Genomic DNA, 72,089 nt, shown 5'->3' with positions numbered 1-72,089 from the left:
CCTAGGGCTCCTAAAGCTTCCTTCTTTCTCTCCCCTCTTTAGGGGGATGCCAAAGCTGAAGCCTGTATACACCAAATTTAGGTAAAATTGTATATTCTCTTTTTATATACATCCCTCCATATGCCCACCATTGACACAGGTAGCCAAACCTTTCAACTTTTGTTTTTTATTTGAAGAAATTATTCTAGCATAAAATAATTAAAATTCTACAAAAACCACAGCTAAATACTCAAACAAAGTTATAAAATTTCCTTCTACAACTCTCGGAGAGAGAAGGCAAGGATTTGGTCGCATCAAAGCCTGGCAAAAGAAAAAAAGTAATTTTAGTGAAATTATCATATGTGCAAAAATCACCGCAAGGATGCGCATTTGAAATGCGCTTCTTTGTAAAAATTATTTGAATTCGTCAGTGGCGAAGCGTAAAGCTGAGCTTTTTTTGGATGGCGTGAGGAGAGAGAGTTGAGCATTGCTGTTTTGATGTATGAGAGAAACAAAAGACTACCTATTTAACACCTCTTCAAAATTATGTAAATAAATACTTTGGAAAATGACAACGGTATTAGTTGATACAAAAGTTAGTCGTGTGTGTGTACTTACACGTGCATCTGTGTATCTGTGTGTGCAAAAGAACATCAATGTTTTTGTGAAAGCTCACGCCTTATGTAACATTTTAATTTAATATGCAAAAAAATCATCCGGACAATGACGCACTGTTGTAACCCCATCTCATCTCTCTACACTTGTACATCAACTATATACATATGTACATATGTATGTGTGTGTAATTAGCTGCAGCTGTATGTGCCGACATATTTGAGGTACAAAATAGTCTTTTGATGCACAAAAGGTGATGCATATGCTGCTGGTTGAGTTCATGTGCTGCATTATGCTTTATTTAATTACACTGTGCTATGTTGATTCGGTTAAGTCTTTCCCCGCAGATCGTCGGAAAATAGCCAGTGCGCATTCTAAGACAAACGTTAAGTAGTGAAAAGAAATTACTTTATGACTCATTGAAAAGGTGGGCATCGGGGTCTTTGCACATCAACTAGGGTGAAATCTATCCCTTAGCCTACCCGATCATTTCCGGGTCCGGGCGGCTGCTACAAATGATGCCGTTGATCACCTTAGGAATACTGTTCACGGCAGCCAGACTGCACAAAAGAGCTTGGATCGGTCACATGTAAGTCCAGGACAGTAGAGAAGTGCCGCAAATCTCTTAGCGATATCGCTGAGCAAACTTCCCTCAGTCTAGTATGGGTGCGTGGATACTCCGATAGTCCGGGCAATGAGATGGCTGATGAGCTTGCAAGAGGGAGCACGACTGTTCCGCTTTCATTTTCCTGGAAGGGATTGAGCATGCCGATCGCTACCTGTAAGATCACCTTGAAAGTGATTTTTCTTAGGGAAGCGGGTGTGAGATGGAGCACTCTCGAATACTGCTACCACACTAAGCTCGTATGGCCTGAATGGGACTGGAGATGCACAAGAAGTCTCCTTCTTCTTGAAAGGTGGGACATATCTCTTGTGTTTGGACTTATAACAATCGGAAAGCATGCACAACGGCTGGGTGCTCCCTTTAATGATTACTGCAGGTGCTGCAAAGACGAGGAGGAGATAGAAACAGTCAAGAATTTTCTGCGCGATTGTCCTGCGCTTTGGCGCAAGAGGAAGAAATCTCTGGGATCTCCTCTCTTTGACGATCTTTGTGATCTGGCTATGTTGGAACCTAAGAAATTCCTGACATTTGCTGAATCGACCTGCTGGTTTGGGTAGGGGTATCACAATTGGACCTTTTTGGGCCTAAGTGCCCTGGTGCTCGCACCGGTAGCAACTCTAAACTAACCTAACCTATGACTCATTGATATAGCAGCTCATCTATATCAAAAAAAGAGTGGGTCTTCACAGAGCAGTTCGTAGATATTGTTTTTGTGTCGTTTGAGGATTTTGCTGTAAATGTATTTCCTTCAGTGATGGTGTTGGTGTTGTTGTTGGGATATTTGCGATCACTCACAAATTGTCATCACCATCCTCTAACGGGAGTCCGTGGAAACTTGCTGCTGCAACAGGAAAGATAAGAGTGTTAGGGACATAAGTTCCACTTCCAAGTTCGCAATTCAAAAGATGGCTGGTATTATGTGGGGAGACGTTAAAAATAGGTAATACATTTGATATGTTGGGGTTGATTCTAGATAACTTATAGTTATTATAATATCTAGATCGAAGTTATACTAGGGAAGCGCATATCCCTGGCTAGGTTGCTTTACACAACTTCGAGTTCAGGGTATTTGTTTGTAAAAAAGTGGCTGTCTCACCGAACACTTGTTTGGAAGTGGGTCTCTTCAATCAGATGTTTTTAGGGCGCCTAGGTTTCTGGATATTCAGCAGACAGAGCACACTCATTTGTGGAGAGTATTCTTGCCTTAGTTTGCAGATGATTTGTAGACATAGGAAGACTTCCCTTAGTAGATCTGAGCGCTGTCTTTATATAGGACTGCAGTTTCCTCCAGCTTGTTTTTTTTATGTTCAGCGACCATAAACGGTCGGCCAATTGCTTTATAAGTTGTTTCTTTGCTTTTGCCCCAAGTTCTGCCTGCAAGAGACTTGCGTATTTTGCTACGGCTCTGCACTTTAGGTACAATTGCGGTTGCATTTTCGCCAAAATGTAAGTTTGGATCGAACTTCACATCCAGTATTTTTGGGTGAAGGATAGTCGGTAGCGTAATACGTATGTGGATCTCCAATGTGAGCGACCTTTGTTTAGTCTACGACATAAATAAGGTCGCCTAGGATTTGGTCGGTGACAATTTCAGATACTGCGAGGTAAAAAAACTGGACAGTTTGGGGAGATAGTCGTTGATTTTATAGCACAGCCATCAATGAACGTGCCGGGAACTGTTGCCAATATCTTTCAGTCATCGACGTAGGACACAGTGGCTTCCCTTGTTTGTTTCTTCTGGGTTTAGATGTTAAGTTCCTGTACTGCATCGATGCATGACGACCACACAGTCAACCTTTTCAGACTGTGAGGATTGGCGGACTCTTGCAAGCAGTAACGTGCTGGGATTGACTGTATCAATGGCTTTTGATAAGTCTAGCGCTGCGAGTACTGTTCTATGGTGGCGTTCCTGATTAAGTCTACAATTTATTTGTTTGTTGATAGCGTTTAGAGTGATGGTTGTATGTAATTTTCGTACGAAATTGAGACAGTCTGGTTTATAATTGCGATAGGTGTCAGTACAGCAGCGTAACTGATCGATATTCTGGATATCTGATATGAGTATCTTCATCAAGTGGATGTAAATACAATAGCCAATTATTTGTATTTACCGCCACTTTGTGAAGGCAGTAAATTTATCGGATATCCAGAATATCGATCCATTATGCTTACGCTGCTGTTTTAACACACACCTCAACAAAAACTCTATCCCTCCTTCAGTTTCCGTTGTAGTCTACTACTGTAGAAGGAGCCTCCGACATGAGTCACTCTCAACTGCTCTGTTCGACGTTTACCTATAAGTCAGACCACGCCTCTCGTTCCTTATGCATTTCTGCTGTTGTGCAATGCCGCTTTACGCCATATATCTCAAGTCGTATATACTCCATTTTCGTATATGAGTGCACAGTTTTCATTCAGTGCCTATTTATGAGACCTCTACTTGATCTTGGATAAGCAGTATAGGCTCTTCTTAAAAGCAGGTTGTTGCATATCCCGTACCGTTTATTACTCATTGGTTACACAGTGTAAAACGCACTCGTTTGCTCCTTTCCATACATGACTGCTTTGTTCCTCGCTTTTGTTATTTTTATATTAGCCAGCTACTTAGAGGACCCGATGTGATATTATCTTTCTATGCTAGTATATTTGTATGTATATTTTATGCTTATGACTATGTCAGTACGTATGAAACGCTTCGTCCTGTAGCTCAAGCATAATACTAATGTGATAAATTAGCGATTGTTTTCGGTAGGAGGTGTGTTAAATTTTAATGATATGATATTCCGGCTGACTGCTGTGCCGGAATCCATTTGGATAATACATACAAACATATTTATTTTCAATTATAATTTTTTGTTAAATATGTTAACCAGTATTCAAAGGAGAGTCTAACATCTGTAGGGTTCTGCTACTTCAAGTTCTTAGCCTGACTGCCATCAACATCATAGTGAGTGATGAGCGATGGCTGTACTTTCTCAAAACACCAGTGATCTAGACTAGTGATCCATTGATGAGAAACGCCATAAAATAAAGGACGACCTCCCTAGCCTTTCAAGTTTCTTTATCTCGCGATGTAAGGCACTGTTACCGGCCAAGTCTTCGACGGCCTTATTTACAACGTGGATAAAGCAAATGTCGACCCAAGTGGACATTCACGTCTATAGCATTACGCTACCAACTGTTTAACATCGCGAGATACTGATCGATCATAATCATCATTTTGGCGAACATGCCATCGCAATTGTATCTAAAGTCCAGGGCCGAAACGAAATCTCCAAGTCTCCTGCCAACAGCATTTGAACAAAGACAAACAAACGCTCATAGCTACTTATGAAGCAATTTACCAGGCGCTCCTTTACTACGAGTATCTATTCGATATCGTTTGGGGTGTAGCACTCTCTCCTACCATGAAGAGACACCCACTAACCTCCCACGGCTCATGCTAGTACCTGGTACCGCTTTGAGCACTACTTCGGGTGCTGATGCAAGCTACGTGAGCCAGATGGCTACTCTCATGCTAATAAGCTCGGCACTCAATATTCTCATTTGCTGAGCAATACATGCCTTACATATGTACTAACCATATCCCAACTGTCGCTTTAGCAGATCATGTTATTTTTGACACTGCTGGTGAAAAGGTCGCTAAGTACCTTTTTAATCCTACCTCGCTTTTCGGCGAAGCGCGCGCATTCGAAAAACCATTCAACCTTGTTCATTCGGTGGAGATATCTAAGGAAGCAACCATGTCATGAAAAAGTCCACCTCTCCGTGTAGTCACCTCAACTATGGGTTGAGTTCAGGTATAAGTTCTCTGGTCCACTTTCTCACGATGATGTTGCTCCACTGTTCTTGTCAACGTCAAATCGATTCAGGAAGATATAACGGTATGGTTGCCACAACGACCAGGACAGCTTCAGCCGTGCGGTGTGCCAAAGCTAGACTTTTGCACCGTATAAAAGTATAGAATCCAGGCTAATGCAAGTATTATCGCTGTACATCGCTTTGGACCACCTGTGTTTGCCATTTATTTACTCAAATTCGCTATTGTGTTCGCAGGTTTTCGTATGTGTTCCAAGATGGTAAGCTTTTGTCTTGCTTCGTCCGCAGATATTTCGTTGAAGTGCGTGCTTCTATTTGCTGGTCCCCAGCTTTTTTTTTAATGATAGTGGAGATACGCCTCTCGTAAGCTTAAGTACCGCTGTTTTTGCTTTTACCAGCTCAAGATCGTGATCAGCCACCCATCTTCGTACACTGCGCATAACCTGGTTTTGTTTAAACTTGTCCGTACTACGTAGGTAATACTCCTACTGCTTCCTCTATAACATCTACAAATGTCGTTGTAAGAGTCTTTGAAATAGAACTCTGGTTGTACCGAGTACGCATAATGTCCGGTATGATAATATAAAATTTGGATCCCTTGTGACTAGCCAAGTAGCAGCAGCATTGGCACCTAATTCACTTGACACATTTTTTTCTGAGCTTTGCCGGGCCCTCACCAGCGGGGAAGTTAAAGACTGATGTATATTGGAACGATTTTCCGCCATCCCTTGTCAAATTTGGTTTTGAGACAAACCGGTTTCGGCATTGTGACATCATCAGTGTCGATTTTCGTTCAAATATACATCATTTATCCACCGTGTCGGAAAATCAAAAAAACAAAATAGGTAAGTTAAAAACTCTGAACTTTAGCCATTGAACTCATCAAGCTAAGATCCCTAGGCACACTTTATCATGTTCTCTTCTTATGGTTTCTGCCCCAGTGAAAAATTTGCAAGTTTCCGGTATGCTACCTATCAAAACAAAGTTCTCCGGTTGTATGCTTTAAGTTGTTGCTGATGTAGTTAACACATCCTAAAAGTATGCAATATTTTCTTTATTTGTTTCCTTATAAAAATTAACACACAAAGCAATAATCTGTTTTTTTTTTTCCTTCAAAGACTCTGCAAATTGTTTACAAGCGCCACTGGTGAATAAGAAATTGTGCACATATTCTTCAAAATAATTTTAGCTATGTTAAAAAGCTTTCGTTGAAAAAAAAATATCTTTAAAAAATTATAAACGAGAATATGCGATTCAAAGAAATACCACAAAAGCATACTTTTCGGCATTGTATCTTCTTAAAGCAAAAGCGCGAGCAAAACGTAACTGAAGGAAAAAAAAAATGCATGCTTGTATATCTAAATAAATACAGTAAAGGATTACTGTAAATTTTGCAATTTACACGCGCTGAAAACGACATCTTTATGTTTACCTTTTTGTGCCGAGATTTTTTCTGTACAAATATTTTAGCAAAATGAAAATGAAGACACTTAAAAAAGCGTTCAAGCTTGAAATGTATGTTTATGCGCGGTTAAGCTTAGCTGCTACGCCTGAAATTATGTAAAGCTTCGTTGGTAAAGAACAAGCAGACTCGAGTCGTGAGACGAAGTGAAGGTATTTGCACACGTTGGGCGTTCATACCAATTTTTAGTCACATATGGGACCTGTCTTTTTCATTCTCCAAGCCACATAATAACAACAATAATAATAACAATTTTGTAAACAATTTGTAAACAAAGTACCTACAAAATATTTTATTTGACCTAAGCGCCTATTTTAGTTGACATTTGTTTGGTCGCCGATTTTTTCAGCACATTCAAGATGTTCCAATTTGGTGGCTTAAAACGGTCGAGCTTTCAAATATTTTCGGATTGTATGTACGTAACAAAGCATAAAAGGATAAAGGATGCAAGTTGTAGAAAAAGTAAGTAAACGAGCTGTAAGTAAGCCTCTTTCCAAAAAAATGTTTGCAGACTCTATAAGTGCAGCCTCATTAATGTTAATAAGACCTTCCTTTCATACAAAATTACGGGAGTCGGCAAAATAAGGAATATGGATGCCTCTTTTATGGATGCCTCTATTATTGTTGTTGTGTTAAAAGTGCTTCCCCAAATTCGATAGGTGTGACCACTCACAAATTACCATCCAAGTCGTTTAACGGGAGTCCAAGGAAATTAGCAGTTTCAACATACTGCACCATTGAGGAGTTGGTGATAAGCGTAGGCTCCACATTTCAATTGGAAACATGGTTTGTGTTATGTGGAGACACATGCTGTTGTTGTTGTTGTATCAGTGCTTCGCCCCAACCAATAGGTGCGACCAATCACAAGTTGTCATCAATTGTCTCTAACGGGAGTCCAAGTAAACTTACTGTTTCAACAGGGGTGTACCATAATGAGAGGGGTGTTAGAGGCGTTGGTTCCACAATACATTTGAAGAGATGGTTGGTGCCATGTGGGGACACATTACAAGCAGGACATACATTTTGTATGTCGGGGTGGATTCTGGATAGGTGAGAGTTTAACCTGTTATAGTGTCCAAATCGAAGTTGAGCTAGAGTGACGCGTGTGGGGATACATAGGGACACATCGCATGCAGGAGCTTGAACTCTTAAAGTATCCAGAACGAAGTTGGGCTAGAATGGCTCGTGTCTCGCTTGGCAGTCGACACTCTTCTTCTGCATTTGTTGGATAGTGTTTAGGCTTAGCGGCCTCCTTATGCTTATCTGGATCAAAAAGTTGAGTGGGCGGCTGCCGGATCTCATCATCTTGCTTATGGAGAAAGAAACAATCCCTCTTGGAAGCGGAGCTAGGTCAAGTAGTTGTATGCTGAGATGTGCTGGTTTGTGATAACTAAACAAAAACTGTCTCATCAGCATTTTTCTATGTAGATGATTTTCAGTGGCCATAAGAAGACAGCCTTAGGCAGTTCTGAATGTAGCTTTTCGGCAGGCCTGCAGTCTTTTCCAATGTGTCTTTTTAAGACCAGGTGACCAGACTAGTTACTCATAGCATATGGTCGGACGGCCAACTGCTTTGTACGTGGTTAGCAACGTTTCTTTATTTTTTTATACAAGTGCTGCCGCCAAACGACTTTATGATTTTATGGCAACTTTGTGCTCGAGATACAATTTTGGTGGCATGCGCCTTGAACCTGAAAGTGTTATCGAAAGTTACCCTTAAGCTATTTGGTTGACTGACAGTCAGAAGCGTAATTCCATCGACATCAACGTCCATCATTTGCGTCATCTGCTCTGTACACCTCGTAAAGAGAATAGCCATCTATTTGTTTGTGATAGTACCAGGTCGCGTAAGGTGAAGAGATCAGAAAGACTGGGGAGATACACAGCTTTTTTTTTTGGACACTCGTTGATTTATTGAATGGCCTGGTCTTTGTTGCCATTATCGTGCAGTAGTCGGAAATGATAGTAGCTCCTACTATAAGAGGGAAACATGGCTTTATAACCCCCTTAAATAAATGTGCGCTGGCTCTCTGCAGCGGTCTTTTTTACATCCCGAGATAGCATCCGTTACGGCTATGATAACTGAGAAACTGTCAGAAGTAAAAAGAGAGCCATAGGTATTACTGAGGGTTGCGGTAACCCGCTCAACTCCAATGAAACATAAAGTCACTTTTTAATACTCTACTTAGTCTCACACAAGAAAGCGCATGTCCTTCTAAAGTAATTTTTAGAGTCCCCCTTAACTGCATAAAAGAGATAGATGCTGTGCATAAATCTTAAACTCACTCCAGTCAAACCAATGCCAAGAGACTCGGAGATATAAGCGCTTCTACTTGTGATCACTGAGTTCTGCACCAGCGTTACATATTCTACATTACCTAAAAAAGAAGCGTCAAGTACGCCCCAAGTAGTTCATAACAAACGAATTAGTGGTCTATAATAAGTCGATAGCACGCCGATAACAAATTGGTAATAATCCGATAGGTAAGCTTAGGGTAAACTGGCCAGTCAACAAAAAGACCTCACATAGACAGAATGTGCGGATAGTTTTACCAGAGTTTATTTGACAACCAAAGGGAAAAACCCCAATCAAGTACCATCCTATTGTTAAATATTAGAAGTTTTCTAGGACCTAGTATAATAGCTGCATCGAGATGGGGCAACTCTGCCTCCTCTAGCACCTGAAACCTTGACCCCGCGAGCGCAAGACACAAACAAAAAACGTGCTCAACCGTTTCTTCCTGCAGACGGATTACTGATAAGGGCCTAGCTTATAAGCATTTTACGCTAGAAGACAGTGTACAGTTAGCATGCCCATCGTGAGCCTTATGTCTTCCTACTTCGAGATATGAGCAACTTTGTGAGTCTAACGTCGTAGGATATGCAAAAGATTTTAGAAATTTGGCAGCGCTTCCCTTCTGACAAAATCTTTCCCACTTGACGAATTTTTTTTACAATCCCAGTCCCTTTTTGAATCCTCCTTAAAGGATTGGGATGTCTACGTCGATTCATTGAGTGCTGCACCCTCCTTTTCCAACTTATCATCTGCACCCTTCTTTGCCAAATCTTTGATCCAGCAGACTTATTGTGGTCAGATTAAATTATTCCGAGGTGGAAGGGCTTATACCTCAATGGTGCTTTTTACCGGAACGTACGTGATCTATACGCGGCAAAAACCATCAATATTGATAACACTCCCCAAAACCTTCCGAGGGTACCATTATAACGAAAACAACAGCAGGAGCGGGATCAAGGCTTAAGAGAAAAAAAGGCAGACATCGGAGATCGGTAGAAGGCTTTACAATACAAAGATTTTGCTTACTTTTCAGGCAGATTTTTTCCACTAGTCCTACATGTTTCAGGGGGTTAAGATATTTGGGTTGGATATCATACGTGGTTCCAAGCTCTGGATCAGGGACTGGTATCAGTCTTAGGTCGGCCATAGTGACGAATTGTCACACGTGATTAGTTATCACGTCCTGTACGAGGTGCCCCTGCTTCTACTGATAATGGCGGATCTAGAGAGGACAACTCGATAAAACCCGCACGCCTGAGTCATTGTCTTGAGCTCAGGGGAGGGAGGACCCTGTTAAGGGTCAAGATCGGTACACAACGGTGACGAGCTGGATTGTTAGGGATTTTAATTTTGACTCTGTTTTGGACTTGATGACTTTGGGCTGGTAGGTGCGGTATTCTGCCACCTCAGTAGGTCGGGGTGAAACCTTACCGAAATGGTTGGTAGGCTAATGCTGCACCTGCCCACATCCCCTTTAAACCGTGGCGGGCCTCAAGGTATGTTCCGGCTCCGTCGCCGTTAAGTTGGTGGTGTAGGTGCGGTTGAAAAATTTCCCGCTTTGCGTCCGGTCTGGCTCTGAACGCATTACCCATAAGGTACTGCGTCAACCCTCGCGTGGCCTCCCTGCGTAGCATAGATAACCATGAGAACGTTGAAGGGCGACTACACAATCGGCTCCGGATAGCGGCCTTGAGGGGGGAATTTTTAGAATGGACAAGACTAAAACGAATCCGCCAAGTGTGGGGTGCGGAAGAGGAGCGGTTTTGATGGAAATCTGTCAAATCAATTTTCAGCACTCTAAGGCGGCTTCCGCGAATTTGGTGCTCTGCCTTGAAAAATGTGGAGTGGATATAGTCCTTGTCCAGGAGCCGTGGCTGAGTAGTAACGGCAGAAAGATTTCTGGATTATGGACTGGTAAATTCAACACCTTGGTGCATGGGGAGGCAGGTAGGCCTAGATCCTGTGTGCTTGTTAAAAAAAATGAGATTAAAGCTTTTATTCTCTCTAATTTCAGCAATGCTGACGTAACCACGGTCTGCCTCGAGCGAGGCAGTTATGAAATGTGGGTGGTCTCAGCGTACATGCCCCATGGGGACGTAGCGGGACCACCACCTGCGATACTGGGCGAAATCACCGCTGAAGCAAGGCGGAGAGATATTGGTGTGATCATAGAGACACTAGAGGTGAGTCTTTATTTACTTTTATTGTAGATGAGGGGCTTTGTATATGTAATAGGTGGAATGACCCGACTTTTATTACTGCGGTAAGGGAGGAGGTCCTGGACCACACCCTGGTTAGTAGAGAGCTGGAAGGTCGGATATCTGGCTGGAGGTTACTCAACGAGCACTCCTTCTCTGATCACCGATATATTCAGTTCTCGCTGAACGAAGAACGTCCCGGTAAAATATCTTTTGGAACCCTGAAAGTACTAACTGGGACTTTTATTGTAGGAAGCTGGGAGAGCTGTTGCCTGCGGCGCCTACCGGACCTGTCCGAATCTGAGATAGACGTTCTGGTGGAAAAATTCGCCTCGGCAAGCAATAGTGCTTTCAACTGTCCTGTCCATTGAAAACTTACAGGGGGAAGGGCAAGCTGCCCTGGTGGTCGGATTCTCTTGACGACCTAAGAGCGTTCAGTCGGCGGCTCTTCAACAGAGCCAGGAGGAGTAAACTACCCTCGGACTGGGAGCTCTATAAGGTAAGTCTGGGGATTTATAAATATGAAATAAGGATAGCCAAGCGAGATTCATGGCGAAGCTTCTGCGAAAACGTAACGGCGAGGTTTAGAAAAATACTCTCTAGGAATCCGCGCTCAGGGGTATCTGTGAGATTATGGTGGGGACTGGTCGATAAGTAGCGAGGATTCCCTAAGGCTTTTACTGGATAATCATTTTCCCGATGTCCCAATTGCGAAGGGATCTTCGCCTGCATGGTCGGCGGGCGTTGGCCATGCAGAAGTGCCTGCCATTCCAATACGGGAAAGTCAAATAACCTGGGCCCTATAAGTCTCCGGGCCCGGATGGGATCATTTCTGCGCAACTTCAAATGTCTTTGGGGACTTCCTGCAGCTGGTTTGCCGTCATCTACACTAACTGCCTCAGGCTTAACTATATGTCGAAATCTTGCCACACGGTTAGGGTTATTTTCATTCCGAAGGCCGGCAGAAGCTCTCATGTATCACCTAAGGATTTCAGGCCAATCAGTCTCTCGTCGCTTTTTCTTAAGACGTTTGAGCGGTTGATTGACCTGTACCTACGGAAAGGATACCTCGGGGGTTACTGTCGGCTTCACAGCATGCGTACACAGCATGCGATGACCTCGCTATCCTAGTCAGAGGCAAATTTCTGGACATCCTGCGCGATGTTCTGCAGGGCTACTTGGATACTGTGGCTAGGTGGGCTGAATCATGTGGATTGGCGGTCAACCCGGGAAAAACGGAATTGGTCCTTTTTACAAGGATATATAAGGTACCCGATTTCAGAACTCCCTCGATTTGAGGGTACCGTTGGTACTTTCTGATAGGGTTAAATATTTGGGGATTGTTTTGGACAAGAAACTGTCCTGGAGACCCAATGTAGAAGATCGGGCCAAGAAGGCCGCCGTTGCCTGTACTGCTGCAGAGGGGATATCGGAAAGAGATGGGGACTCTCGCCAGGAGTAGTACACTGGCTTTATGGGATGGTGGTCAAACCGATTCTGCTATATGGGTTGCTGGTCTGGTGGAAAGCACTGAATACGGCGAGCACCTCCAAAATGTTAGTTTCAGTGCAACGGACGGCGCTGATCGGTATCAGTGGCGCTCTGAGAACAACACCTACCTTGGCATTGAATGTCATGCTGAACATACATCCAGTAGATATTGCGGGAAAGGCAGCCGCGGCCCGGTCGTTGGGCAGGCTTCGTGATATGGGTTATGGGCTTTCTGACTTCGGACACTCGAGCCTTCTTACTAATTTCGACTTTATCCCGGACAGGACGGACTGTTGTATGCCGATGACCGCTCCCTATGCAACCTTCACCAGAGTCGTTTCCCCGAGGGAGGAGTGGGGAAGAGGAATTATCTGGGGCATGGGGCCGGTTAACTTGTTCACGGATGGGTCGAAGTTGGACGGAAAGGTTGGCGGGGGGGGGGGGGGGGGGGGGGGTCTTTTGTCAAGAGCAAGAAACAAGTTTAAGTTGGCTGATCACTGCAGTGTATTCCAAGCGGAAGTTGCTGCGATTAAGGCTGCGGTGGATGGAATGCTATCCAGTGCAACTACGGTTAGGGAATTTAACATCTACTCTCATAGCCAAGCGATAATCATGGCCTTGAGCTCAACTACAGTGCGATCGGGGGTGGTCTGGGAGTGCCTGACCTCGCTTGCGATTGCACCGAATTATTTTACAATTAAGATTATCTGAGTCCCGGGCCATAGTGATATCCCGGGTAACTGTCAAGCGGATCTCTTAGCCCACATCGGTACAACTGAACCGGATGAAGATGGCTGTAGGGATTTCGGGATTCCGCTGGCCACTTGTGGATTGCTCCTCCGTAGCTGGGCCTCGAGCTCAGCAAACGTTGGATGGACACCACGTATTGAAGGGTAGCAAGATCTTTCTGGCCGAAAGTGGATGGCAGGAGGTCTGCTGAAATAATTGGGTTCACTAAGGCTCACCTATCAATGGTCGTTGGGGTTTTGACAGGGCACTGTCCGATGGTATCCATGCGGTACGTCTCAATATAATGGAAACTCCATCCTGCTGCAGCTATATGGAGGACGATGAGGTGGAATCACCAACTCACTTTATGCTTGATTGCCCAGCTTTTGCCAGAACTAGGCGAAAGTACTTCGGTCGCGACTCGCTTGGATCTCCCGAGGATTCATCCAAAGTTGAGATCGGTATCATTCGGAGCTTTATCATTGCTACCCAGTAGCTAGATCTAGGTCACCGTTATTTTTGGTGTATGTGGTATCACAACGGACCTTCTTGTTGTCCAAGTGAGCTGTCCTTATCGGGGCAGCTACCACCTAACCTAACCTAACCTAGCCTACATGTTTTACGGTGTGTGGATCTTTTAAGCAGTCCGAAATACAAACGCCTATTCCATTAATATGTAAAAGCTATTTAGCTTGACGCATATGCCTTAACACAGTTACTTACTTGACTTAATAATTTATCTACTCTTCCAGTAGTGCGGCTATTACCTGCTTCTCTACAGCCTTCTCAACCCCCAACAAATTCAAACTTGCAAATCACCTGAGCTTATTTGGTCATATTTCAGCAAGGGCCCTTCCGAGTACGCTCCCCAAGGCGAATGCAGAGAAATTACCTACAAACCGAATTGGCAAAATACAATAAATAAATACACAAATTTTTGTTAGCAAAAAAAGGAACAATAACAAATACATGCATGTCGAAGCATTTCATTAGAATATTTACAGACACAAACGGAACCGGCGCATGCCGCCGCTACTAAAGAAAGCGCCAAAGATTAACTAACTTATGTCAAAGTAATTTTCAACGTTCGTTAACATCGAAAGCTAAATAATGGGATGGTAGGTGGGCAGGACGAAGCAGAAGAAAGGAAGCAAATAAGTGAGAATAAGAACTTATTTACTAAGATGTAGCACCACTAGCTTTTGGTATGTACTTATAGCTGACTTGTCGCACAACGTCCAATGCGCCAAAGACAAACAAAATTGATTGTCAGCCATTCAAAGACATTTTTCTGCTATTCTCCAACTTCCACGCGTTAGCTTTAGACGTCACGCAGTAGAGCTTTAGCCTTGAGTTGTTATACCTTTCATGAAAATGAAATGGTATATTAACTTCGTCAAAGATCTCAAAATTGTAAGTCCTTAATGGAAAATAGAAAGACCCATCAAAAAGTATACCGAAACAACTAGGATGAAGAGCTGAGTTGATTTAGCCATGTCTGTTTGCCCGTCTGTCTGTTTGTATGCAAACTAGTCCCTCGATTTTTGATATATCTTGATAAAATTTGGCAAGCGGGTGTATTTAGGTGTCCGATTAAACATTTGTCGGAACCGGCCTAAGCAGACCACTATAGCATATATCCCCCCATTTAAAAGCTAGAAGCTTTAAATTTTACTAACTGCTTACGTATATAGCATATATTGTTTTCTGAAAAAATAATAGAGATCGGTCGTTTATATGGTATGTATCCCATACAACCGATTGTTCAGATAAGAAACTGTTCACTATATATTTCTTATCTTATACAGCCGATTATTTGTATATTACGAATGGGATAAGATTATTGTTCAGCCCCATTCATGAAAGGTATGAAGCCTTCGGTACAGCCGAAGATAGTCCCATCCTTACTTGTGTGCTGTTTATGTTTAGGTGAAGATTTCATGTAATTTGTGTTGTTTTGCAAGCATTTTCGTGGTAAATTTTTGTAGCTTGTACTTGCCATATTTGATTTGGCAGGTCAATATCTGTTAGATCTTGCACATCAATGACTTTCTGCTTTGGGGCGTGGTCGGCAGACTTTGTGTGGCCTTAAGTTTCTTTTCTTTGTTTTAGTTGTTGGTGGTTTGCGGTAGTCAATAAGTAAATAAATGAATGTAATTACAAGCTAAATAAACACCAACGCGATTAATGGATAACATTTTTTTTGGCTCTGGCACCAGCACACATACATACTTACACAGAAATTTTTCATTGGGGGGGTCATGCATGTGATCCTGTCTTGCAAAATAAAGCTACATTCAATTTGGGACTAATACGTGCGACCAGCTGATGCCAAATTTTCTTTATTTATTTATTTAAGTTTGTTTGTGTGGCTATGTTGCTGGCTCATATTGGCTCGCATGCTCTAAAAACCTATTCGTAAGATATACAAGAATGTTTGACATTGACAAATACTCGAAAATGGAATTCATTATATTTGGTACTGCCCTGCACAAGTGTCCGATTTATTTTAATCTAATATCAGCCTCCCTTTCTATTTTCTTTATCTTCCCTTCCTCGATCTCTTCTAGGTTTTTCCCAGACTCGCTCGCTTTGCATCAACCTTCCCTGTGAATTCCCTCACATTTTTTTTAGTTGAATGTAAGCGTAAGGTAGGTGTAAACATTACAGTAGTCTCTGGAAATGGTATGCTCTATGAGGGAATATAAATGTAAGCGTAAGTGTAGTCACTACACTATAGCTTAGTGTGGGAACAATGTACGCGGTAGAGATGAAAAAATCTAAATCAGACAGCGAATCTAAGCAAGGCATGTAACTTCGCTTCCCATTTCTCTTCTTCTTGCTCTTGTTGTTCGTCTCCTCTCCCTCCATTTACTTCCTTCGCCTCAGCAATACTCGCCTACACCTATTCAGCCCTATTCTTGAATCCATCGTATACTCGATTTTCGTAAGTTCTACGAAAGTACGTTTACTGAATCCATAGTAAGTTCGAAATTCGTAGAAAGCCTTCACTGAACACACTCGAACTGTCAAATCGTAGAGTTTCGTACAAATTTTCTACGACGTGTATCAGTTTGCGGGAAAAAGTAAAATCATTAAAAATTTAGAATAAAAAGGGATATTAAACAAATAAAATATAAGTATATTATTAAAAGTGATATGTATACTAATTTAATTACAATCTATTGTTATAATAGGTCAAAAATTGTCACAACTCGCCAACAATGTTCCCGCTTACTTGACCTATTGCAGCAGCACCCTGAAATGGTGCAGGGCTTTAAAAAGTGCCCAAAGGAGGAGGTTAACAAATTTTGGGAAAACATTGCAAATAGTATTGCGCCACCAACAAAAGATGCAACTACCTGGAAAAAAGTAATGGTTTTGTAATATGTATGCATGTATGCATATCGGCAAAAGAACTTCACAGATTTGGAAGAAAGCTTAAAAGAATTAAATTAAAATTAAATTACTAAAATATTTATTTAAATTTTTAAGGATCTTATAATAATGACAATTATTACAAAAACTATAAAACATGATTACACCCTGAAACCTATATTTTTCGTAGAAATCCCTTTTTACGCTACGTTTCTCTTCGTTGCTCATATCTAAGTGTATCATTTGTGGACATAGCCGCGTTTGGAAAATTAATAAGGCATCTTTCAAAACTTTGGAAAATGTGATCTGACACATCGGAGAGTCAAAATTTTTTCCAACTCCGTGCTGATAGCTACCTTCCGCAAAAAAAAAAAACGTAATACCGATGCTAAGCGTATTATAGGAGTCATTGAAGATGACCCACCCAACGGTGTACTTCGTTCATTTATAACACCGAGCACGTAGGTAAACGCAGCCTTGTTTAGGTGGAAAGTTTTTATGAAACACAATTTTTTAAAACCTTTATAAGTTCATTAAAACACGGTCCCTTCACAGACATAGCCTCTTCTAATTTCAAGACTCCTCGCAATTTTTAAATCACGCCTTTCTTGCTCATTTTCTTCTAACAAAGCTGCAAATGATATGGAATCCATTTTAAGCACTAAACTTTTATTTTAAATGATATAATGCAATTTGAAACTAAAATTTAAGTTGAAATTTTTTATTTACAATCGCTCAGCTGACTTCGAATAACCAAAATTTGACATTTTATGTTGGCAGCACTTTTTTCGGTTTCACATGAGTTCAGTGATAGCAAATTCTTCGTATTCGTAGCGGAGGGTTGTATTCGTAGATTTTCTGCGATGGATTCAAGAATAGGGCTGATTAGTTTGGAGGCTTTGGCCTTCTTGACGACATCTGTTAATTTTAAAGTAATAACGACAAGTGATGTGCTATTTTTACACTCTTTTAGAAGCTGCTGTTTGCTCGTCGATTGGCCCAAGGAACTTCACGCTTGAAGACACAACTTGCCCACACCAGCACAAAACTTGCTTGTAATGCTGTTAGGATAGGTTGAAATGGCCGGTAAATAAAGATCTTAAATAGACTGAATGTGTCCACAGTGTAACAGAATTTGTTTAACGACCAAACGAAAGGACCACAATAAGGTGCCAGGACTTGTTTTATAGAATAACTCCGTACTCTTGGTAAATACAAGACATTTTGTTTTTACCTGGCTTAATTGCTGTCTCGATATCTGGCAACACTGCTGCCCTTAAAAGCTGGAGCCTTGACCTTACGAACGCAGAGTATGCACACAAAACGTGCTCAACCGTTTCTTCCTGTAGCTCGCACTGTCAAAACCTGCTGTTATTGACGAGGCCTAACTTATAAGCATGTGACGATTGAAGGCAGTATACAGTTAGCATGCCCGTCGTAAGCCTTAAGTGTTCTCTCTTCAGACATTTGAGCCACTTTGTGAGAGCTTTGCACATGATCGTAGAAATTTTGCAGCTCCGCGGTTTGTCCACTCCTTTCCTGCTTGGTGGATCATATACAATTCCTGTCTCTTTTCTTCCAAACGGATTGGGGCATTTATTGTCCATTTAGGGAGTGTTGCGCGCTCCTTTGCCAACTCATTGGCCTTTTCGTTACCTTCTTTCCCTTTATGACCGGTAACACAGTATAGATGTTTGGTCTGACCGAAGTTTTTCCAATGCTTCTTTGCATTCCACTTCTTGATGAAGTACTGTGTAAGATTATTACCTCACTCGCCGCCTAAGTATCGATACTTGCATTGGGGTGTTTCCCCTTTAAGCTCCATTTGTGATTATACGCCGGTTTTGCAATTTCCATATTGACGGCTTTGCTTGGGAGTCCGTCGATAATAATATCACAGTTGATGCATTCTTTCTCGGATTCTACTGCTCCGCCGATACTTCCAAATGAACCTCAGGCGTTCTACGATTCGGGAGAAGCCAATGCAGAAGCTAGCTCACTGCAGTTAACGAGGTTTTTTCGTTCTTAGGTATTGACGTCATCTGGTTGCTAGTTTTGGAGTATGCAAAGAAAAGGAAAGGAAAAGAAAGGAAAGGAGAGAAGAACAGGAAGAAGTGGAAACTAAAGGTAAAAAGTCAAAACCGAAGCCGAAACCGTTCAATCTGTTATCGAAATGTGAACTGGTTGTTATCGTCGAGCTGCCGGTTTGTTATCGACAAGTTATAGGTTTGTTATAGTTGCAATATCAACAAGTATAATCAAGTTATATCAAAGGATTTAAATGAGGTACTGATATTTTAGAGATGACTTATCGAAAAGTTTTCAATTTAATATCGAATAGTTATCAAATATTTACCAAAAGGTTAACTATAACATATTGATTTGTTATCGTTTGTGATAAAAAATCTATCGATTTCTTATTGAAAAGTTATCGATTTGTTACCAAAATGTTGTCAATATATTATCGATTTCTAATAGGAATATTTTCGATTACTTGTCGAAGAGTTATCAATTAGTTTTCGCAGAATTATTAGTTTGTTTAAAAAATGTTTCTATTCGATATTAATAAGTTATCGACAGAGGAAAAAACCGTAACGGCGTAAACTTTGTCACCTAATGTAAGTGCACATATCATCGTTATTCTTGAGTACGTGTAAGCGACTTTGGCAGATTCGTAACAAGTCACGCCGGCTATTCGCGTTTTCCGAGAGTATACACAAATTAAAAGAACCAACGAAGTTGAAGTCTTCCTTCATCTATCCCTCCCACCACGGTAGAGGTATCACCATTTCCCTTCTTCCAAATATTGGTGCCTGCAGAAGTACTTTCTAAGCCCGAGCTTGTTCTTCCATTTTCAAAACAGGTCATCTATGTTTTGGGCTCACAAGAAAGGAGAGAGCGCACACCCTTAAAGGCATCCGCTTATTGCCACAACTGGCTAGGTTGAATATTATTAACACTCAAACCAAACAAATTCATATGAAATAAAACCAAAGAGAGACCCAACGCCTGTCAAAAACAATAATAATTTTCCATATGTGAACTCCTTCTACTAACTAGTCTTGGTTGAAAGGAAGACGCGAGCTCAAAATGCAAACAAAAGCGTCTAGAAATACAATAATTATCGAAAAAGGGATAAGTGGCAGGTGGCTTGTAAGATTAAAAGATTAAAGCGTCGACGCGAATTAGAAAAAACAGCATTGTTTGCAGCGGTGCTAAAGATCTTCTAAACAGACCAAGCCGGCCCCAACCCGACTGCCAACGGGAATACTATGCATTCGTGTAAAATTGGCGTATGCTTTTCTAAATGCCAAAAAACAATAAACAAAAACTCACTGTAGCATACATTTGGGCGCTTTGGCGGCTTTTGCTTTGTTTGTGCCAAAAAACTTCAAATATTCAACACATACAAACGCTTTTTATATTACTTATTAGTTTGCACTAATAAACCACATTTTGGTATGCAAGAAATTTTTGTTATTATTATCCATATACGCTGTTGTTGTTGTCATTTGCCATTTGCCAATTCTTTTCAAATACTGAATGAAATGAAAGCATAGTTTTGGGCGCATATTGAAATAACAAGTACGCTTCAATTAATCGCACCTTTTTCGCTAAAACAAAAGCGTTGTGTGCACAAATATCCTTACATGCAAAGAATATCTTTATTATCGATGCATATGTGTGTGTGTGTTTGTTTGTTTGTGTGATGTGCGAGAAAATATTTGAATTTATAGTTGAATAGAGCATTCACGCCAAAGGCTATGTGCAGCAGCAATAAGTATGTTTTACGTCTGGCTGCCCAAATCATTTCGAATGCCTTCGAATAACTTTACAATATGCATGTGTGTATGTGTGTGTGTGCATGTGCACTCATTTCAATTATTCGTTTATTTTCCTTTAAAACTATCAAATACAGTGATGCTATAAAATATTTTACATGAATTTGTGTTATCTCAAAAGCACACACACGCACACACATACACATACATGCTCACACTCATACACAATGCATGCGGTCTGTAGAGTTAAAATCGTGTGCAAGCACTAGTCTATTATTATAGTCTACACTTAGGCGAAGTGTTTTGAGTCTATTACATACTTAGATGTTTGTGTGTGTGTGTGTGGACGCGTGTGTTTATGTGTTTTTCTCTTAATTAAGGATAAACACACTCAGACAATGGTTTTCGCGTTTGATTTCTTTTCAAATTCAATTAAAACGATACGCACAGAGATTTCGTGCCTTAAGTTAGGTCAGATGAAATCAGAATAGTTTTCAAATGGTTCGGTGAGCTTCATATGTGTAAAAGTGCAAAGAATATTTCTATTAAAGGCGATGTTATTTCTTATGGTAATAAACTTTTAAAAGCTTAAGCTTGAGAGATGTTTGGTGTATACATATATTTACCTCAAGAGCTGACTTCATTTCTTGAATAGTCTGAATAGTCACCAGACTACAGTCACCTCGTCGTGATGGGTGCTTAATTTTCTTGAGCTTATTCAAATTTGGTTCAACACAGATCCCTTATATAGATGCAAGGTAGACAGTAAAGGCTGAATTGAACATCAACCTATCACGGCTGCAAGTTCGAAAACGCCCTATATGGGAATTTTTTTTAAAGGAAAGAAAGAAAAGAAAAGGAACCGAGCGCCGAACTCCGCAACCGGACGGTTTCCACTGAATTTATCAATGCGTAATCGGTTTGATATAGTTGTGTTATCGACCATGTTGAGAACAGTTGTCGATTTTTTATCGAAGTGTTATAAATTTTCTATCGATAACAAAGGTTATACAAGGGCTCTCTAACCGTTCGAAAACGTATTAAGAGAAGCAATAAAGCACGGATTGAAGACAAGGCCTCTTCAACGGTGTGATCAGAAACAGTAGAGATATATTCGCGTGAAAGGAAAGGCTATGTTATCGTAAAACTGACCAGGCAACATTAAGATAACGAAGACGTGGATGGGAAGTAAGGTATTTCCAGAACGAAAACAGAAAAATTCTTGCTACGTATTTGGAGGAAAGGCCTCACCAGCCGTTGAAATAAACGATGATTAAAGACGGGGCAGCTCCACATGTAGTAAGTGTTAACAGGCGGATTGGAGACCAGCCCTCTTCAACGGGTGAAACTAACTACATTGTGGAAAAAAAGTAAATAATAAGTAAAAAATTAAAAAAAAAAAAAACATATTAAAAAATATTTGAAAAAAAGGAAATAACACATATAAAATTAAAATTTATAATTTAGAAAATTAAAAAAAACCCTACAATACACCAAGACGTAAGTGCAACGCGTTCCTCCACATCTCGTTTGTAAAGAGAGAGAGTTTAAGCCGACGTATAGCAGGCGGGTGCCTATTTCAGTTTAAACAATGACGTACGACTGTGAAAGTATGGCGATTCAAGAGGTTGTGTAGCACAACGCTGTCACGGGGTTGCCAGCGCAATTTAATCTAACTAGCCGGACCCGTGCGTATCTTGCGCATCAAATATAAAAGTCTCATATCAAATATCAACAGAAATCAGCTGTTCTATCAATCAGTCATCAATCAATAAAAACTCACATGCGCTTGCGCTGCCATCTGGCGAATGTTAGCAACTGCCGGTAATGCAGTATTAGTTCTAATCAAATATTCACATTAGTGCCACAGTACAAATATACTCCTGTGTGTGCTCACAATCGTTTATTTTTAGGCTGACTAATTTGAAAATTAATGGCAGCGAAGGCGTTGAGAAGGGCAAAGTGGAATAGCTCTGCACCAAGCTCAAATAAGCGTGCAAAATTGTTACTTGTGAGCGAGGAAAACGCTGCATGCGAAGTAAATTTAAAAAACAAAAAATTCCAAAAGTGAATGGGATGTATGCATGTGCATGTGTATTTTTTCGAGGCTTGATTGTGGGTTGACAGCGACTTTGTCGCTATTGCAGCGTAGTTACACATGTTGATACAGAGCGATTTAAGTCCGAATTCGTAAGCCATTTGAAAAAGAAGCGAGACTGCTAATGCAAATATAATTGCGACTTATGCAAGAATTTATCTGCGACTTTCTGCATAATATATCGGCGAATTGTGGCATAGGCTCAGCGAATTTAAGTCTGACGTTTCGGTAAGATTAATCTATGATGGCATGCGATTTCGGACACTAGTTTCTGCGATTTACTGGGGTTGGGTACGCTCGTATATACTAAGGTTATATAAATACGTTAACTTTAGTAGTGATCGAACACTGGGGAGTGATTTATAGGACAAGGCTAATGCTAGTCAATCCAGCCTTCCGTTAAGTGCCTGATATTTTTCTCGAATTTTCTTTTAGGTGATGACAGAAATAACGTAACGAGTGTAGAGGAAGAAAAAACGGACCTAACAGTCGATATAGAAGACACCCAACGGATGGATGGTCAAGCCATTAGGAGATGCAAGAGTAAGCATTTGGATTTAGATTATACTGCATTGCAAATTCAGCGGCAGTCCGACTGGTTGGCCTCTGCTTCAACTGATGATATGAACGTGGAAATTTTAAAGGCACGACTCGATATTTTAGTTAAGGCTTGGGAAAAATTTGAATGTGTATGTAGGGAGCTGCAAGGCAGCTCGCGCGATGAGGTGAAACAGGCGGATGATCTTGCTCGTCAGCAGCAGGTCGAAGATATATACGTGAAAGTCCGGGCCGAATTGTATCAAAAATTAAAAACAATGGAACCGACCCCTACAACATCGTGCATCCACGGTAATAACCACCCACTACAACATCAATTTGCAGAATTGCCTTTGGCAGATCGACTTCCCTCGTTCCAAGGTAATCATCGTGAGTGGATTCAGTTCCGCGATATATTTACTGCTGAAGTGATTCAAAATCCACACCTTACCAATATGCAACGGCTTCGTCGCCTGCAGAGCTGTGTGAAAGACGATGCGGCTAGAGCATTGGGTTATTGGCCACAGCGAGACAACAGCTTCGTTGACGCATGGAAAACATTATGCATGACATATGATAATGAATATTTGTGCCATGCAGCCCATTGCTCAGCTATTTACGATTTACCAGTATCGTCACAGGCTACTCATGCATTGATTAGGGATATGCTTGATGTTACTAGGAATAGTATGCGAATGGTGGCAAGACAGTTGGGAGCTGAGGAACAACGCGATTTATTTATATTGAACTTTCTAGAGTCCAGATTAGATAGCGTGTCACGTAGTCAGTGGGAATTGTTTCGGCCCACAGATCGAATTCCGAACTTGCAAAAAGATTTTTTCTCTTGGCTTGAGCGTCGTGGTAGCGGGCTGTTAAGCCAAAACATACCGGTCGTCGGTAGTGAGAAGCGCACAAACAATTCTGTTATGGATCAGCGTGCAAAGTTAAACAGTTCGTCCATCGTTAAGTACAAGCCATGTCTCAGCTGCTCAGGAGATCATGCATTCCATAGATGCCCTACAATGGACGCATGGGTCGTGACCAGAAAATTAAGCGAATTTTTGAGCTGGGGTTATGTCAAAATTGCTTGCGAAAAGGACATACAGCTCGGAACTGTCTATCTAGTCGCTGTCCCAGGTGTGAAAGAGCACCCCATAATAGCATTATTTGTCCGAAGTTAGGTCAGAACTCCAAGGGGGAAGTCCCGCATGAGTTAATGGTAGCAACTGTGGAGGCGAGTTTAAATAAGGACCAATAGCAACCAAGAAGCGAAATGGAAACTGGCCTCGGGGTTTCCAGTGCTGTTACTCCATCAGAATTCTGCGGACCTGCGAATAAGCCCGTCATAATTCATCACTTATCAATCCTTGCTCCACTCTATTGGCTACTGCTCAGGTTCGTTTTGTAACGCAGGGTGGTATGACTATAAGACTACGTGCCATATGTGAGACTGGCGCACAAGTGAACCTGATCAGCAAGGATGTCGTAGCTAATAATCAAATTTGCACGCATCGAACAAAGGTTAATGTTTCGTCGGCTATTGGAGCGCAATCCCAAGTTTGTAATAAGGCAATATCGGGTCATCTTATGTCACTTTACCTGGACGATTTGAGCATCTTTGTCACTTGTCTAGTGGTTCTATCGATTTTAGGTAAAATGTTATTGCCTCAAACACGATTACGGAAGCAAGATTTGCCTAGCGATATATCAACGTTTTTGGCTGATCCAACTTTCGACCAACCATCACCAGTACAAATGCTTTTGGGAGTGGGTATATGGGCTCAACTGATGCAGGAAAATATGCGTCGATTAGCGTCAGGCTTTGTAGCACAGGAGACTCGTTTGGGCTGGTTTCTATTCGGCGAAATGCCGACTAACGCTAGCGTTGTGGCAGTCCATGTAGCAGAAGTGGTAGATAGAATGGAAAATGAGTATCAACTTGAGCACTTAGTACAATGTTTCTTTGAAGTAGAAAGCTTGCCAGGTGATGACTCCGATTGGACGATGGAGCAACAGGAATGTGAAACCCATTTCTTGGAGACCCACACATTCGATCCACAGGAGGGGCGCTATACTCTAGAAATTCCCTTACGACGCGACTGGGATCGTATTGGCTCCAATCGAGTGACAGCGCTCCAAAGATATTTACAATTGGAGCAGCGATTTAAACGAGAACCAATATTGAAAGAAAATTATCAGAGCTTCATAAATGAGTATATAGCAAAGGGATGGCTAAAGCTGGCAACAACTTCACCGGAAAACAAACCCTATTATATCCCTCACCATGCAATTACGAAGAAGTTTCGGGTAGTGTTCGACGCATCTTGTATCACTGATTCCGGTGTTTCATTAAATGATGTCGAAATGATCGGGCCCAAGTTGCAAAAGGATTTAATCGACCTTCTTTGGGGTTTTCGTTTGCACGCATATGGGGTAACGGCAGATATTAAGAAGATGTTTCCGCAGGTGAAAATAGCAGCGCAACATTGGGACTTGCAACGAATATTTTGGAGGAATGATACAGGAGAGATAGCTGAATATTGGCTCACAAGAGTGACATTCGGAATGGCATCAGCGCCCTTTTGTGCCATCAGAGCGTAGCAGCAATGTGCTAAAGATAGGTGGCCTTTAGGTGCACACGCTGTATTGCATAACTTTTATATGGACGATTGTTTGGTCGGAGCTGATACGGAAGAGGAATTGTTGCTCTTATGCCAGCAGCTGAAACAGCTTTTAGCGGCCGGAGGTTTCGAGCTTACTAAATGGCAGTCTAACTCGGAAGATGTCTTACATTCCATTGGTTCGCAATTTGAAGTTGACGGTGAATGGCTGGATGCGCATATGGAAGAATCTTTGTTGGGCCTTAAGTGAATTCCTTCAACGGATGAGTTAACTTTCACAGTGAAATCACTGCCTGATGTAGATCCAGCTTGTTGGACTAAGCGAATGGCTTTAAGTATCACCGCTCGAATTTATGACCCGGATGGTTTGGCGTCACCATTTATAATCAAAGCAAAGATTTTACTTCAAAGAATTTGGCAAGAGAAATTAGGTTGGGATACAATTTTACCTGAAATGCTAAGGATCGAATGGCAGGGTATTTTTTCTCAAATAGACCAGTTCAGAAGCCTTCGTATACCGCGCTGGATAGGATACGCACGACAATATGATTTGACTTTGCATGGCTTTTCGGATGCATCAACCAAAGCCTTTGGCGCAGCTATATATGCTGTAATACAATACAAGGGAGTAGTGACATCCAATGTATTGCTAGCGAAATCGAGAGTAGCACCCTTACGAACGGAGACCATACCACGGCTTGAGCTGCGGGCAGCAACGCTGCTCAGTGAGCTAATGCAGCGCGTATTGTCTATTTGTGAGGGGCATCACCGAATCATAATCAGTTCGATGAATTGTTGGTCGGACTCCATGGTAGTTCTATACTGGTTGAGACGAGATAGCAGTAGCCTTAAACAATTTGTGGCTAATAGAGTACGACAGATAAATAAAAATACAAACAATCACGATTGGAGATATGTTCCAACTGACAGGAACCCTGCTGATATGATTTCTAGAGGAATGGCGATGGATGAGTTAATCGCTTCTCAGCTGTGGTGGAATGGCCCAGAGTTTCTTCTTTTCCCAAAAAGCATGTGGCCGAAGCTTCCAGAAGGCAACCACGAAAAGGTTGAAATAGAAGTGAACAAGGAATGCCGCCAAGTAAAGTTAGACCGAGAAAATAGGTTACAAGCAACAGCAGGGCGGAACGGTGTAGAGCCGCTTGCGGCTCATGTCGGAACATTATTTATAAAAGTAGAATCACTGTTATATCGATATTCGTCTATTACTCGTTTAATAAGAGTGACGGCATGGATATTAAGATTTACTAAAAATTGTCGGACATCATTAGCAGATAGACGTAAGCAACATTTAAGCGGGAAGGAACTAGATCACTCTTTAGCCTTCTGGATTAAGCAAGAGCAATGGGATCATTTCGAGGACGATATCCGAAAACTCAATAGATCCGGTCATGATAAGAATTCAGCTGAAGCTATTCGACTGTCGGATGCAATTGTAGTGCTGGCTCCTTTTATCCAAAATGGTATATTGCGCATGAGTGGGCGGTTACAAAAAGCAGATTTATCTGACTGCGAGCGCAATCCAGCGATACTACCAGGCAAGGGCAGATTGGCTTATCTTATAGCTCGGTCGACGCATTTGAAACTGCTGCATTGCGGAGCACAGCAGCTGATAGCGACTTTAAGACGCAATTATTGGATAATCGGTATATGAACATTAGCTAGGTCATTGGTGAAGAATTGTATGATGTGTGAAAGGCTGAGGGCAAAGCTGAGTGAACAAATGATGGGAAATCTTCCAGCTTGTAGAGTTCGTCCAGCCCGTCCATTTCTGCATTCTGGGGTGGATTATGCAGGACCCATACAAGTACGTCCTGATCGTCGAAGAGGCAATGCGGTTATAAAGGGTTATATCGCTGTATTCGTGTGCATGGTTTCCAAGGCGGTGCATTTAGAGTTTGTTTCAGACTTAACAACCAACGCCTTCTTAATGGCATTTATTCGCTTCACCTCACGCTATGGCCATTGTCTTCATCTATGGAGCGATAATGGAACAAATTTCGTAGGAGCTGAGCGAGAGCTAGGTCGCATGCTGAAGACTTGGAAAGACTCGGATATGTTTGAATCGCTATCGGCGCGACAAACTGAATGGCATTTTATTACTCCATCTGCTCCACATCAGGGAGGTTTGTGGAAGGCGGCTGTTAAGTCGGTGAAACATCATTTGGGGCGTGTTATGAGCGCTCGACTATTGACAATAGAAGCGATACAGACATTATTGGCAGAAATTGGTGCAGTCCTGAACTCACGTCCATTATGTGCCCAGAGTGCTGACCCTCGAGCCTTGAATCCCCTTACACCTGGACATCTACTCATTGGACAAGCATTGGTTCCTACTTTAGGAGAGCAAATTCCAGTGGAACGGCCGGAGAATCGCCTTAGCTATTGGCAATCTCGCCAGCTCATCACTCAGAGATTTTGGAAGTTATGGAGTAATAGCTATCTACATGAACTTCAACAACGTCCAAAATGGCGAAAGGCGAGACAAAATCTTAAGGTAGGTGACTTGGTGGTCATCAAAAACGAATCTACGCCACCGACACTATGGAAAATGGGACGAGTAACAGAATTACATCCAGGCACCGATGGGTTGGTGCGCAACGTAACTATCTGGACGGGTCATAACACCATCAGTCGCCCTATTCAGAAGCTTTGTGTTTTACCAGTAGAACCTGTTGAGCCTCGAGAACGGTCGAGTCTCAAGGCCGGAGTATGTTCAAGCGATATGACTCTATAGCAACGAGAATAGTAGGCATTGGTTAGATTGTTTAAGGAATTTTTCAATTTGTACAAAAAAGCCTTGATATAAATTTCAGAAATAAAAAATCAATTCAACAGACCAAAATGTATTTTAGAAGAAAATGTATTTTACTTTTTCTCAAAAAAAAGAAGAACGACTTTTCTGTTGAATTGATTTTTTATTTCTGAAATTTATATCAAGGCTTTTTTGTACAAATTGAAAAATTCCTTAAACAATCTAACCAATGCCTACTATTCTCGTTGCTATAGAGTCATATCGCTTGAACATATAGCTAAACAAAAGCACTACGACCAATAATGTCCAAAGCTCGCTAATAGCACGAATCTCCATCTTTACAATCAAAATTTGATTTATAGATTTGTATTCCAAATGAGAGCGAAAAAGGGACCTGCAAATAAAAACAGCAATTAGAAGCAAGTAAGGAAGGCTAAGTTCATGTGTAACCGAACATTACATACTCAGCTGAGAGCTTTGGAGACAAAATAAGGGAAGATCACCATTTAGCAAAATGAACCTAGGGTAACCCTGGAATATGTTTGTATGACATGTGTATCAAATGAAAGGTTTTAATGATTATTTAAAACGTAATGGGCCTAAGGTCTACAGGTGGACGCCTTTTCGAGATATCGCAATAAGGGTGGACCAGTGGTGACTCTAGAATGTGTTTGTACGATATGGGTATCAAATTAAAAGTATTAATGAGGGTTTTAAAAGGAAGTAGCCCTTAGTTGTATATGTGAAGGCGTTTTCGAGATATCGACGAAAATGTGGACCAGGGTGACCCAGAACATCTTCTGTCGGGTACCGCTAATTTACTTATATATGTTATACCACGAACAGTATTCCTGCCTAGATTCCAAGGGCTTTTGATTTCGTCCTGCAGAACTTTTTCATTTTCTCCTACTTAATATGGTAGGTGTCACACCCATTTTATAAAGTTTTTTCTAAAGTTATATTTTGCGTCAATAAACCAATCCAATTACTATGTTTCATCTCTTTTTTCATATTTGGTACAGAGTTATGGCATTTTTTTCATTTTTCGTAATATTCGATATCGGAAAAGTGGGCGTGGTCGTAGTCGGATTTCGGTCATATTTTATACCAAGATAAAGTGACTTCCGATAAGTACGTGAACTAAGTTTAGTTAAGATATATCGTTTTTGGCGCAAGTTATCGTGTTAACGGCCGAGCGGAAGGACAGACGGTGGACTGTGTATAAAAACTGGCCGTGGCTTCAACCGATTTCGCCCATTTTCACAGAAAACAGTTACCGTCACAGAATCTATGTCAATACCAAATTTCATAAGGATTGGTAAATTTTTGTTCGACTTATGGTATTGTATTCTAGACGAATTAAATGAAAAAGGCCGCCTTTACGCCCGTTTTGAAATTTTCTTTTATCTTTGTATTTTGCTGCACCATATCATTACTGGAGTAGAATGTTGACATAATTTACTTTTATACTGTAAAATTTTTTTAAAAGTGGGTGTTTTCGTCATCCGATTTCGCTAATTTTTATTTAGCACTTATATAGTAATAGGAGTAACGTGCCTACCAAATTTCATCCTGATATCTTCAACGACTGCCAAATTACAGCTTGCAAAACTTTTAAATTGCCTTCTTTTAAAAGTGGGCGGTGCCACGCCCATTGTGCAAAATTTTTCTAATTTTATATTTTCCGTCATAAGGCAAACGCACCGCCCAGGAACCTACGCACCAAATTTCATTAAGACACCTCACAATTTACTCAAGTTATCGTGTTTAAAGGCGGACTGACAGACGGACGGATATGGCTAAATGAATTTCTTTTTTCACCCAGATCATTTTGATATATAGAAGTCTATATCTATCTCGATTAGTTTATGCCGTTACGGATTACCTTTATGCGAACAAAGTTAATATATTCTGTGAGCTCTGCTCAGCTGAGTATAATAATATATAAGATTGTCAACCTCACCTACCCGTGACGAATCCTGTTGCTCTAGCTCTGGCTACCCCAATTTACTCATAGAACTAAGAGGAGTGGGAGAGATAACCTTAGCTTCAATGTGGTCATATTAAATCGTTCCCAAAATGGTCAGACTTGCAAATTAATGCTGCTTGTTACAGGAACGTACTGGATCTACATATATCCGGCAAAGGACTGTTATTTTCGATAACTTTAGAACTGTAAACTTTCCATGTTTAAGATAAGCCGTTGTGAGCGAATTTTGTAATTAAAATTTAAGTAACTTCCCGACAAGCTACAAGCTTGAATCTCGGAATATAGTTCAGAACCCGCTGGCAATACAATAATAAGATACAAAAACTCCGATAGGTGGCGCATGGATCGAAATATTAAAAAAAAATTATTTGTTCTCCGATTTGGCTCATATTTGGAACAAATATTACATACAGTCCAGTAGAGGTGACATCAAAATGCTTTGGAGTTCGAGGAGGGACAACCATACGTGGCTCAGAGTCGAGTAAAGTCTTTGGAAGGATTATGTGTTGAGGCCTTAGATTGTAACAAATTGTCAGGAAAGAGTCCTTGTAATAATGAGTCTCTAAATGCACTAAAGAGAATGAGAAATTATAGCCAATTAAATAAAGACTAAAAACTTGAAAAAATAAATAATTAAAATAAAAATTTTAAGTTAAACGGTTTTATTGAAAACAATACTTACTTGAAGTAACAAAAATACTAAAAGCTAGAAAATAATTAGGTAGGTCCTAGGTACTAGTCATCACACTTCTCATCAATCTAGAGCGTTGATCAGACAATTAAATAAAAGCGTTGGGCGCGTGAAATTTCTAAAAATATGGAGCCTAGCTTAACCTGCTTAAGGTACAGTTGGTCTTATACATATATGGCTATCAATGGAAATTTGACGCGTCCTAAATTGATGAGGAGTTTGATGACTAGTACCTAGGACGTACCTAATTGTTTTCTAGCTCTTAGTATTATTATTACTTAATGTATGTAAGTATTGTTTTCCCAAGTTAGGCTCAAAATTATTGACACATTATTTGTATGTCAGTACATAAACATAAGTCCAACCTTAATTCGCTTTTATATCAGGGTGCATTTCGTAACCCACATAAAGTATGCTCTCAGCGTTTGCTTTTCAAATCGCTCTGTTGTTTACATATGAGTTCTCATAGTTGGGAAGGTTCTATTGTTTTTGTTTCTGCTTTTTGTTTTGCTTTTGCAATTCGAAAATGTTAAGCATCTCTACCCTTAACTCGGTTTCTCTTTGGCGTGCAATTGTGCTGAGATTCCAATTTCAGGGGAAATTATGTAGTATCTTTGAGAGGGGAACTATGTGGGCAACAGCAAAGAGCATGAGAATTTTATGCAGAAAGGATAATAAGTTAAGGTTAATGTGAAAATACGTTTTTTAAATTTCTGTAGGCACATTTAATGAACAAAAAACTACAGAAAGAATGAATTCCTTTAGAAGTACACAGCTGGATGTTCTTCCTTTTTATGATTGTGTGACTAAGTTATTTCAAGATAACTCAACTGTTACATACGGATGCCATTGAGTAGTCTTGCATTTTAAACCAACGGAGAACATTTTAGCTCGTCTCGTGGAACTACTTTACTTAAGGTAACGGACTAGCCGATTCCAGCAGACTTCAACGAAGCTAGCAAACCTTTATCTCTACACGACAACTGATATCCGAAGGCTTTCACAAGCCCAGCGGGTTAGGGGGCTTAGAATATACCCGCGGTAGGTATGCCTGTCGTAAGGGGCGACTAAAATACCAAACTGATTCAAGGAGTTGTGTAGCGCAACCCTCTGAAGGCGTTTCCGGCGCAATATATAGCTTCTCCAACCCAATTGTGAACCTCACCTACCCGTGGAGAATCTTTCATTAACAGCCGAGTCTTTTACGACCCGGAACTCCTGATGGATCTAAGGGATGGGAGGCTGGATGACCTAGAAAGTCTCATGTGGTCATACCAAATCGTTCCCGAGATGGTCGGGCTAGTAACTTTATGGTGCTTGTTACCCGATCGTACCAGATCTGCATCCGGCAATGGACCATCAACATCGATAACACTCCCCAAGGCCTTCATGGAGTATCTTTATCGCTACAACAACGACAGCAACAACAACAATAACAACAACAACAAGGGTAGGAATCATATCGTTAGAATGATAGCAAATCCGAACTACTTAGCGCCCGACTATCTATACTCTAAGCGGTTGTTACTCATAAGATGATGATTTCAAGAACTTCCAACCCCTAATCCGGAATGATTTGTGCACTATATATATTGGATGATTTGCAGCCAAAGGATATATTCGCCTGTATTTCAATGCAATATTTTCTATACTTTGGATTGATAACGAGGAGGGAAAAGGAAGAATAGAGTTACAAGCGAGATAAAGCAAAAGTGCTACAACAACAGTCAAGGGAAGTAATTCAGCGAAGAGTCGCAGAGATAGGAGAAGCAGCATTTAGCACTAAAAATTGCCCGGCGTTTTGGAGCAGCTTTCGCAAGCGCCGTAAGACGGTAGATGTAGCGCTAATACAATTTAAGAAGAGTTTTATCTCTGCCGTTCTAATTGGAATGCCTACTGTAGAAGCCTCAAGGTTTGTGCCCTCCTCTTTCTATCCATGGCCATATATTCAATTATGACCGAAGATCCAGTTTATACTCTAAAACATCTATATATGAATTACACAAACATGGGAAACGAGGCAGCTAATGTAATTTTCAAAGGCATAAGGGGGACGGAATTAACCATCAGTGCACCTGTCGGACATAACAGGCAAACTTTTTGAATGGCTACTTGAACCACGTATAGTAGATGCCGTAGAACGCGGACAGTATTGCTTCAGACCCAAAAAATGTACTTTTAATACAAACGAAGTCATTTTAACAGGCACAGAATTAGCACAGCGAGGTAATGCAACATCCAATCGTGTTGTCTGCCTTGCAACTTTAGGCGTAAAAAATGCTTTCAACAGAATGAGATGGGCCTGCATATAAGCCGCCAGATCGGGACCTTATAACTCTTTTAGACAAGACTAGTTCCCATATTAATTTATTTATAATTTTGAGCAAAACTGCTTTGAAAGCCCTTTGGCTGCTAGCCTAGCGTTTCTAAATCGTACCCTAGAGACTACTAGTTTCCATTCAGTCGTGTGATTTCTACCGCTTCCACCACTCAGGTCCCAGCTATAATTTCTCAGTTACACGAACCAAGCCAGCAAAAGTTTAGCACACTACATAGTCATCACAATCACACGCCACCACTGACAGCCAACTGACAAATGACCTACTCGCCAATGTCCTTTTCATCAAAATCATTAGCAAATTTCAAAATTTGTTGTTGTTGTTGTTGTAATTACAACATTGCTGTTTACTTATGAGTAAGCGCCGTAATAAGGCGAAGACTTGTTGTGTGAACTTTATTTGCTTCGTGTTGTATTTGTTTTTGTTGTTAATATTGCGTAAATTCTTTTGCGGCTTTGGCGAAAAAATTTCAGCGCACATTTTCGCGGCAAAGTGTTGTGGCATAACATTATATGTATGCGAGTACAACAAAAAACAAAAGCGCTTTAACGCGCAACAAGAATGAAGAGAACAGAAGTGTAGAAATGGCTGTGTGTTTATATTAAGTCAATTGTATGTTGTTGCTGTTGCTGCTGTTACTTTAACATATCACCAAAAATAAATATGAGTTAGTAGTACAAAATATGATGTGAAGGACCTCTCTGCTGACAGCAGCCTAATTGTATAGCTTACACACACCCACACACACACTTATGTATGTACACATATACAAATATACACAATTCTGTTGGGTGGTATAAGGTATGGCCACTAGATTATGTGCACACGCAACTTGTCGGCAAAGTAAACACCGGCCACACCGGCTTTCAGTTGTACTGCGTTCCTACGCCCACCAGCCAAACTCGAGTTATCATCAACTACCGTTACTGCTACCTACTTAATTTGCTCGCTACTCGCTCTTTTGTTATCATCTAGAGGTGAATGCTTATATGTTTTTATTTGTGTGTGTGTATAATGTGAGCTTTGAGAAGCAAAGTGGACTTTGCGACTTTTAGCCAGATGCTGTAAATTTACATGTGTACATCTTACATCCTATATATGTAGATACGCGAGAAAATTATGTTATCCAAGTCTCATAACTATGCGCGAACCCACATGCTGGGAGTGGTTATTTCGGTGAATTTAAAGCTTTAAACATTGCTTTTTCGCATTCTTTCACTTGTGCATGTCTTAAATGATTTCAAGGTCATGTTAAATGGCTTCAACTGAACATATACCACACTTACATACCTACGTTTAGGTAAGGTTGAACTGAATGGTCAATAAAGACCCCACATAGACTGAATGTGATCATAGTGTAACCAGAACTTGTTCGACGACCAAACGGAAGATCCACATTCAGGTACCGGTACGTATGGTATAGAATAGTTCCATCCTCTTGGCAAATACTTGAAGTTTTCTCGGTCTTAACTAAATAGCTGCCTCGAAATCTGGCAACCCTGCTGCTCCGTGTAGCTTGAGCCTTGACTCGTCAGCGCGAGACATGAAAATAAAACGTGCTCAACCGTTTCTTTATGCAGCTCGCACTTCCTACATGTGCTGTTACTGACGAAGCCAAACTTAAAGGCATGTGACTGCAGTGTCCAGTTTTAAAGATAGGAACAACTTTGTGAATATAAGGTCGTAGGACGACCTTTTTATTTCTATGCGACATAATATATTCGTTATGTGATATTCAATTTTATGATATTTTTTATTGTCTAATGTGTGCAATATATAATATGTTTAGTTAGGAGAAATGTATGTGATGTGATGTGTGTCATATGATATGATTTGATGTGATTTTATTCCTTATGTAGCATAATATGGTGTGAGATGTTTAGTCATGTTATTGTTGTTGTTGGAACGAAAAGAAAACTTATAATATGGTTTTATATGATTCGTTATGTGTTATGTGATATGATGTGTAATGACGTTCGATGGTAAATGGTTTAATGCGATTAGATATGAAGATATGAGATATGGAAAATTTGAAACGCATACCATGCTATACATTGTTTAGTCACCTGGTGTGATATAATTCGTATGATATGATGTGCTGTAAATTTTCGTGTGATATTTTAAAATGCGATGCGTTATTCGTGCTGTGACATGATACGATTTGTTAAGTAATATAATGTGAAATGTAACTATATATAATATTGTGTGATGTGGCTAGTTATGTCTAATTATAGATTTGTTAAGTTTTAATATGTGAAATGGTATTGTATATAATATTGTGTGATATGGTACCTTATGTGATATGATTAGCTGTGTGATACGGCATGACATTATGTGATATGAAACGTATGTGATGTGGTATTAAATCATATGATAGGATACGATGTGATTATATTCCCTATGCAGCATGATATGGTTTGAGAAGCTTAGTCATCTGATATGATACGATGTGATATGATATGATTTGATGTGCTTTCAATCTTTGTGTTATATGTTAAGATGCGATACATAAGCGTGTTGTGATATGATACGATTTGTTAAGTTGTAAGGTGTGAAATGTCATGTTATGGTGTGAGTTGGTACCTTATGTGATATGATGTGATACGGCTTGATATCATGTGATATGAAACGTATGTGATGTGATATTAAATCATATGATAGGATACGATGTGATTATATTCCTTATGCAGCATGATATTGTGTGAGATGTTTAGTCATCTGATATGATACGATGTGATATGATATGATTTGATGTGCTTTCAATCTTTGTGTTATATGCTGTACGATTTGTTAAGTTGTAAGATGTGAAATGTTATGTTATATAATATGGTGTGATATGGTACCGTATGTGATAAGATGTGATACGGCTTGATATCCTGTGATATGAAACGTATGTGATTTGACATTAAATCTATGATATGATATGGTGTGATTTTATTCCTTATGCAGCGTGATATGATGTTAGTCTTTAAGTCATCTGATGTGATATGATGTGATGTGTTATGGTTTGACGCGCTTTCAATTTTTGTGTGATATGAAAAGATGCGATACATTATACGTGTTGTGATATGAAGTGATTTGTTAAGTTATATGATGTGAATTGGTGCGTTATATAATATGGTGTGATGTGATTCGTTATCTGCTATGATATGATTTGTTAAGTTGTAAGATGTAAAATGTTTTGTTATATAATATGGTGTGATATGATTCGTTATGCGATATGATAAGCTGTGTGATACGGCTTGATACATGTGGTATGATTCAATTGGTGATAAGATATGATATGATTAGCTATGCCTTTTTAAAGCAACCTAAAGGAGATAAGATAAAGGCGACAAATTTTGATATTTTTAAAATCGATTAGCGGCTTATGATGGTGTTATCACTAAATAATTTTCCCTCTGAAATAAACTGATCCTCTATCCATATGATCCCTTTACTCTTTCCTTGTAGTTGTGATCGAAAAATCTCTCAAAAATATACATTATATTCCAATTTTGGAGTACGGATACTTAGTAGGAACTTGAAGCCAAACTCAAATCTTTGCAAAATGTTTCTTTTCAACTTTATTTGGTCTGTTGATTGTTACATAATCTCCTACACTCCCCGTATATAATATACCATACCCCATATGCATCTGACGCATTCGAATCAAAACAGTTTCGCAAATAAATTTTCAGTGGTCTCAAAATCCAGTCTGCCAAATCCAGTTAGTCTCTTGATAAAGTATAGTACAAAAATAATTGACCACCAACACCGTTAATTTCCTGCAACTGATATCCTTTTTCGTGTGTTGGCAACAACAAAACCCATGTCGCATGTTGGCAACACACTAACGGCCGTATATCCACCCCTCATTGTTGCTCTACTTTATCGAAGTTGCATTACAAGCGGTTGAAATTATGTTTATGTTGACGGCATTGGAGCTGCTGATATGCGACAACTACATTGGATTGGCACGGCTGTGGCAAACGGCGACAGACGACAGATATGAAGATTCAAATTCATGAGTGACTGACTGTGTGCGCGAACGCATAGGTCAATAGCGCTATGCCGTACATAAAAACTCACGCGTAATAAATGTGAGTGTCAGCGAACAAACACTACAACAAAAAAAATTTATTGGAACATACAAAAAGATCAGATGGAGTCAGAGCTCAGCGCATGGCAGACTACAATCACCCACAGGGACAATGAAGGCATGCAACTGAAGTTCGCAACATTGAATGAACCTTCCGTTGGGCATTGACAGTAGCAACAATAAAGTGATTATCATTTTCGCGTGACTCGCACTCATACGCCTCCTTGCCTATTTTCAGCTGCCTATTTTATTTGCAAGAATTGGTTCATTGCAAAGCTGTCTGACGGCTGACTGCCGGTCGTTGTATGTAAATTTTGCGACTCTTTACATATTGTCTTTGCTGACAAGTGCAGCTTTCCATTTTGCTGTAGTTTTTCATATTTCTTAATGGAGCGCATATTGTGTTGTCTCAATGACTTGGTTAGCTCAGGTCTGTTTTGTTGAAGTTACTGTGTGATGATAAATCTGATGTTGAGCCTATCTCTAACTAACAGCGTTAATAATCTCTCATCTTTGACTGCATCGCGCTGAAGAATTAGCCGCAATGCACGGATTCCTTTCGAGAAGTGTTTTGTCAACGCTCCAGTCAAAATTGAGAGTTGGGCCTTAGTGTACCCTGTTAGTGAGCTATGTTATCAACCACCGGTCAAAAAGATCTCGACACCCGTCCAGATGCGGCGACATCCCAGCGTTTCATTAACTAACCCTAAGCCTACCTTTCTAGAAGCAGATTGCAAATGGCGAGTGGTTAGCAGTACTCCCTCTGACTATACTATACAGTTTCCTGGAACTTTGCTGTGCCCTGGCGCTCCAATAATCTTCATTGAATATAAGCTCGCTGCAACTGGGTATACGCTCGAACAGTTGAGGAATGCGCCGCATCTTCGGTGGAGTCGACTTCCACTTGAAAGAAGCTGAAGTTGTCGAAAAATGGCTAAACTTGAGTTTATGAAAGAAACCACCTTCTCCAAACATCCCATTTAGCTTTGACACATGCGTAAGCTGGATGAGCTCCACACCCCAGTATTTCCTGTAGGGTATATACATAAGTTGTCCAGTTAACTGCCGGGAAAAAGCTCGAGGTACAGTCATCTGTCCTCCGAGATATGATTTCGAAACTAGTAAAAAAGCTGGAGTGCCCATTGTTATTTAATCTAAATTCCACGTCTCGAGGTATAATTACAGCGCAGTCTGCATCGGGAAAGATTTCGTCAAATGAGCTGTTCTATACTGAAGTATTCCATTGAAGATTGCAGCTGCGTATTGTCCTTCAATCTCATCCGTGTCGCATGAACTTAAATTTTCCGGTGCGCGGTGTAGTGCAACAACTATGTATATGTCTATTTTCTTTCTTTTCATATTAAAGACGGCTACATGTCGTTTTTTATGGAGCCTACACAGGACTGCAAACGGCTCTAACTGTTCTTAGCTACACTGAGCTAGCACCCCTTGAAGCGTCCCTTAATGATACCCAGGGCTGCAAGAACCTCCTTCGCTACTCTGACAGCAATAGCCGATATTCGCCATACTAATTGGGAAAACATTATGTCGATTCGCCGGATCCATAATCATCATCATTAACCGTCTGAGAGATTTTTGCTGGTTTGTAACCAGCCATGCCAGCTTTCCCTATTTTACCACAGCTGACGCAAATTGGGAGCAGAAAGGGAGGCTTAGTTTCCCTCCACCTGCTTCTCCCAAATCAGTGGAGGTCTCCACCTTCCTCTACTTCCAAACTGCAGTACTGACTGAAATTATTTCCTGGCCGGGGCGTTGTCATCCATCCTGCTGGTGTCCGGCAATGTTTTACGTGCCTCCTAAACAACAAAAATCTCGTACTGAAATGCACTTGCGGAAGGTTTGCATATGCTCCTGCCTCATTGGTTGTATCAATGACTGTTATAGGACACAGATAGTCTCTTTTTTTGTGATATAAGTCTCACTTATATTGAGTATGATATGGTCGTGTACTTATCCTTCAGATGCCGTTTCCTTGACAAAGATATAAAGCGGTAGAGCATTGCATGTTAGGGTTAAAGGCTCCGAAGGGGCTGATATAATTCCTCCTGTGATCGCCCCACAAGGGGATCGTTGGACTTTGCTTAGCCCTTAGCATATTATTGTTTGAGGTCTGACATGCTAGCTTCACTTTTTGATTAGCATCCTTTTTCAGGCTTTGTTCAGTGTTTACTCTACAATACAGTCCAGGTATTTGGTACTATCAAAAAGAATATGCACCTGACCCCTGGAAAAAGAACATGGGCTAAAACTTCGGATTTTAGCTCGAGTTGTGGGTACTAGCCGTGTCGTTGGAAGTTTACGCCAAGTCCTTTCGTCTACGTCCTGATAACGTCTGATACCAGTTTTATTTTGTCATTGCCAATAAGTCTAAAATCAACCTCAAGACGTTATGATACAATCACTGCGAGGCGATTTCTACGACCAACACCTTTCGGCTTTTCTGCTGTTTAGCTGCATAATCACTAATACCACCAACAACAACTACCTACCCAGCCCTTACGCCTACTTACGAATTCCAAACATAAATATTACACAACGGCTTCAAAGTTCACCAAAGAATAAGATTCCTTTTGATATTGAACGGCATCGTAAAACATTAAATGTTGCTTTGCCAACCAAAACTATTGGAATAACTTTAGCTAAGGCCGCTCAAATTCATTCCATAAGCTTTTACTTATATGACCTTACTAGTTAAATAAGTAAACTCTAAAGTTGCTGTAATTTTTGTGTATGTGTGTGTATTACATATGAGCACACATATATACAATAAATATATATGTTTGTTAGTGTATGAAGAAAATGCTCATTAAAATTTCTGTTCAATTCCGCATTCGTTACGCTTTTGAATTTTTAATCAATTGCATGTCGCCCCAAACGACCAGGGGACCAACAAACTAGCCACAAACAGATATGCGTATGATTGTATGCACATTTGTGTTTGTATGCATAAAGCAAAGAGGTCAGGTCAACTTAATTTAGTTGCTTTGTGTCCTTGCTTCCCTTGCCACACATACAGCAGTCACAAAAGTACGCACCCAACCTTCCACTTGCTGTTGCGCTTCCCAGCTTCTGTCTCATGCCAAAATCATCATTGACATTCGGTTGAATAGCCTTTGCTTGGTCTAGATACAAGCACTTCCCCCTCCTTTTTTTCTTCATTTATGACTAGCCATCGTTGTTGTTGTACGCTGTTGAAGTGTACCTCATTAAATAATATCCTTTTTTGGCACACTATTCGACCAGCTGGCACTTTTGAGCTGTGCAAAGTGGAAGAGGCGCACACGAAACACGAACTCTTCATATTAACCTCGTTCTATGATTTTGCTACAACTGTAAGCGTTCGCTTATCAAAAATGTCGATGCTGGCCACACGTAACCAACGGTAGCGTCAAGTACCCAAAATGCTCAAAGGCGAGCCATAAATGACCAGCCAACCCCACTGTAAACGTCCATCTCTACTTCAATCGATCCGTCGACTCTGCTGCTGCAATCACTTCTCCTATGAGAATGCTTGTCTAACTGACCGTCTCTGCTTCACCGTTTGTGTATGTGCGTGTGTCTAAGGGTGTTATGCGCTCAGCTTCTTATCATCCCCAAAATTCAACTGGATTTTTTATTTCCATATTTGAATGTCCCAATCAAGCTAGTCCCTGAGACACGCCCGCAGTGCAGTTCGTTGAGACAAGTTCGGTTTACTCTTTTAAATATTAAATGATATGACGACTTACAGTGTAAGCATTAAGTAGATGGACGGCTAAAAAATAAAGGGGCCGAATTTCCCATTCAAAAATTACTTGTTTCTGCAGAAATTTTGAGTTGATTCCTTATTTTTAATTTGCATGTCAAATTCGGTTTGATGGGACCTTTGCTTCCGTGTTGTCCCATCTTCAGTGAGAGTGTAGAGAGAGCATAGTTTGCAGCATACATAAAACTAACATATACATCGTTAAGAGATGAGAAAGAGTGGGGTCGGGACTGATGTTCGACAATGCTACTACTTCAGCTACTACAACTTCAGCCCTGCGCCTAAGGGAGTTGTCGTGTTGGAAAAAAAAGACCACATGACTCTCTCGTATAATAAACAAATACAGTTTTCTCTCTCCTAGCACGGATCGCTGTGCGACCACAACAGTTGCCGAAGCCAACTTTAAGAAAAACATTCCCGGTAGATATGACGGGACGGAGTCGGATAGGTGCTTTGCTATTGACAGCAGCATTTCCATATACACGGACGGCTCCAAGCTAAACGGTTGAGTTAGATGTGGAGTATACTCACGGGATCTTGACCTCCAGCTCTCCTTCAGACTACCCGACCACCGCAGTGTTTTCCAGGCAGAAGTTTCAGCCATCAAGGAAGCCGCAGCTAGGATAGGGACATACAATGTCGGCAAAGAAATATTAATTTTCAGCAACAGTCAGGCTGCCATAAAATCTCTTGGCTCCTACTCGTTCAATTCTGAAATAGGACTATACTGCCACCGATCTCTTCAAGAGATGACCCAACAGAATCGTGTACACCTGACATGGGCACCTGGACATAGCAACATCAAAGGAAAATGCATTGCAGATGAAATCGCTAGGCTGGGTACAACCAGATAGATTCTTCCTGACCAAGAACCCTTAGCCATGCCCCTGGCCACATGAAAGCTAATGCTAAAAGAACACATCCACCGACCACAAGCCGTCGAAAGGCGGCTATAAACACCGGGGTGTCGAATATTGAAGGAAACCTGGCCAAAATGGGATCCTAAAAGATCCCGCCACGTGTACAATCTAAGTAGGGATACAATTTCCACACTTGTGGGGGTAATAACTGGTCATTGCCTTATAGGTAGGCTAGTAGAAAGGTTAGGAATGCCTTACCGTCGATGCTGCAGGAGTTGTAAAGAGAATGAGGAGGAGGAAATGGTGGTTCACCCCATCTGCATTTGCCCGGATACTCCGTTTCTAGATAATCTGAGCCAGGTTAAAGAATATGACGTCAAGGACTTGGTAGCTTTTATCAGGTCCTCAAAATGGTTCGAGGAGGGAAGGTAATGGTGTATTTTCGTGGTATCACAATGGGCCTAATATCACTGGCCTAAGTGTACCCCCGGGCAGCCACCTCAACCTAACCTAACTTAACCTAAGCTAAGGATATGATAAAAATGGCGCTGTTCAAGCAAAAGCTGGTACTTTTTGATCAGCAGTGCTCCTAGAAAGTAGTGAAGCTATGCATATGCGCGGACGACAGCATGCCCTTGGCGCAGAGCAGCAAAGCGTCAAAAACGATTTAAATACACTCCGGAGTCCACCAATGCTGCAATCTAGCATTGATCACCGTGTTTACGTTACTAAACCTTGGCACTCTGAAAGGAGTGTGACCGTCCTAAATAAATACTTTCCCGCAAATACAACAAACCCACTTTTTTAGAACCCCATGCTATGCAGTTGCAAGGAGCTGCTGCGGGGTTGACGATTTGTGCCTGCGCCGCAACAAAACAGATGAGGTAAGACGGCAATTAGAGCCCTGTTTGGGAAATAAAACCAAAGTCGCTCCGTTTCATAGAACCAGCAGCCGTAGGAAGTGGTCTCTAGTCAGACATCTGGTTGGGCAGTACTTATACTCTTTGCCAGAGTTCGAGTTCAGCTAATTTTTGGAGTACACGCTGAAAGTCATCAATGTAAATGGCTATGACGTCCTTCCAAAAAAGTATCTCGAGACGCACTGGCACTTACGGTGGAACCTGTTTGTGTCACACACAGATTCTCAGCCCCACACATACATACTTGTATAAATATTACCTTTTCGGTTTGTATTCCTACATCGGTATCTCAATTTCGAACGCCTCCCAACCTCCCTTCATTTTCCCGTTGTTTTGAACTCTACTCTGCAACCCACTCTGCAGAACTCTCACATGAACGCGTCGCCTGCATATTGAATTTATTTAATTAAGGGTTTCGTATATGACTACTGCTGTATGAAGGGTGTCACGTATTGCTATTGTGGTCTCAATGGTCATACAGCAAGCAACCCCACGTCCTTCATATGCATTGAGCGCCCAACCAACCAAACTGCTATGGTCACAATTCGAAGTTGTTATAACTACGCAACGGTACAGTCGCTTCGATAACTTCATTTTCAAAAATATTTTTGTTTTTATAACCCTTTCATATGTACTAAATATGTACGTATGAGTCAAATAGTTTTGCATGCATATTAAATTTTTATCGACTTTATATTTGCGCATAACTTTGTCAGCTTCCTTCTCACATACTCACACACTCTCGCGCGTATGTGTTTGGCTACAAAAATAATAATCATAATGTCCCATATAAGTTGGTACGTGCAAATAACGAAACACTTTACGAATAGTTTGAAGTAGCTTGTGGAACGTCCAATCGTTAGTTCATGTAGTCATGTGGGGATTGATGAAAGTTCGTGAATGAGTTGGAGTCGTTTTCGTTCTTGGAATACCGTTGCCACTGCAAAAAAAAAAAGGAAATTCATTTTGATTCATTTAGTTTTGTTAATTCTTCCGACTGCCCTTTTCTTCCACTGGCCTGAGGTGCCCATCAAGTGGTGGCCTGATCGGGCGTATTTGGGGGACAGGCATTCACCTTCTTTGAAGTGTGTCACAAGGATGATGTGGCGTGGTATATCCCCAAGAGGGACCAGCTTCAGCTTTGGGCCCTTCCATATGCGATAACCTTTAGCCACTGCGTCGTGGTAGCATCCTTGCAAACGATAGAAAGCCAAACGGTGTACAGCGAAGTGTACACTCATCAAAGTTTGGCGTTATATCACCATATTGCTGTCTTATCATCTCAACCAGAATTGCCTCCGGTATAGTCCTCAGTTCCCCCCAAAACTTTAACGTAGCTGTATAGTAAGGCGGCAGTACGGCCAGCCTAATTCCATGTTCATCCTTAAAAGAAGCCGACTGTAAAACTGTAGCATCGCGATTGGCATGAATAGGTGCCTCGGGTTTCGATGAACAGCTTTCCAGAGCTTTTGGCAATGTTTGTTTATATCTAGCTGTGGGCAGCGAGGCCTATGGGCACTCTGTCTGATGGCTCCTCTCAACGCTCCTCTGAACGCGACCACGCTGGCTTCGTCAAACCTAACCCCCTATCAAGAAGTCACCTTAGGCGCTTATGCGCCACCACATAGCCGTTTATTGATAACAACTTGGCTGGGTTAATCAGTGCTCACTGGAGAGCCGAAAAGCCTCAGTTCATCTTTAGGTGAAATTTATGATTGAGATCGCACCGTACACGCTTTCTGTGAAATTCCTACATCAGCCAATCTATACATCATACGGGTGATGAATCGACCCCTGAATGATTGTGGTGACAGTTTATTCGGCTTGCACCGAAAGGCCGCAATTGACTTTAACTTGCGAGGGCTTTTCAGCTCCAGTTTAGGTATTTGAATTAGAATTCAAATCCGTAAGTGCACCCACGAATATAAGGAAAAGTATTTAGTCCCTATTTCCCAGTAAAACTAATTACAACCAGAAGTCGTGAGGTATGTGGGGGCTACGGTAGTAAAATACACTAACGAGCACGGTTCGGATTACACTCGAAATTATGGGTTTTGTCAAATTTTCTTCTCTAGATCTGCTAAAGGAGAGCATGATGCACCTTATTCTTCGTCATGTTTAGTCGGTCTTGTGCTATAGAATAGCCTTTTTCTATGAGAAACTTGTTCCTGAATGAAAGAGAAAAGGGGTAGCGATAGGTGCTGGGAGAATCACGTTCTAGGGGGAAGGAAAAGATCGCCGCTTGCATTCGACACCGAAGCGTTACCCGGTGTCACCATGAGTAGGCTCTTCCCCAACATAGAGGAGGGTACAAGCACCTACGAGTAGTCGTTTTCGGATAACACCGTAGTGAGCAAGGCGAAACTTCCCCCAACAAAGACACCAAGAACAGTGATTTACTCTCTCTGCCCAAAAGTGACGACGAGATCGCTTAAAACCACCACATTGTGATGAAGGCTCAATTTAACATCATCAATATGATCAGAGTTTGTTTTCACCGTCACGGAAATCATCTATCTTCTTGAGTTCCATCTAGACTTCTTCTGCGTCGACTGCATTTGGGTTTGGTGAATTTCGTGCTTCCCTTGCCGCGGTGCAGGTTTTCGAATAAGTTAGGTCTAGTTTCCACTGTGATTATCATCCCCTGCAGCAAGCATTAAAGCTTTATAATGTCCACAAAGGATTTTCGTACCTCCTTGACCATTCCACATTGATTTCATAGTTTCGGAATTATATTTTGGTATGTTGAAAAACGAACTTTGATTAGAGGCACCTGTGTCGTTCGCCATTTCAAGTGAACCAAATCGCTGCTGTCCCAGCAAGGATTTTCAATTGACCACTCGGGCAAACCTTTGAGCTCTCATATGTATAAAAACATTTTCGTACGTTTTTACTTCTTGATTGTTGCTTGGCAAGTGAAAATTTACTAGTTGAAAGTTTGCATCCGCCTGTTGCGGTCCAATGCGGAATTTGATAAATGTGAGGGTATTTGAGTGTCGTTTGAGTTTCAAATATTTTAGCTATGGAATCCGGAGCTCTTTTCAGCTCTTTCAAGAAAAAGCCCACCTCAGGAAGGGTAAACGTAACTTTTCACTTGAAGCCTCTACAAGTCTTCGTGCAGTGATTGGCAGCGAAAATGGCTCTATTATTGATTAAACGGAACCCAACGTCCGACGCCGCAAACATTACGTTGGTTTTAGACTTCCAGGTGTAGAACATAGGATATCTCTGAAGTGAGTAATGGGAGGAAGGCCTAGACAGTGGTAGGAGCATAACAATACACGGAAAAGGGCTGGAATGTACTCAAAACATCTGCAGTTAAATCAATTGTATCGATTTCTTAACTTATGCAATGTCCTTCAGGCGAAAGTCTATGCAAAAGAGACGTAAGTCGGGCTGCTCAAGAATAGTACGATCCGAGGCATTAATGTTACGAACTTGAACGACAGCCAGATGCCTTCAAGCCATTATAATGCAATGTGATAAAGTCGGTTGTCGCGCAGATATGGTGAGCTTCTCTGGCGTTAAGTAGGCACCTTAATATCTTTCTTTGCTGTTTCCCAGGACACAGCGATATTTAAGAGAAGAGAATTTGAAAATAAGATAGCCGGGAAAGCTTCCGAATTGGATACAAGCGAGCGAAGAGAACGACCACCGCTGGGCTATCTTCTGAAAAAAAAAAATCTAGTGACATAAGATTATGGCAAAAGAATTGCTGTCGACCAACAGGGATGATTGTGATGTTTTAAGCTCCATGTGGCCATGTTTGAATAGGGAAAGCAACTAGCTTTCTTCTCAAGTAATACAAATCTGCAGGAAGAATACTTAGCGCTATCATCAGCTGTCAGGATAAGGAGGAAAAAGAGTTGATTCGTCACTTGTTCTGCCGTTGTCTAGGACTGCAAACAGGACTGACGGTTTTTCGGCCTTCGAAATTGGGAAAGTAGACCATTCCCTCTTATTTTGTTTTCTCTAAGAGAGCGAATGGTTTGTTGGGGACCACTAAGAAGTAATCTGGCGACACCAATATGCCGCCGTTCGGCACTCGCTGAAGGCACTCACAATGAACAGAAATCTCAATGAGAGGAAGTGTGTGTAATGCCCATGTACGCGCTCCTATCCCAACCCAACCTCACTTTAGATGGATTATTCGATATGTGAACAGAACCGTTCTCTGGACAGTCGCTCTTTTACCAGAAGCTGCTTGTACCGGAGCGTACTGGAATCTTATCGGGCAAAGTGCTATCCCCAATCATAACAGTTTCGTAATATATTGGTGTGTGATTTGGCAGGATCATCCATAATTCAAAGTTTTGTTGTCAATAAAGAAAAAAAAATGCATTATCAATCCATTCAACTATAGAGTCGTACAAGTACCAAGCAGTTGGTCCCAATTGAAATGGAAAGCAGCCAGTGAAAGTCGCTTTCATCCAATTCGCGTTTCTGGTCAACATGGCCAACAACTTCAAAGTGTAGAACCCTTGACTTCATATCCTATAACTACATCTACTCACTGTGTTTCTATCAAGACCTCCAGAGTTTCACGATACTACTGAAGCTCTGTTAAAACAAAAAACTTGTTTAAAAAGAACTAAACTAATCCTTAGTATAGCTAAATATGCCCACCTTCAGTTGTTATTGAGCTATTAATATTCCTTGATAAAACAGAAATATTTGCTTTACGTAGGTGTATCTGTGTATGTATGCATGTGTCTACCTTATTAAGCACATACACACAAACACATAAAACATATAAATAAATGTCAAAAATGCAGATTACTTATTAACCCCTGTGGCGTTGAGCCAACAATATTATTCATTAATACATTACGATGTTTGGCGGTGGTTATAATTTCTACAATAACAAAAAGCTTTAAACAGCCAAGAGATATCGAACGATTTTTCCACATACATACAAATGTTCAAATGTTGCCAAAACCTATAGCGCGCTATTTGTTTTTTGCTTTCTTTTGTGAACCAAGTTGAAGTCCCACGACATTCCGCTTTTTTGTGATTACGTTTAAAGTCTGGAAATTCTAAATACAACAGCATTTGCAGGCGACACTAACAAACAGACATATGCGCGTATACGTGTTGCAGCAACCCCACGTCCAGCTGTTCAAAATAGCTCATTCACCTTTTAAGCATGAAGAAGCATCCCCCAGCTGTCAAATGTCGCAACGTCGATCTTCGAGAAATTTATTAGCGCTTTGGCAATATTTTTCTTGCATAAATTCTTAAATATTTCTTGCATACACAACCAATAAGGTTTAAGCGCCTAAAAGTATGCTAACATATTTATAATTTCATATTTTTTTCGTTTTTCTTCAATAGCTTTGTCTTTGCTTTTGTCTTCTTGCTGTGCTGAATTGCACCTTTGAATATTACTCAATTCCAATTTACAGACGCCCCTCTGCGCTGCCACACCTACCTGCATATATCTGCCATCTTAGTTATATTTTGTGCGGCGTAAAAATTGAATCCTAATCCATGAATATAGATTATTATTATGGTGTTGGAAATCGCAGGCGTAGACATGGTAGGAACAGCGTGAGTGGCTGCGCTTGACTGTGGCATGTCCTTGTAATGGAAATGGTTTGTACGAAGGTAAGTTTGCGTTATAAAATTGGTTCTTTTGTATTATAACTGTTCTTTTGGTTTGGGTAATATAATTTTTGTTTTGCTTTATACGTATTTTAAAATTTCATTCTGTTTCAAATTCTATATTTTCTCTTCAAGCTCTTGCTTTTGTTTTCTTTGTGCTCTTTATTGTTGTTGTTGTGTTTTTTATTTAACAAATTTGTCGTAAAATTTTGTTATCTTTTACATTATCACTGGTGTTTTATTAATATTATCTAGGTGGGTGCTCTGTTGTTGCAATGATTAAAATAGATTTCGATGCAGATATAATCGAGATTTAGTTTACGTACAAGTTTTTCCGCTAAGAAAAAAGAGAATCGTCAAGGCAATGCAGAGTGAAGTTCCTAAACCCATAAAACCTCACGTGTCTTTTTGACTTGACAAGTTTCTAGTCAGCAAAGGATAACGACCCACACCATGGCATTATATTTGACGAAGACGGTACCGAACTACAACTGGTATTACCTTCTGGGGAACTCAATGCAGTTGGGTTGTTTTATAAATGCCTGTAATTGAAGGCTCCTACAGCCCAATTCTACACAGCGGGGGTACACCGGCTTTTCGATCCCAAGGCTGTTATTTCAGTATAGGCTAGAGTTCGATATGCCCCACTCTAAAATCTATACCGCTGCAGTGTTTCCCTTCTGAATAAAGAACTACGCACCAAGAGAGTGGATCTGCTGCACCCACCACCATACACAAAAAAAAAAAAAACGGCCTTAAAACGCGAAGAATAGATACTCAAATAAGGGAAAACGGTATACGACATTTTGCCATAGAAATCCTTCCCTAAATCTTATAACTTAAATCACAAGGACCGTGACCTCCATATAAATAAAAGCTCTTGGGCATATTTGCAAAACTTTTATGCATGCAAGTGCACGAAGCGTAGTATACACTGCTGTGTCAAGAGCTAAAGGGTTTTAACAAAAACAATGCACGTGATTAGGTATTCAGGTTTAATTTGAAATTGTTTTCTTCGTGGGATTTTGTTATTTGTATTAATTCTGTATATTATTTGGTCAGATTTCCATGAAATGTTAAAGTGCAAGCAAAGAAAATAAAAAACAACAAAGGAAAATTTAGTAAAATAAAATAAAATTGAATTAAAAGAAACAAAATGAAATAAAATAAGATAAAACAAAATAAAATAGCATAAACACAAAATATAATAAAATAAAACAAGATAAAATAAAATAAAATAAAGTAAAATAAAATAAAATAAAATGAAATAAAATTAAATAAACCTATATAAAATAAAATATATAAAAATAAAAATAAAGCATGATATAATAAAATAAAATGAAATAAAATACAATTAAATTAAATAAAATAAAACTGAATTAAATAAAACCAAATAAAATAAAAATAAAATAATATATTTTTAAATTTTTGAGCTGAAGGCCAATTTAAATAAAAACACAACTTTTTGTATTATAGTTGTATAATTTATTCTTGTCGATATTTCGGCTTTATTCTAAAGCCATCTTCGGGACTAGGGGTATAAAAAAAACAAACCATTAGAACGTATTCATCATAATGTTTACGTATGTACATATAATAAGCGACTTACTCATATAAATATGTTCGATCGACTAAATTAGCAATGGCCAAAAATCTGTGTTGAAGGTACAAAAAGCGAACGCATGAAAAATAAACAAATGTACAGAATACCGGAAATGTAAACAAATTTTTAAGAACAGTAAGTATAAACAAAAATTTTACAATAATAAAATACATGTAACAATAAGACATAACTTAGTATGTACATCAACCCCCTTTTGCTTAGTTGTTGTCTTGAAGTATGCTGGATGCTGAATATTCTTATTTAAGTGAGCGCGGTGTATGTTGTTGTTGTTTCAAAATCAAATTGCGATAAGCATTCGCACAGTGGGCAGTGTCCATTTTAAAATTAATTCGTTTTTCACTAGGAGTGTTCAATATATGTAGCATTTCTAAGGTATAGCGTTTTTGGTAATGTTTTTCCTTCTCCAATATATTTACGTTCTCAAAATCAGGGTGATGTCCTGTATCTTTGCAGTAGGCAGATAGGGCCGCATTATTTCCTGAAAAACTGTTTCTTAATTTATGTTTGACCTGTGACCGGAAATCCTTGTCATGAGCTTGAGTTTTGTTGTCCCCACATATACCTTATCGCATACGCGGGACCCGTCGCCGTTGCATGGGATTCGATAAACTATGTCAGATTTCTCGAACTTGGGGATCTTATCCTTTATGTTATTAAAAACTTGCCTTAGTGTATTTTTGTACGTGAACGCTAGATTATAGCTATCCTTGTCGTATAGATTGGAGCTCCTTATCCTCTCCGATAATCCTGGAACATATTCCATTGTCAAATACTTTTTGTTGGCCGCGTCCGTTCTTTTTTCTTCATTATTTTTCGTGGTATGAAAATTTTGAATAAATCTATTTGTTAACTCTTTGGGGGGAAAAAAAAAAAAATTAAATAAAATAAAATAAAATAGAATAAAATAAAAGAAAATAAAATAAAATAAATAAAATAAAATAAAATAATACAAAATAAATAAAACAAAATAATATATAATAAAATAAAAAAAAGGAATAAAATAATAAATAAGATAAAATTTGATATAATAAAAAAAATAAAATAGAATAAAATATAATATAAAAAATAATAAAATGAAATATAATAAAATAAAATAAAATAAAATAAAATAAAATAAAATAAAATAAAATAAAATAAAATAAAATAAAATAAAATTTGATATAATAAAAAAAATAAAATAGAATAAAATATAATATAAAAAATAATAAAATGAAATATAATAAAATAAAATAAAATAAAATAAAATAAAATATAATAATACAAAATAAATAAAATAAAATAATAAATAAGATAAAATTTGATATAATAAAAAAAATAAAATAGAATAAAATATAATATAAAAAATAATAAAATGAAATATAATAAAATAAAATAAAATAAAATAAAATAAAATAAAATAAAATAAAAAAAATAAAATAAAACAATAAAATAAAAGAAAGTAAAATAAAATAAAATAATATAAAATAAAATAGAAAATAATAAAACAAAATAAAATTAAAAGGAATTTAAAAAACAATAAAAAATAGAATAAAATAAAATTTAATAAAATCAAAAAAAAAATAAAATAAAATAAAATAAAATAAAATAAATTAAAACAGAATAAAATAAAATAATATAAAATGAATTTGTATGTAGGTATGTCATTTGAAGACCTGAATTAGGATATTCGGTATAGTAGATCAGCTATTTTGCTTTAAGCGAGTTAGAGTCTTTAGTTTTATGTAGAGATATATCATTTCGCTTATGCTATTTCAATCTACTAATTTTAAGGCCTACTGTGCGACAGCAACAAAACAAATTAAAAACTCCAGTGTTTGTTTTTGAAGTTTTATAAAATTATGCATAAATCTCACAACTAAACCCAAGAGTAATTTAACTCAAAATTCGTAATTTTTGAGTTATGCATATCGCTGCATGTCTTCATTCACTGTCTTCAGGCTCAAAGTAAACATTTTCATTACCTAAAGAAAAGCACTGACTAAAACGAAAAACTTCTGCGTCGCATGTGGGAGCAGTTCGTCAATATTTCGCGTTTTTAAGAAACTACTTTTTGGAGTTAAGCAGTTTTGAGACCTTAGCAGGGGATATGATTGTATTAGCTACCACTAACATTGATTGAAAAACGTGGCGTTGCTCCAATTAAATCGTACTTTATGCATGGCTGAACAAAAACATAGAGTAAAATAAATAATTTGTTACGATAAATCATAGCACACGTTAAGATATGAAACGGGCTAAGTCAAAAGTATCAACTTGAAATTTTGCGTAGTAGCGGATGGTTTAATTTAGTGGTGCACAACGCCAGCAGACTTTCTTTGTAGAAGAATGTGTTTACTTGGAGAATGTTTGAGCATAAAATTCGATTTTTACTACTTGAAGTACAAGCTAAAACTGATTAACTACTTGCTTTTCTGAAACTTTGTCGCTCCGCTCACAAGACATGTATGTGAACGCCTAATAGTTTTCCAAAGCTCTCGAGGGCACTGAGTGATTGATCAGTGAAATGAATCCAATATGAGCTGTGGTACTCACTGGATAAAAACTGCCAAGTGTCAAAAACATGTTTTTCTGATATAAGCGTTCTTTTAATTTAGATCTGCTTTATGAACTAATATAAAAGCCATGTTAAAATTTCGTGTCATTTCAGTTTGTTACCCAGCGCTTTCACAGATACAATGAAAGCGCATTTTTTGTTTATTTTAGTAAGGGCGCACTAGTGGGAGCGCTAATGGTGGTAAGCGAATAAAAAAAGATTTAACAATTTCACACCTTTTTAACCTAATTTTGTTTTCATTTAGTCCGCTGCTGCACAAAATTGTCAACCACCAAGCGGTTTGCCGCGTGGACCACCACCGAATGGTACGCGCCCTAGAGGACCTCCACCAAGAGGTCCGCCACCATGCGGTCCGCCGCCCAGCGGGCCACCACCTAGCGGTGCACCAGAAGGTATGGACATAATTGTTTAAAGAAAATTAGGAAGAGTGATTAGATTGCAGAATCTTTACGACAAAAGCTTTTTATCCACATATATTTGATTCAGTATATACAGAGAAATTTATGACCAGCAGAAACCTCTGCCAGGTTCCTTACGCGAAATGGGAGCATTGTAAATCTTACAGCACTGAAAGTGGGGACCATCGAACTGCTCCTAACACTTGAGGAGGGTTAGTTTGACGTGGTGGTGATGGGAAGAAAGGTTTCTGAGCTCAGTGAGCGCAGCACTCATATATGCTGCCCAATTACACTAATGAGGACCTTTTAGTGAACGCCGTGTAGCGGAAGAGAAAGCAGGCATCTCCTGCTATATGGTTGAGTTCCTTCATGTGTAAGTCCAACATCCAGCAATGTTATTGATATTACATTGAGCTCTGAATGTGATATATCAAGGTATTATTGGATGGTTAGTAAAAGACCATCCTTCTCCGACCATGCCTATATCAGCTCCAGCATACCAATCAAGAGGGTAGTGAAAGGGGGAACCTTTTGAGGCGCTAGGTTAACAAACTGCACCAAATTTCAGAATCATGTATAAACAACACTGGGACAACCCAAAGTGGTTGCCAATGTGAAGGAATTGCAGGAATCCAATTACTCTCTATTAAAGATGCTTTTGACTGTGCGTAACAAAGCTTGGACTCTAAAAAGATTCAGAGGAAAAGCATAGCTGCCATGGTGAAGCAATAATCTGGGTCTGCTTAGAAGAAAAGTAAAAGAAATTTATAAGCTGGCAATGGTGGCGGCAAGCGAAGGATGTAGGGAAGAGTACAGGAACCTGTTAAGGATCTACAAGCGTGAAGTTTTAAGGGCGAAGAGAGTCTTATGGAAAAATTTCTGTGCGGAAATCTATTGCTCCAGTGAAACTGCGCGGTTAAGCAAGGCAGGAGAAATATACTCCAGTTACTAAAAAAGAAAGATAATGACAAATGCTCACGCAGTAGTGAAAAATGCAATGAAGTGCTTCTCGAGATACAAAAGAGCCAGCAGAAAAGAGTACTTTCACCACGGAGCGGGCACTGCCTGGCGTTGTGACTGATAGCAAGGTCGAATGGGCAATGAAAGCTTTAGCTAAGTTTACATTAAGAAGAGGGGATGGTTGGCGCAAGGGTGCTTGAATGGAAGATGAGGCGAAACACGTTTACAACAATGGTTCCAAAGTAAGGGAAGAGATAGAGTCCGCGCTATACTGCGCTGATCGGGAGATATACAGATCCTGCAAGCTGTCAGGCAGAAGTAGTAGCCGCAACCAAAGCATTAGAAACACTGGAAGAAAATACTTGAAACTGTAGCGGCGTCAACTGTTACATTGGCAGCCAAGTAGCTAATAAGACAAAATCTCGCATAGCAGAGCATCAAAAATTGTATTGGAGCGTAAGCAATCCCTGGAAAGAAACGGGATAGGGAGAAGCATTTATGATTGCTTCTATGTAAGTTTGGAATAGATGAAAATGAAAACCCGTATGAGCTGGCTTGAAAGGGTGCATCCCTCGAAGCTTGTAACGTAGACATCCCAGAGGAAGGCAAGATCAGAGGAAGGCGAAACATGCATATTACCGATCAAGCAGGAAAGGCGCGAAACCAAGACTATATATAGTTCTTTCAACCTTCAGGTTAACAGAGTTACTCTTATCAATAGTAAGGCCATATTTGCTTGGTGATTTTGCAAGCATCCTTAGAGTACCAAGTGCGAATTTTGGTTTTCTTGAGGTTGATAATATAAAGCTTTATTGATGAAAGTGGGCAATGCACTACCGTCAGAGGTGTCTACCGATGCACTGGCCTTTGTCAGTTCATCCGCTGTTTCATTTCCGTCAATGCTCCGGTGACCGGGTAAGGTTTGCTGCTTCGCGTAACGCCGTATTCGAGTTTTTGGGATTCCAGTCAACCCCTTGAGTACAGAGCTTTATAGTTTCAAAGCTTCCGCAACCCAATTGTCCACATCACATACGCGAGGGGAATCCTGTTATAAATATGAATGTATTGTACACATATCTAGCAGGCGAGGCTCTGGTAACCCCAAGTTCCTCATGGCAGTAGGAGTGGGGGGTGGGATGGCCTAGAAGTTTTAATTTGGTCACATAAATCGTTTTCGAGATGGTCGGGCTAGTACCTTAATGGTGCTTTTTTACCGGAACGTACTGGATCTATATACGGCAAAGGACCACCAACATCGATAGCACTACCCAAAACCTTCGGGGAGTATCTTTGTCGTAAATACAACAACAATAACAACAGAGTTTTTGACAACCTTAGAGAACGCCTGTCCGAGTATATGTGTATCTCACCGTCGCTTACTCGATTCCCTTACAAGAAAAAACAGGTCCTCTCTATACCTAAAATGTATATTCGGAAGATATTAGCTTAGCTTGGCAGACGGAGGGAGATTGTAACTTTTAGCTATTTAGAGAAGACCCCCGCATAAACACCACAGGTCATTTTGGACCCGTCAGTGTGTGGTGAGGTTGCGGCCTCTTTGCAAACATTGTCAGCAGAGCAATTCAGTTTTGGGCGAAATTTCACCTTGAAATTTTTTTCATACTTCAATGGGGGGTATAGGTAATCTGTTGTCGAATTTGCGTTGGGGAGCATTTTTGGTGTACCGCTGTGACAATATAGCTTTTCGTTCCAACTACTAGATATCCCTAGTTCATTAGCTAGTAGCTGTAAGGCGTAAGTGTAGGTTCAATGGCATCTGGTCGAGGATAGCATTTAGTGCCTCCATTGGATACGACCTATGTTCTCTTGTTACCCTAGCGCCATCCTGTGCCCTGAATCTTGTTTTTTTTTTTTCCTTTTTTGTTTTTGATGTCGTAATGGTTGTCCAGTGCTGTACACTACACCAACGCTCTGTACGTTAGGATGGATCTTATGACAGCTGTGTAGTACCATATCATAAGCTTTGGCCTTAGGCCCCAGTTCCTGGTTATTAATCATTCTCTACTCTTCTATCAATATTGACTTACCACTTAAGTCTGTTGTCTATTTCTTTGTTGAACACTGTAATTAATACAAGATTTCTGTGTTCTTCTCTCCCATAGATAGCAGCGATTCTGGCTAACGAGATTCAATCTACATTACGGACAAAGCATTCGTTGTTGCTCACTAACTGATTCCGAAAACTGCACTTGCACCAAATATATCTAAATATAAGCACCATGTTAAATGTTATTAATATAGCATATTTTGTTACTATAAGCATACATATTTATATTATTACTTAACAGATTTTAGTATATGTAAAGATATATGTAAATAAATAGGACCTCCATTTTATATGCATTAAAACTTTGCCAGCAATTCTATTCAGAAAATTACAAATCGAATTCAGAAATTTGCAATTCAAGTTCGGAGTTTCAAATTCAATTTCAGAAAATTACAATTCAAGTTCAGAAATTCCAATTTCAATTCAGAACTTTACATCTCAAATTCAGAAATTTACAACTCAAGTTCAGAAATTCGAATTTAATTTCAGAAAATTACATTTCAAGTTTAGAAAATTTCAACTCAAGTTCAGAATTTCCAATTTAAATTCAGAAATTTACAACTCAAGTTCAGAGTTTCCAATCCAAGTTCAGAAAATTAAAATTCAAGTTCCAGATATTCCAATCTAAAATCAGAAATTTACAATTCAAATTCAGAAAGTTACAATTTATATTCAGAAATTTACAATTCATATTCAGAAATTCCAATTCTAATTCAGAACTTTACATCTCAAATTCAGAAATTTACAACTCAAGTTCAGAAATTCCAATTTAATTTCAGAAAATTACATTTCAAGTTTAGAAAATTTCAACTCAAGTTCAGAATTTCCAATTTAAATTCAGAAATTTACAACTCAAGTTCAGAGTTTCCAATCCAAGTTCAGAAAATTACAATTCAAGCTGAGAAATTCCAATTTAAAATCAGAAATTTACAATTCATATTCAGAAAGTTACAATTCATGTTCAGAAATTCCAATTTAAGTTCAGAAAATTACAACTCAAGCTCAGAAATTCCAACTTGAGTTCAGAGGATTACAATTCGAGTTCAGAGTTTCCAATTCAAGTTGAGAAAATTACAACTCATGTTCAAATTTTCCAATTTAAATTCAGAAATTTACAACTGAAGTACAGAAATTTACAATTCAAGTTCAGAGTTTCAAATTCAAGTTCAGAAAATTACAATTCAAGTTCAGAAATTCCAATTTAAGTTCAGAAGAATAAAATTCAAGTTCAGAAATTTACAATTCAAATTCAGCAAATTAACAATTCAAGTTCAGCGTTTCCAATTCAAGTTCAGAAAATTACAATTCAAGTTCAGAAATTCCAGACTAAATTCAGAAATTTGCAATTCAAGTTCAGCGTTTCCACTTCAAGTTCAGAAAATTACAATGCAAGTTCAGAAATTCTAATTTTAATTCAGAAATTTACAATTAAAATTCAGAAAGTTAGAACTCAAGTTCAGAATTCCAATTAATTTCAGAAAATTACAGTTCAAGTTTAGAAAATTACAAATCAAGTTCAGAATTTCCAATTTAAATTCAGAAATTTACATCTCAAGTTCAGAAATTAATAATTCAAGTTCAGTGTTTCAAATCCATGTTCAAAAGATTACAATTCAAGTTCAGAAACTCCAATTTAAATTCAGAAATTTACAATTTAAAATCAGAAATTTACAATTCAAGCTCAGAGTTTCCAATTCAAGTTCAGAAAATTACAATTCAAGTTCAGAATTTCCAATTTAAATTCGGAAATTTATATTTCAAATTCAGAGTTTCCAATTAAAGTTCAGGAAATTACAATTCAAGTTCAGAAATTCCAATTTAAGTTCAGAAGATTACAATTCAAGTTCAGAATTTCCAACTTAAATTCAGAAATTTACAATTCAAGTTCAAAAATTTAAAAATCAAGTTCAGCGTTTCCAATTCGAGTTCAGAAAATTACAATTCAAGTTCAGAAATTCCAATTTAAATTCAGAAATTTACAATTCAAGTTCAGAAATTTACAATTCCATTTCAATTTAAGTTCAGAAAATTACAATTCAAGTTCAGAAATTCCAATTTAAGTTCAGAAAATTACAATTCATGTTCAGAAAACTGCAATTCAAGTTCAGAGTTTCCAATTCTAGTTCAGAAAATTACAATTCAAGTCTAGAAATTCCAATTTAAATTCAGAAAATTACAACTCAAGCTCAGAAATTCCAACTTGAGTTCAGAGGATTACAATTCGAGTTCAGAGTTTCCAATTCAAGTTGAGAAAATTACAACTCATGTTCAAATTTTCCAATTTAAATTCAGAAATTTACAACTGAAGTACATAAATTTACAATTCAAGTTCAGAGTTTCAAATTCAAGTTCAGAAAATTACAATTCAAGTTCAGAAATTCCAATTTAAGTTCAGAAGAATAAAATTCAAGTTCAGAAATTTACAATTCAAATTCAGCAAATTAACAATTCAAGTTCAGCGTTTCCAATTCGAGTTCAGAAAATTACAATTCAAGTTCAGAAATTCCAGACTAAATTCAGAAATTTGCAATTCAAGTTCAGCGTTTCCACTTCAAGTTCAGAAAATTACAATGCAAGTTCAGAAATTCTAATTTTAATTCAGAAATTTACAATTAAAATTCAGAAAGTTAGAACTCAAGTTCAGAATTCCAATTAATTTCAGAAAATTACAGTTCAAGTTTAGAAAATTACAAATCAAGTTCAGAATTTCCAATTTAAATTCAGAAATTTACATCTCAAGTTCAGAAATTTATAATTCAAGTTCAGTGTTTCAAATCCATGTTCAAAAGATTACAATTCAAGTTCAGAAACTCCAATTTAAATTCAGAAATTGACAATTTAAAATCAGAAATTTAAAATTCAAGTTCAGAGTTTCCAATTCAAGTTCAGAAAATTACAATTCAAGTTCAGAATTTCCAATTTAAATTCGGAAATTTATATTTCAAATTCAGAGTTTCCAATTAAAGTTCAGGAAATTACAATTCAAGTTCAGAAATTCCAATTTAAGTTCAGAAGATTACAATTCAAGTTCAGAATTTCCAACTTAAATTCAGAAATTTACAATTCAAGTTCAAAAATTTAAAAATCAAGTTCAGCGTTTCCAATTCGAGTTCAGAAAATTACAATTCAAGTTCAGAAATTCCAATTTAAATTCAGAAATTTAAAATTCAAGTTCAGAAATTTACAATTCCATTTCAATTTAAGTTCAGAAAATTACAATTCAAGTTCAGAAATTCCAATTTAAGTTCAGAAAATTACAATTCATGTTCAGAAAACTGCAATTCAAGTTCAGAGTTTCCAATTCGAGTTCAGAAAATTACAATTCAAGTCTAGAAATTCCAATTTAAATTAAGAAATTTACAATTCAAATTCAGAAAGTAACAATTCAAGTTCAGAAAATTGCATTTCAAGTTCTGAAACTTACAATTCAAGTTTATAAAATTGCGATTCAAGTTCCGAAAATTACAATTCAAGTTCAGAAAGTTTCCAAGATTTTTTTCTTTCATGCAATGTAAGATGGTAAATGTTGCGCTAATAAAGGGCTTCATATCAAGCCCTACTATCTATTAAAGAAGCATAGGAATTCTTATCTCACTTAAATCAATTTTGCTATCATTAAAGAGAAAGCGAAGAAAACCCCTTTCCTCTCTTCTCTCTCCTCCTCTCATAAAAGGTCAGTCACAAGGACATCCAGCTATATTCTTAGTGTCACAAGCATTGATCTGCATTGAATGATGACGAATATATGGCCATTTATACAGCCAACGGAGCGTCCACAATCCCGCATAAAATGTATAAATACTGCGTGCACAGATCAAGTTTTCCTTCACCTGCCACTCGCAACTCTGTGGGGTTCTCCGCCTTCAACTACTTCCAAAATGTGGTGTCGACTGAAGTACTTTCATGGCCAGAGCGTCCTCATGCACTTGTTGCAAAGAGTTGTCCTCCGTTCGATTTCTAAACTCAGGATGTACACGCCTTACAGAAAGCTTGGGGTACAGTGTATCCAAGCCACCATTGCCAATGAAGCATCAACGCTTCCGCAAATAGTATTTAAGTATTACATTACGTAGTATGAATTGGACTAACTTTTGAAAAATAACACCCTACTTATAATTTTCTGAAATTTAATTGTAATTTACTGAACTTGAATTGTAATTTTCTGAATTTAAATTGGAATTTCTGAACTTTAATTGTAATTTTCTGAACTTGAGTTGTAAATTTCTGAACTTAGACTGTAAAAGGTGTAGAAAGTTGAAAAGATTTTTCATAATTTTAAAAATTTTGGCATAATACCAAAAAGAGTTTACATAATTTTTTAAATCGGGTGTATAAGATAATCCCGACTTATAAAATCCCGAAATACAAAATTCCGACATAACAAAATCCCGAAAAAACATAATTCCGACACGGCCAAATCTCGAAAATTCATAATCACCGATCCCGACACGACCAAATCCCGACCTAAAATCGCGACAACATGCTAATTGGGAAATCATGAAGTCATAAAAAAACACATTTTCGGTAATTATTCTCTACTATTGTTTAAGCATCTCTACAAAACAACACCTACCCGAATCAACACCGGCTACGTGATCGACAATACTTCTGCGCAGAATAGCATTCTGTATAAATCTTGTAGAAATTTCAACAACAATTTCTATTATTAATAAATTTTAGTAAATTTCGCTGGATTATGTGTTGTTGGGATTTGGAGTTTTCGGGATATTTTCGGGATTGCGTTATAACGCGATTTCGCTGTGCCTGGATTGTTTCTTTACGGTTTTACTGAAAATTGTCGGGAATCTGAAAGTCGGGATTATGAGATGCACCCACAAAAATCACAATTTTTGCTGTTTTTTTTCGTATTTTCTTACGCTTTTTTTCATTAATTTTATTGTTCCATTTTATTTTATTGTTTTCTTCGCAGCCTTTGTTATTGGCTTAATAAAACCATAAAGGTAAATTATTGTCTCTTTGCTGTATTTTATCTGCCGCAGTAATAAATTTCGACTTAATTATAAACACAAAAATTGTTTGTTTTGTCGAATCATAAATACCAACTTCAGCTTGTATGGCTACTTTGGATATGCCTTGTTGCAACTTGTTGTTGTTGCGAAGTTTTCGGCTGCCATCTCTTTTGCAATTATGATTGCAAAGGCCAAGCAAGAAGGCGAAATTCTGAAAAAGCGCGTTTCTGAAAGCTTTGCTGCTAAAATATTTTAACTCAGACTAAGACAGGAGCTTCGTTGTATTTTGCAGGATCATCACCAACGTACGGGTTCTTCCGAGAGCCTCCAAATACCCTTTTCACTTGTAGTTGCATTTGGCATGCACAGGTGCTGAATGTGTTACCACTCTACGGGAGGCGAGCATAAATGAGCCCTCTGTCTCTTTGTCTGTTAAGTTTCGTCTTCATAGCTTCTTCGCATTTCAGTATCCACGGTTTTTTGCGCGTGTTAGCACTTTTGCCTAGATTAGGTTAGGCTAGGTTGAACTGGGCGGTCCATGAGGACCACACATAGACTGAATGAGTCCGTAGTGTTACCAGAAGTATATTTTTAACGACCAAACTAAAAACTCTATCAAAAATCAGGACCTATCTCATAAAATGACTCCGTCCTCTTGGCAAACACCCGAAATTTTCTAGGACTTAAGCCACTTGCTGCATCTAGATCCGTGGTATGCCACTCTCACGTTGACAGACTTTAACCCACCAACTTCTTGTTTAACTAAGGCACTCTCCAAAGGTTTTGGCAAGTGTTTTCGATGTAGATGCCATTTTTTGTCGGATATTGATTCGATATGTTTGGAAAATAGTACTATTAAGGTGAACGGACCATCTAGGTAACCATTTAATATGATCACGTTCAAATTTGAAGGCCGTCCCATTCCTCTTTTTATGCTGAACTTGGGTCGCTGGACTCCCGCCTGCTAAGTGTGTCTATGACACATTCACAATTCTAAAAAATTTCACCTCATGTGGGTGAGGTTGTCAATTGGGCACAACCCCTTGACGGCCTTGTGTAGCTCACTTATTCCTTTGTTACTTTATCGCGTCATCTTATTCTGACACTAACCATGGAAAGTTCGAAAAGGGTTCTTCTCTATCCTCCTTCCCTATTGAGCAAAAGGGATGAAAATCGATGAATATGTGTGCAGCGGCGATGCGGACTTTCAAATTTTCACATTGTATGGAGATTCTAAGGAAGTAACTGTATAAAGCTTGGGTCGAGCTCTAGTATTAAATCCCTGATCTACTTCCCAGCAGTACTGCTGCTAAATTGTTGTTGCATCGGTGCTGCACGAGCCCCAGTGCCAACAACATCTCCACTTATACGGTGACAGAGCTCGTAACTTCCTTTACTTTGCTCAGCAAGAAGACGTAAATGTAAGTGCTGTGTCCGTTATCTCATCTCGGTACCATTCAGTCCATTACTTACATTATCAAAGTCTTCTTATCTTCATAGTCATGGTTATTTTGAGGATAATGGTTTACGTAGTTATTGTTGCTGTATTTTCCAGGTTTATACCCTTCATCATCTTGCTGAAGTCGTACTAGAGTAATCACTTTCGGTGAATTGCGGTCTGCCCGTCCCAGCCCGTTCTTCCATGATGAAAGAAGCCTCGCTTGCTTGCTATTTGTGTGATAGGTTCATAATTCTAACATCTCTCTCCTCGTGGAAGTGAACATGATAATTGGATTAGAGAAGCTATAATTGCCCTGGCAACCCATATAATATGTTGGGCTACACAACAGCTTACGCCCTCCGCCAGAAGTAGCTATGCGAAAGCGTAACTATTGTGGTGGTTTCTCTAGTTGTAGGGTGGTAGTCTGTACTCGTCTGCCTGCACAAATGAACATCTTGCCTGCACAGTTGGGAAGCCACCATTCAAATTCGTGCTTTCGATTTTGTGGTACCCTTTGACTCGAGCCGTCATACATTAATAAAAAATAACTAACTTGGGGCTGTATTCATTTCAAAAGTTTTTAATCTTAGTTTTCGGGCAAATACCTCCGACTCCAGACACTGCGTTTATAATTTTGAAAGCTTCCTCTGGGGTGTGTTTTTCTGCACTACCTCTATGAAGATTGGTAGGTAATTCCCGAATTATTCAGCCACCTGGTGTTGCATCGACTGTTTTGAACTCAAGTCAACTTTATCGGGTTGCTTTCTGATCTGGCTTTTATATGGAAGAATGGGTTTGTGAGTTCATCTGACAATGCACGAGGTTGGATGCAGAAAACGGACAGATATTTACCAGATCTCGGAGACACGAACTTTACATCAATTTGTTTAATCTGAAAGCATGCCTTTTATTTGCGACGGAGCGACACCACACTCGTAAGTATAGATGAAGAGAAAAAGGAGAGCGACTGGGAGGCAGAAAATGTGTAACAAACTTTTAGAACTTTGCACGATAGCCATAGATCTGGTTGAACAGCGTCTACCGTTGTTATATACCTACTTAGATAGGAAGGATAGTTTTCGTTGTCATTAGATCGAAACCGCCATAAGAGGTGTAAAAACTAAAAGTAAATACATACGTGATTGAAACATGGTAAGTTGCTGAGCTTAAAGGAGCTGTCTAACGTGTATCTTCACATTCTTGAAAAATATAGTACGAGTGATGTCCAAGTCGCTAGGGTCGTTCCTGAAACTTTTTGCTGTCCCAAGAGGTTCAAGTAAAAATCTGTATTTATCTCAATAGCTTTTACTGTATGTAATCTCTTCCTACCAAGGCTCTCAAACAAGAGCCCCATATAAGATTTCTCATTCAGGCAAACATTTATCTTCACAAAGGTTGTGGTTTCTCTCTGAGATTTATTGAGGATATTTATTTCTTTATCTCACTGAACACCTTTTACTTGAAGGGGAAAAACAATAAACATCTCTGTTGCCTAAGTAGTTTGAAAATGTTTCACGATCAATGCCTTTGAGGAGACGGTAGGTTTCACAGCTTGGAAAATTTGAGACCATCTGAGTTCTGTGCGCCTCCAGTGCCACTTGGTAATGGCGCAGCAGGTGGCGCTGGACCAGTTTGCACTGAACCAGATTTCGCTTGAGCGCACTGAAAGAAAAAAAGCGACAGAAATATATGATATAAAGACACAAACCGCACACATAACCCCAACTTACCACCAAACTGAGGTAAACTATTAGTACCACGATGAGAACCAAGATTGATTTGAACATTTTCGTGTGCGCGTTTAAGATCCGTATATCATACGTAGAGTTTACAAAATTAATCTACACTAACGAAACGGAAGCCACGATAAGCTCGCTTTTATATGCGACTCAAGAGGAACCACGCACTGAATAATTTAGTCAATTGACCAATTTTCGAAAATTGCGTACTCGAGCGTTAAGAGTTTTAATTGGAGGCGGACGTTTGTGCGTTTGAAGAGATGAGTCCAGAAAAAACAATTTTCCCTTATATCGTTATTTACTAAATTGTTGTTGTTTTTCTAATAATATTGCTGCCAAATGAAGAGTAGCACGGTCATAGTACCATCAAAATACAGAGGTCCCACAGGCTGTTTAACTTCTAAGTATCGAAGCTGTCTTCCAGCCTAGAAGATGTTGCCATTGTGTCCTACGCCGATGACTCTTGGCCGATCCATTGATGAGCTATGCTATAAAGTTGACGAATATTTCCCTAGCATTTCCACTCTTTTTACCTCGTGGAGTCCGGCACTGTCACCCATCAAAACTCGCAGTTGAAGAAAGCAACCTCCCTAGGGAGCGGACGTCACTCTAGATGATCTTCGATCTGGATACTGTAATGGGTTAAACTCTTACATATTCTGAATCAATCCCAACATACCCAATGTGTGTCCCGCCTGTAACGTGCCTTCACGGTTCAACCCTGTTGAAACAGCAAGTTTCCACGGACTACCGTTAGAGGAAATGGAGTACAATTTGTGAGTGATTGCACCTATTGGATGGGGCGAAGCACTGCTACAACAACAAGAACGACCGGCCTAAATTCCTATGAAATACTACGCTTATATAGACGTGCTGTTTCTAGCTTTAGATGACGTCTTCATTGAATTAGCGAAAGCTCTCTGTAGAGAAATATCTTCCAAAATTCCTTTCCAAAGACTTGGGTGTTCTTAAGCTGCATACATACAGACACAGCCGTGTGCTTCGCAATGTATATAAATCCCGTGTGACAAAAAAGAAACGAACAACATGAGTTCTATTACAGTCTTCGGAACAAGCTAAGAGATCCTTCTACCTACATGGATATATTGGATGTATTTTATATGGCCTGCGGAATGGACTCCTGCTCTTTGCACCAATTCCGCATACGTATATATATATGCGTCTTTTGAACTTAGCGAACGTTTCTCTCTTTTCGCTATGCAGGAGGTAAGTAGAGCAATATTGTAATACCGGCAGGGTAGGCGTCATCTCCGACAGCCAGGCGACTTTTTGCATATGGGAAAAAGAGGATAACACCAGGTCTGGCTGGTTTGACTGCGGAGTGGACTATGGATTTAGCAAGTCGATATAACGTTTACCTGGTATGCGTGACGATGTGGCCGATAAGCTAGAATGGTGAGGGTCAACTCATGCACTCGAACGAGCAAAGGAAATCCTTGCATCCTTGGGACACATCAATCAACGAGCTAACAGTAGATGAAAGCGTTTCCAGTGTTGGTTCTTGGAAAACAATTTTTTACAAGAGTCTCCTCGAATTCAAGCCGTGCTAGGCCTAGGGAGCCTCTGATATATAAAAACACAACGGAATGGATATAATGGAATAGTTTTCTCATTGGGGATTTTCAACACTTGCCATTTTTCAATTGATATTTTTCATGGGTAGATATATACACATATACAATATATCTGTCGTCATAAGCAATAATCGCCTAAGTCCGGCGTAAAAAGATGGGACATGGGCGATTAATGCTTGTGACCACAGATATAAGCGTACCGACAGACGTTTTCCAGGCCGAAAATAATATTCAAAAAGTTATCTTTCGTTCTTCCTATCTTTCCCGTCCTTGTCTACTTTTTCTGCCATTTCTTCTCTTATTTGGATCTCAATCTCCATTTCCCTCTAATTCTGCTTCATTCCACCCACTACCACTCCCACCTCCTACTCCCACTCCCAATCCTTCTCGAGTTACAACTCACCCACTCATCCCTAACTCTTTCTCCCGCTTTGGGCTCTTCCACATAGTATACGTAAAAAGATGGTTGTAGTTGTACTTGTAGCAATGTAGGGTGAAGTTATCGTCTTGTCGATATTTGTCGTATCGAATGAGTATGACTGGATCATCGAGTCAAAGTTGTGGCACACTTAGATTAATAATCTGCACTAAGAGCCCTTTTTTCTCTTCATTCATTCTTCGGCTAAAATAGTGATTACTGCAGGTTTTTGGCTCTCAAATGAAGTAAAGCCTTAGAAAAAACTTTCTTGTTCCCTTCAGCCGAAAACCTTTATTTCATCCCATTTTATTACATTCACCAATTCTTGTCTCTAATAATTTCTTGATGTCATCAGGTATGCAATACAAACATACATATACAGTGTCGAACCGAAAATTAGCAGTGGCCGTTTTATCGAATAAAACCAACGGCTAATTGAGGGATGAAAGGTGTAATATCGATAGACAGTGTCCGGCTGTGGACGGAATCGGTGGACAGACAACGGTTGTAGCACAGTTTAGGATTGCCGGTGTAATCTGTGAAAAGTAATCAGACTTCGGTGAACGGTGTATCAGTTCACGGTGGTTGTTGTTGTTTTAGCGCCAAAGGTTTTGGGCGGCGAGGTTGACATTCTGGTTGGAGAAGCTATAAGTTGCACTGCCAACCCCTTGAACTTGAAAGGGTTGAGCTACATAACCACTTGAATCATTTGGGTATTTTGGTCGCCTCCTACGACTGATGTAGGTATATTCTAAGCCCTCCAGCCCATGATAAAAATATTACCAGGTAAAACCGGTGAGAAGCAAATGACGTTTAAAAAAAAGTTTAATTCTCATTGCTTTCATATTTATATTTTTTATTTTGTAAGAAAAACAGTAAGATATTTTTTTTTTATTAGATACAAATTTTATGCAGACCAGAATTTTTAGGTGGGCAAGGAATCATAACGGCCAACTGTATTCCAAACTTTTCAGCTCAAATATTATATTCTAGCTTTCCGCATCACGCCACGATCCTCGTCTGAGGTATTTTCTTCAACACGTTCTTCAGAAATGTATATCTCCGAAGAGATCAAGGCCAAGCGTTGCTTCCAAATTGGAGTATTCGTTTTTCTACGGCTCGGCGGACCCAAATACATGTTTTAAGCCCACACAAAACTTTATCTGCTAAGGCCGACGAACTTTTGGTGCTAAGGCAATGCGGACATACACTCTATCACATTTTTGAGGGATGGGCCGGCACCCTACATCTATACCACAGCGATGGGATTTGGCTGTACAACTGGTGACGTCAGCCTCCATACTAATATTCTCCAACAGGAACATGATATTCAGCTTAACTGCAAGGAGCTACAGCGTCTTTGCTGACGTGGGAAAGTTATGGGAGATCATTTTGACTGTTTCTGTGATTCTGTTTTCTTTGGTTTGGCATTTGCTCAAAGTTTAAGAGATTGATTTAAAAATTTTTTTAAAAATCAAAAAACCATTATGGCCGCCGAGAAGAGAATGGTTTTACCTTCTTATAGATTTATTATGCTCTAGCCCACTGGGGAGAGTGGACTAGTGTCCTATCGATCAAAAAAAGTTAAAAATGTTTGGTAGCGGCGACGGCGAATGGGTGGGTCGATTCCCAAGAAACCGGTGGTTGGTGGAATCTATACCCGGCGTGCCGTAGATAACGAATCTGTGGATGTGCACTGGTAATTCATATGATCGCTTGGCCCCGTTGCTAGAGGGCGGTGGACGCGCCTGCGTCTGGAAGAAGTAGGCGGTAGGAACTGTGTACCTTCACGCTAAATCTCCAAACACATCAATAGGAGTGGACTAAAGAGGTCACCTACTGCTCAAAAGTGGAGGACCTGTGCAAAATAGGTAAGTTACATCTGTTCACGCAAAGCGGTTGAGGAACAGGCATCCTTCATCGTAGGTAGATCGTGCCTTCGATGATCTATCAAATGCAAACGGTTTCTAGTTAAGTATGACTCGTTGTAAACAGTTTGAGAAGTTAACGCACTCACAGTTAGGCGACTGTTGCGCGAATGAAATGCTTGCAAGTAATTTCTCGCATTTTGACTGTGCATTCTCATTCCCTGGCTAATCGCTGCTGTAGTTGGGATGTATGTAATGGTAACTATATGAATGTGAGGTGATGATGCTACTGCATACTTGTGATGCTAATTTTCTGTTCGCTGCTGTATGCATTTTATCATGCAGCTAATGGCGTTAGAGCTAATAGGTGGTAGCATTAACCTCCCGTTCATAATATGTATTTGCTTTCGCAGCTATCATCGATGCGTTGCATGCAGCCATCAACATCCAAAAACTAATAAAACTTTATCTTTTTAATAAGCAAATACAAATGCAAATAATTCAAACTTCCACACTACATACATACACACTTTCTTATAGTCAATACGAGTTTCAAGTTGTAATCTATTCTGTTGCTCAAACGTTTGCTGCCCACCTTTATCCTCACTAAGCTCCGTTCAGCTCATCCATTGGTTGAACATTGCAATGCTCTTTCGGTTGCCAGTTTCTTATGTTTGTTGTTGCCTTGTGTCCGTGAAAAATTTATTTCATTTTCTGATGTTTTGATGTTACTGCAATAGCTTGATTTTTTTACTACTCTTGAAATGCTAGTTAAACGCCCGCCATCTTTGTCTTCCGCTTCGCTTCCGGTTGGTGGCATTCGCTATATCCCAGAGGTATTGAGCATAATTTCCGTCTGGTCTTAAGTTTATGACTGCAGTGGATTTCTATATTTGTTTAATTTATGTCACTGTTTAAGAGAGAGAGATATATTTTTGTACATAAGCCAATATGTATGTATTAGGGTGGGTGAGACACACTTGCTCAGGTCGGATTATACGTCTATACGAAGTTCCCGGTCAAAAAGCGTTAGAAGGTTACGAAAATACCCATAAGTTGGCAAAGGAGATGTAGTAAGCGAGGAATCGACTGTAGACGTTCCAATCATTTTGGAAGAAATCAAAAGGGCACAGGAGTTGCATATGATCCATACAACAGGATAGGATTGAATAGAAGCGCGCAACTGCAAAAATTCAAAGATCATGTGCAATCCTTACGACGAGAGAAGAATTAAAGCTCACGATGGGCATATTAACCCGAAAATGACTTCGGGCGTCACATGCTTATAAGTTAACCCTCATCAGTAACAACAGATGTGGGAAGTGCGAGCTGCAGGAAGAAACGGTTGAGCAAATTCTGTGTTCGTCTGCTGCGTCCTGAGATCAAAGCTCCAGCTACAATGGTGAAAGTGTGCCAAGATCGCGAAGTAGCAATTAAGCTTGGTCCCAGACAATTTTTTATATTTGCCAAAGGCGCGGAGTTATTCTATAACATAAGGGCTGGTACCTAGTTCAGGGTTTTCCGTTTTATCGTCTAACAAATTCTGGTAGCACTATGTACACCTTCAGTCTATGTCCAGCTTTTATTGACTGGCCAGTTTAATCTAGAGAGGGCCAAAACGAAGTTTTCTTGTGGTTCAGCTAAAGCCTCAAACTAATACTAAATTTTTTATGAACGGTCGACAAATTTCCCATCGGAATCTGTGTAGGTATCTACTGATTTGAGTACTAAGGATTAGGGCTATTTTTTTTTTTGATGTCCGGTACAATATTTTCACAAATGGAAAAAAGAATCAGCTTAGCCCACCCTAGTATGTATATTTTAACTTAAAGTAGAAATAATGCGGCGAATTGGATAATTTTTATAAGGTGCACTTTGATTGAAAATGAAGTTTAAATGGGACGAATTTGAAAGTCCAACAGAAACACAAGAATATTTCAAAACTTTTTGTAGAGTTTTTATGTTGATTTTTAAGTCACTTTGTGGAGCTTTCTTATGAAGTTTAGCTGTACAGTTTCTTTGAAAGTTTCTTCATAAAACTTTTTTGTAGAGTCTTTTTTGTAGAGATTATCATTTCACAGTGTCTTTGCAGAGTTTCTTTGTAGAGTTCCTTCGTAGAGTTTCATCGGCGAGTTTTTTTTTTTTTTTGTAGACTTAAATTGTAGAGGTTCTCTGCAGAGTCCTTTTGTAGAGTTTGCTTTTAAAGTTTTTGTAGAGGTCACTTTTTGGAGCATTCTTATGAAGTTTAGCTGTACAGTTTCTTTGAAAGTTTCTTCGGAAAACTTTTTTGTAAAGTTTGTCATTTCACAGTGTCTTTGCAGAGTTCCTTTGTAGAGTTTCATTGTAGATTTTTTTTAAGACTTAATTTGTAGAGGTTCTCTGCAGAGTTTCTTTGTAGAGGATCTTTGTAAAATTTTTTGTAGAGTTACAGAGTCTCTTTATAGAGTTTCAATGTTTAAATTTTTAGGCTTTTCTATTGAAATCTGCTGTAGAGCTTCTTTAAAGGTTCCCTTTATAGAGTGTCTTTGCGTTGTTTTTTTGAAGAGTTTCTTTGTAGAGTTTCTATGTAGAGTTTTTTGTAAAGTTTCTATGCAAAAATATCCAACTATAACCAGATGGATCAGCTGCAATTTGAATTGCATAATGGGGATTGTGTGATGAAATCAGTGGACAGAGGGACACCGCAGGAAGGGGTGTTATCACCTCTGCTGTGGATGCTGGTCATCACAGGTCCTGGTTTTTGATTTTGTTGTGAGGTTCTCACGGACCGGCCAGTTAAACCGCACCTTCGCTTCGCAAGGCAGCCGATTCTATGTACCGGAGTGACTCGATATTTTTCCTGAACAAGGGCTGTCCCTTGGTTGTAACGCCATTTACCCGTACTAAACAACAACAACAATCGAAACTAACCTACACTACATCGCTGGCTGTTAGGATTACAGTAACGCTTATGAATATTATTATGATTGCGATTACGCTTACAGTTAGATTAATGCTTAAGTTAACAGCTACGATTACAGTTACGTTTACACTTATGGTTACGGTCACGTTTACTGTCATGGTTACACTTACGCTTACGACCAAATTTACAGTTTGCGTTACGTTTATCGTTACGGTAACATTTACAGTAACACTTACACATATGATTACGGTAACGTTTACACTCACGGTTTCATTTATGGTTACGTTTATTTTAAACTTACGGTTACACTTATGGTTAGCGTTACGTTCACAGTCACGATTATTCTTCTCTTTCCGCTCAGATTTAGTAAGCGTATCGAAGTTACGCAATAAATTAAAATTATGCTGAATAATGCATTTAAATTTAAAATTTTTTTTTTGTAGCAAAATAGCATATGACTAACAAACTTGTTTTAATTTACACATTAATTTCACACCTCATTAACACAAAAACTGCAGCACATATTAAAAAAAAAAAAAAAAAATACGCTTACAGAAAAATTTTATAGCTAAATTATGAATCCATTAAATTTTAGTCAAATCATTAAAATCACAAATTGCCAGTCAAATGATTGCCACCCATCATGAGCTTACCCATTGTGATTGTATCAAAATAAATAAGTAATAGTAATTAAAACAACAAATTGTAGCAATAACTACGCCGTATGAAATAATTATATATACCACATTGTAGACGGCAGTGCATAATAAAATTACAACAAAAAAGCTAGAATGGGCACACAAAAACAACATGAATTGCGTGCACATTTATTCGTTAATAAAATTAAGTATTTATGTGGAAAGAGCAGAAAAGATAATTTGTGTATACCAAACGGCTT

The 72,089-nt window shown here is 39.2% G+C and overlaps 1 long non-coding RNA gene across 1 annotated transcript; it reads left to right on the top strand.

The window, feature by feature from the left end:
• The first annotated feature begins 52,924 nt into the window (after nt 1-52,924).
• On the top strand, nt 52,925-56,560 carry LOC137247830 (uncharacterized). Its single transcript, XR_010951897.1, has 3 exons — nt 52,925-53,012; nt 53,077-53,224; nt 56,314-56,560. It is a non-coding gene; the product is annotated as an uncharacterized lncRNA (long non-coding RNA).
• Nucleotides 56,561-72,089: the final 15,529 nt, after the last annotated feature.

This window comes from Eurosta solidaginis, chromosome 4 (genome assembly GCF_040869045.1).
Source record: "Eurosta solidaginis isolate ZX-2024a chromosome 4, ASM4086904v1, whole genome shotgun sequence".
In the NCBI taxonomy this organism is placed as follows: domain Eukaryota; kingdom Metazoa; phylum Arthropoda; class Insecta; order Diptera; family Tephritidae; genus Eurosta; species Eurosta solidaginis.
Note: the sequence above shows the minus strand (reverse complement) of the source record. Positions and strands in the feature narration are given on the sequence as shown.